We start from the raw sequence: 72,089 nt of genomic DNA, 5'->3' as shown, positions 1-72,089 counted from the left end.
TTGGCAGAGATTTAAAGTCATCAGGAAAATAAGCAAAAGTGACATTAGGAAGACTGTTTTCGCACAGGGAGTGGGGTCAGTAAGTCGCTGTCTGACAGTGACAAAGAGGCAGATTCAATGGATACAAAAGGGAATTCGGTGGGCATGTTCAATGTAACAATGTGCAGATTTACAGGGAGAAGGCGACAGAATGAGACACTTATTTACATATTGTGTTGAACCAGCAGAGCTAAGGTGGGCTGCATGGCCTCAGTCTGCGCTGTCACACATTTTGTGATTCTGAGTGAAATCGGAGTTAGACCAAGAGAACGTGGGAAGTTTGACAACGGGTATATTCTGCCCAGCAGGATACTCCATCACAGCAATAAAGGTGTTTTGACATCATCCTCGAAGGTACATGACACAATGCAGATTCAAAACCGAGTATTCCTTTGAATCACTGAGTAATTTGTTTACAGTTATTCAGTTGAGGAGAGCGGAGTTGCACATTGGGAGCCACTCCAGTTGATCTGTCGAAGCCGTTTTCTCCTGTGTGATAGTCCCACCAGCACTCCAATTTGCTGTGCTTCCAGTCAGTAGATGCAGATTACTGTCCCATACTGATACACGGGCCACGATGACCCAGCTGTGGTGACAAGCTTGTGAAGGTCTGAGTGCTCTTCTCATGTTCACTGTCGGCTTCCTATGATCCTAATCATCAAAACTCTCTTCTCTGAGATAGGCATAAACTGGTGAAGGTGAAACACATCAGTTGTGGTGTGTCCCATGCGCAGGAGGCCCTGCAGTAATTGCCCACGCTGTTTCACACAGCAGCATCCTCTCGGTGAATTATGCTTGGCAAAAAAAAATCGATTGAACCAAATCAGTGTCCTCCATTGGATTTTAGTGACACCGTTTATAAAATTCAGGCTCACCGTTAATGTGGAGAGGGGCCGTCAGACTGTAGTTTCCACTCCTTCTACTGAATAAAGGTAATTTTAACTGTATCCAGTGAGAGGAAAGAATTTGCTGTTGGTGGGAAACATTTCTATCTGAACTCGCTGTCACGCTCCTGATAGATTGAGACATAAAGCTGGGAGTCTCTGGATTATGTTGTAAAGAATATCAGTATTATGTTACTCACACCGTACTGTCACCAACTGAACGAAGCAGCTGCCCAGAGGGAGGCGGCTGTGTTTCAATCCCTGGGGAGCTGAGCATTTACCCAAACACTGGGCACACCACCTCCCTGACACTGTTCACAAATCAAACTGACAGTGAAGCTTCACGTGTGATCGAAAGTTTCCGGAAAGAAGACTTGGATCAACAGGCATCCGGAGTGACCATACTCCTTTCTTGATTTGAAATGAAAGAAGTCGAGATCAGAGAGCTTGACGTGACTTGAACACGCAACCTTCTGATCTGGAGTCAGACGCGCTACCGTTGCGCCACAAGCTCACAAATGACCGGTGATCTGTATTCATGCTTAAGGGAAGTGATCGCACTACAATGATTTTACGTTATCAGTAACAACGGAGATCAACAGTTCATGTCTGTTCTGTCTCTCCCCGCTCTCCTTCTGTCTCTCGAAACAATTTCCAACTCCACCTCAATAAAAAGCTGAAAGAACTGCGGCTGCTGTAAATCAGAAACAAAAAAAACAGTAGTTGCCGATGACCCTTCCACAGAACTGATGGTAATTGGGAAAACGTTGGTTTCTCTGCAGGAGATATCGTGGGAGGAAGGCGGATGCAGTAAATGATAGATCAGGACAGACCCCAAAGCGAGGGAAGAACTGTTGAACAGGAAAGGGAGTTGATAACGATCTGCGTGGGAGGGTAAATGGAGACTGTTCGTGGCTAAGAATAGGTAGTGTGTAATGACAGACTATGTGATAACAAGGCTTGGTGTGTGTGGTAGGGACGAGGCCCTAGAAATTATTGAATTCGATATTGGGACCGGAGGGATGGATGGTCCCCAAGAGGAATATTCGGTGCTCTTCGTTCTGCTGCTGCTGAGCTTCGCTGGACCACTACAGCAAACCTGAGACAGAGATGTTGGTCAGGGAACAGGGTGGGGTGTGGAATTGGCAGGCAACTGGAAGCTCAGGGTCTTTTTGCGGGCAGAACGTAAATGTTCTGTGCAGCAGTCACCCAGTTTATGCTTCGTTTTCCCCATTGTAGATGAGATCACATTGTGAGCAGCAAATGCAGTAGACTGGGTTGTAGGAAGTGCAGATAAAGTGCCACTTCACCTGGAAGGTACGTTTGGGCCCTTCGATAGTCAGGAGAGAGCAGGTAAATGGGCTGGTGTCACACATTCGGCAGTTGCAGGGGAAAGTGCCGTTGGACTATTGGGGGAGGAATGGTGTTAGGGTTGATGGGAATGAAGGAAGAGTGGACCTAAGGTATAACTCCTGCCCATTTACTTATCCGCCAAATAGAGGAATTTGTTAAGTGTGTAAAAGGAAATTTTCTAATTCACAATGTGGACGTACATACTGGCGAGGGTGCAAAACCTAAGGGCCAGTAATCATAATTCTATTAACATTAGAATAGTGATTGAAAATAATATATCAGATCTAAAAGTTGAAGTTCTAAATTGGAGGAAGACTCAGATATTAGGCAAGATCTTTCAAAAGCTGATTGGGGCAGTTGTTCGCAGGTTAAAGGACTGCTGGAAAATGGGCAGCCTTCAAATATGAGATAACAAGAGTCCAGGCACGGTGTATTCCTGTTAGGGTGAAAGAAAAGGCTGGTAGGTGTAGGGAATGTTGGATGACTAGAGATATTGACAAATGGTTTAGACAAAAGAAGGATGCATACGTCAGGTATCGACAGAGAGATCGAGTGACTCCTTAGAGCATAAAGGCAGAACGAGTATACTTAAGAGGAAAATCACGAGGGCAAAAAGGAGACATGAGATAGCTTTGGCAAATAAAGTTAAGGATAACCCAAAGGGTTTTTATAAATACATTAAGGACAAAAGGATAACAAGGGAGAGAATAGGGCCCCTGTAAGATCAGCAAGGTGGCCTTTGTGTGGAGCTGCAGTAGATGGTGCGGGGGATACGGAACGGATATTGTGCATCAGTGTTTACTGTGGAGAAGGGCATGGAAGATATAGAATGTGAGAAAGTAGATGGTGACATGTTGAAAAAATGTCCATATTACAGATGAGAAATTGCTGCATATCTTGAAATGCTTAAAAGTGGATCAATCCCAAGGTCCTGATCAGGAGTACCCTAGAATTCTGTGGGAAGCTGTGGAAGTGATTGCTGGGCCTCTCACTGAGATATTTGCATCATCAACAGTCACAGGTGAGGTGCCAGAAGGCTAGAGGGTGGCTAACGTGGTGCCACTATTTCAGAAAGGTGATAAGGAAAAGCCAGGGAACTATAGACTGGTGAGCCAGACATCCCTGATGGGCAAGCTTTTGGAGAGAATCCTAAGAGATAGGATTTACATGTATTTGGAAACGCAAGAATTGATTAGGGATAGTCAGCATGGCTTTATGCATGGGAAATCATGTCTCACGAACATGATTCAGTATTTTGAAGAAGTACAAAGTGGATTGATGAGGGCAGAGCGATGGAAGTGATCTATATGGACTTCAGGAAGGCATTCATCAAGGTTCCCCATGGGAGACGGGTGAGCAAGGTTATGGCATGCAGGGACAACTAGCCATTTGGATACAGAACTGGCTAGAAGGAAGAAAATATAGGGTGATGATGGAGGGTTGCTTTTCAGAATGAAGGCCTGTGACCAATGGTGTACCACAAGGATCGATGCTGGGTCCGCTACTTTTTGTCATTTATATAAATGATTTGTATGTAAACAGAGGAGGTATAGTTAGTAAGTTTGTAGATGACACCAAAATTGGAGGGGTAGTGGACAGCAAGGACGGTTACCTCAGATGATTACAGCGGTACCTTGATCAGATGGACCAATGGGCTGAGAAGTGGCAGATGGAGGTTAATGTAGATAAATATGAGGTGCTGCATTTTGAAAAAACAAATCAGGGCAGGACTTTTACACTAAATGGTAAGTTAATTGGAAATGTTGCTGAACAAAGAGACCTTGGAGTTCAGGTTGATAGTTCCTTAAGCGTAGAGACACAGGCAGATTGGATAGTAAAGAAGGCGTTTGGTGTGCTTTCCTTTGTTGGTCAGAGCATCGAGGATAGATGTTGGGAGCTCATGTTGCCACTGTACAGAACATTGGTCAGACCACGTTTGGAATATTGCATGTAATTTTGGTCTGCTTCCTATCTGAAAAATGTTGTGAAACTAGAAAAGGTGCAGAAAAGATTTACAAGAATGTGGCCAGGGTGGGAGGGTTGAGCTATAGGGAGAGGGTGAACAGAGTATTTTCTCTGGAGCATCAGAGGCTAAGGGGTGACCGTATAGAGGTTTATAAAATTATGAGGGATATGGATAGGGCAAATAGACAAGTTCTTTTCCCTGGGATGGGGGAGAACAGAACTCGAGGGCGTAGGTTTAGGGAGGGGAGGGGAAAGATATAGAAGGGACATAAGGGGCAACCTTTTCATGCAGAGGGTGATGCATGTACGACATGAGCTGCTGGAGTAAGTGATGGAGGCTGGCATAATTACAGCATTTAAAATGTATCTGGATGTGTATATGAATAGGAAGGTTTTATGGGGATTTGGGCCAAGTGCTGGCAAATGGGACTAGGTTAGGTTAGGATATCTGGGCTGCATGGACGAGTTGGACTGAAGGGTCTGTTTCCGTGCTGTACATCTGTGTCACTCTGTGAGACTCCATGGGATTCTCTAGGAGGAATTGAGGACTGCAGATGCTGGAGATCAGAGCTGAAAATGTGTTGCTGGAAAAGCGCAACAGGTCAGGCAGCATCCAAGGGATCCTCTGCCCAAGAGAGCAGTTGAGACAGCTTCATGAAGTATACTGAAGACATAGTTGGATGGGTTTTTGCATGGTAGGGAAATTAAGGTTAGTCGGGATAGTGCAGGTTGGTGGAGCTGTGATCTTAATGAATGGCGAAGCAGGTTTGACCAAATGGTCTACTCCTGCTTCTGTTATTATGAATCTGTAACACTGCATTTCCCGCGACAGGAGTTTTCCCACGGCACAAAGGAGGTTTCCTAAAATAAATTTAAACCCCTTGCTTTGCTTGAACTCAAACTGCATTGAGTTGGAGGAGAGTGGGATTTGCAAAGTGCCCTCCCCTCCACACGTGCCTCAACTGCAGGGCAGCTGTCCGGCACGCCCTCCATTGTTGACGTCACAATGCGGATGCAGCCCTGTCAGCTTCAGAGTGAAACTTCCTCTCTCTGGGCAATATCTGGGAGCAAAGCAATGTCACACCCTTTCCATATACCATCCTCCAGCAGCGAGGGGGGAGGGGAGGTACGGGTGGGTGAAACACTATTCATTTGTAGCAACTGGAGTGAACCCAGGGAGGGAGCAGACACTCCAAAGGTGCTCAAATACTTTCCATCTCTCTTAAAGCTATTTTCCTCGTGTATTCCCTCAGTTTGGCACGTATACAGTTTGCACCCTCGAAAAGGATTGCTCCTTTACTCATGTTCACAACTAAAAAGTTAGATTCCCAAGGAACTGGGCAGCATTTAAGGGATTGGCACATTATTTAAAAAAAATGTAGGGCACCGACTGTATGTGGCTCGTTGGTCTAGGGGTATGATTCTCGCTTCGGGCCTCCTGCTGCGTGGACGTGTGAGAGATCCCGGGTTCAAATCCCGGACGAGCCCTAGGTTCTTACATCATCTTGTGCGAAAACGGATAATCAATTTTATCATTAAGCAGCTTCGTTAAACGAGATCCGACTTCCTGACTCGGGGATTAGGCAGAGCTACCATTACAATGAACGCGGCAATGGCAGCACTTATTCAAAGCGAAAACAAGTTTTAGTTCACACAGAGGATGGTGGGCGTTTGAAACGCGTTGTCAGCAGAGTGGTAGAGGCAGGCACGGTAGATTCATTCAAGATGCGTCTGGATAAATGCATGAGTGGGTGGGGAGTAGAGGGATACAATACTTAGGAATTGACTAACAGGTTTAGACAGTACATTTGGATCGGCTCAGGCTTGAAGGGCCTGTTCCTGGGCTGTAAATTTTCTTTGTTCTTTGTTCTATATGGTGTATATCTGATATTGTTGGCTGTTGTAAAAGTTGGTTTGAAATTATTATTCACCTTCTAATGTAATAATGGAGTTACGTCCTTTTTTGTCATAATTTTTTTATTTAATAGGCCAGCAGGAAGTCATTCAGCAATTTTACTGCCTTTCTTTTCTCAAGCAGTCTTAACATTTCATTTTCATATCCTTGATTCAGCTCCATTTCCAGCATCTTTGGAAATGGAGTTTATTCCATGTTATTGTCACTGAAATGAAGTTTTCCTCCATACATACCTAAGCCTATCTGGCTGCATGAGGGTTTTCAGGTTTCTGTGGCCTGGATAATATGTGATCAGCAGGCATCTGGCAATCTACAGGAATTGCCACCTATGTTATGTTCATTTAACTGTACTGACAGTGATCACTTATTTTGTGATTTTTCTTTGCAGGAAGACGTGCAGAAAGAAATCTGAAAGCAAATGATACATCAACTTCTGACAGAGCCACTTGATTCATTGGGCCTTGAATATCAGCAGCCATTCCAATCAAGAAGACATGTTTGCTTGAAAGATTTTGGACACTGGTGTGGCAGGAAGAATACTGAGACACCCGAGTGAGGGAGATTCAGTGCGCTGACTGTGAAAAGTACTTCAAACCATTTACTCAGCTTAGGGGAATCAAACTCTCACCCCTCACGGTGGGGATAGACTGGTAATTTCAAACCCAGAGTAACACAAGGAAAGCTCCTTCAATGGGGAAACCGTGGAAATGTGGGGACCGTGGGAAAGGATTCCCTTCCCCATCCGTGCTGGAAACCCACAGACTCATTCACACCGGGAGAGGCCATTCACCTGCTCAGTGTGCAGGAAGGGCTTCAGTCGGATCTGCCATCTGCAGACGCACGAGTGGGTCCACAAGGGAGAGAAGCCATTCACGTGCCCCACGTGCAGGAGAGGGTTCACTCAGACAGCTGCACTGCTGACCCACCAGCGGCTCCACACCGGAGAGAGGCCATTCACCTGCTGTCAGTGCCGGAAAGGATTCACCTGCTCCTCCCACCTGCGGAGGCACCAGTGAGTTCACGCGCCATCGCAGGGGGATTGAACGAACGATGGCCGAGTGCCAAGTGCTTATGCACGAAACGCGATTCTCCTACCCCTTGGATGCTGCCTGACCTGCTGAGCTTTTCCAACACCACGCTCTCGACTCTGATCTCCAGCATCTTCAGTTTTCACTTTCTCCTCGAGGGCAAGGTTGGACTTGTCTTTTATTCACTCATTCACTCCTTACAGCCTCTCCTTTATTGTGGCCTAACTGCACATACATCAATGCAAGTTTCAGAAAGATTTTTGCAGCTTTTTTTTGGAAAAAATAACATTCTTCCCGACTGTAACGAAGTTTCTGAATATACGGTTTTAGTTATTCTCAATTTTAAATATCAATTATTTCCCACATGCCGTGTTTCCCAGGTAAAGTCATCACCATCCATTCTCTATCTCCCCTGAGAAAGACTTCATACAGCGATCAAAGAGGGCTGAGGCACGAGAAAGGACGATTGTGGGGGTGCGGGGGATGAGGGGGTCGTTGGTGGTGGTGGAGAAAGGAGGGAAATGGACAGGGGAACAGACTGGGGTTCAAAGGGTTGGGGGGGAGAATAGAGGGTGCAGTGTGAGGAGAGAGAATGGGCAGGGGGCAGTGAATGGGGAGAAAATGGACAGGGGGCAGAATGTGAAGAGAGAGACGGCACAAATGCCACCTTCTCCAGGCCTGGTGTCAATGTCCAACGAACTGGAACCCACTCCTCCCACATTTCTCAATATACACGTGGCTAAGGCAATGGTACCATATCATCCCTCCAGGCCATTCACACCGACCTTCCCAACAGCATCCCACTTAGACTCACTCGATTACGCTACAGCCCTGCAGTTCCCCATGGCTATTCACTGATGAAGGGTTTTGCCCGAAACGTCGATTCTCCTGGTCCTCGGATGCTGCCTGACCTGCTGTGCTTTTCCAGCTCCACACTCTCGACCCTAATCTCCAGCATCTGCAGTCCTCACTTTCGCCCAGTAAGGAGTAAATGTTCTATTCCTAGTCTTTTAGATCTTTTAAAATCTTTCCCCCACACCCTAAGCCTTTACCCTCTAGTTTTGGAAAACCTCTACCATGGGGAAAGGCAGAAACGTTGAGCAGCCAGACAAAATGCAAAAGTAATAAAATGTCGAGGCACGGGGGAAAAAATCGGCAAAATAAAATCGCTTCGGCATTTGTCTCCCGTATTCGCATTTGGACGCTTAATATTTGTTATGATCGGGAGGTGCCTGTGTTGGACTAAGGTGTACGTGCTCAATGTTGGACTGCTGTGCTGTATCAGAGTTGAATATTGCGCTGGAAAACCACAGTAGGTCAGGCAGCAACTGAGGAGGAGGAGAGTTGATGTTTCAGGCACGAGCCCTACATCAGGAGTGATGTGTGGATAGACAAAGGGGCCTCAGTGTCCTTCTACACCAGTCACTGCCAGTTGTCAGAAAGTGCAGCAAGCAATGAGCAAAGCAAGTGGTATATCAGCGAGAGGAATTGAGTTCAGAAGTGAGGATGTCTTCCTGCAGCTAGGTCGGTTATTGAATTTATTCAAGGCTGAGTTCATGTGACTTTGAAGAACAAAGAAGTTATGGGAGGAGGCAAGAAAATGGTTTTAAGACCAGTACAGAACAGTTACAGAGTCATACAGCACAGAAACAGACCATTCAGTCGAACACGTCCATGCTGATGGTGTTCTGAAACTAAACTGGTCCCACCTGCCAATGACTGGCCCATATCCCTCCGAACTTTTCCTATTCATGTACTTATCCAAATACCTTTTAAACATTGTAACTGTACCTGCATCCAGCAACTCCTCCGGACATTGATTCCTCACACGAACTACTCTTTATCTTTAAAAAAAAGGTGCCCCTCATGTCTTTATAAAATATTTCTTTCTTCACCTTCAAAATTTGCTCCCTAACCTTGAAACACCCACACTAGGGAAAGAATACCTGCCGTTCACCTCATTTATACCTCTCATGATTTTATAATCCTCTCTAAGGTCACCTCCCAACCTCTGATGCTCCAGTGAAAAAGTCCCAGCCTATCCATGTAGATGCAGGTATGTTTATATCCAGTTATGAACTGTTCAATGCTGGTGCCAGCTGGAAATATAAATGACCTATTCCTGTTTCCAATTCTCTCACTGTGTCCAGGACAGCAAGAGACCATACAACATAGGTGCAGAAATTAAGCCATTTAGTCCATCAGATCTGCTCCACCATTCAATCACGGCTTATATGTTTCTCAACCCCATTTTGAAATATGGATTCTGGAAAGGCAGACCAGGGCAGGATTTACACATTTAATGGGGAGTGTTGTTGAATAAACATACCTTGGAGTGCTGGTTCATAGTGGAGTCGCAGGTAGACAGGATAGCAAAAAAAGTGTTTGGTATATTTGCTTTTATAGATCAGTGCATTTCAATATAGACGTTGGGAGGTCATGTTGAGGCTGTACAGGACATTGATTAGGCCACTTTTGGAATACTGCATTCCGTTCTGGTTTCGCTGCTACAGGAAAAGTGTTACAAACTTTTGCAAGGAAAATGGAAAAGATTTACAAAGCTATTGCCAAAGTTGGAGGGTTTGATCTATCTGGAGAGGCCGAATCGGCTGGGCTGTTTTCTCTGGATCACTGGGGGCTGAGGGATGACTTTATAGAAGTTCATAAGGAGCATGGGTAGGGTGAATAGCCAAAATCTTTTCCCCAGAGTAGGGGTTTCCAAAACTAAAGGGCATAGGTCTGAGGTGAGAGGGGAAATATTTAAAAGGAACTTTACAGGCACCTTTCTTACGCAGAGGGTGTTGTGTGCATGGAAAGAGCAGCCAGAGGAAGTGATGGATGCTGGTATAATTAAAGCATTTTAAAAGGCATCTGGTAATAGGGAGAATTGAGAGGGATATGGGTTATGTGCTGACAAATGAGACTATGGTAATTTGGGATATCTGGTCAGCACGGACAATTTGGACTGAAGGAAAGTAGAAGTGTCATTGTGAAGACTGGACTTTCAGAGCAGCTTTCAAGGATGTTTTGTCCTTACTGGGAGCAGAAGCTACAATGAAATCTTTCATTTGTGAGTCAGCAACTGAGTGAGTGAGGACATTTAGGATATTGGTGGAAAGTGGGAATTTGTTTTAACGTGGAGTTGAAGTGATTGAAGTAAAGTGTGCTGAGCAGGGAGCCTAGTGAAGGGTTGGGTGAGTTTTTGTTTTAAACTGCTCATTTCTTTCAGCCTCCAACATTGTATTTCCAATGCTGTCTATCAGTGGGAGCGGTGAATCAGTAACTGGTAGCGTTAGAAGCCTTACGATTTTCAGTACTGCAGGTATTACATTGTCTCATCAGCTTTGTAAAGGTTACTGGCAGCAGCGGGAGGTGTGGGCTGGATTCACTAGAAATGATTAAGCAGTTAGATAACACACGTACAAGAGGGCAGGCTGGGACTTGTCTTTTGATTTGCAGAAGGTGGGAGTTTCTGGTGCTGTGGTCCATGGCAAACACAACTGCGGTAGATCATAGAATCAGTACAGCGTGGAAGCAGGCCATTCATCCCATCAAGTCCACACTGACCCATCCGACGAGCATGCCACCCAGACCCACGCTATCTAGTCGTTTCTGCCTGTGAGTGAGACTAGGTCACAAGATTAGAGAGTAGGTTTAAGACAGAGGAGAAGGAACTGCTTTTCCCGGAGAGTGGTGAATCTATGGTAATCTCTGCCCAAGGAAGCAGTAGAAGCAGCCATATTCAAGACATAGTTCGATGGGATTTTGTATAGTAGGTGAATTTAGTATAGTCAGGATAATGCAGGTAAGAGGAGCTGAGACGATGGATAGATGAGCCATGATCTTAATGAATGGTGGAGTAGCTCGATGGACCAATTGGCCTACTCCTGCTTCTATTACTGCGAATGTATAAACATGCATCTTTCATGGCCAATCCGAATCAAGGCAGGTGAGCAATGTAGTGATGTGGAAAATGAACATCAGAGAATGATAGAAAGGGACACGGAAAGTAAATGTCTCAGTCCAAAGATGTGCAGGTCAGGTCAAATGGCTATGCTAAATTGTCCATAGTGTTAGGTTCATTAATCAGAAAGAAATGGGTCTGGGTGGGTTACTCTTCAGGGTGTCGGTGTGGACTTGTTGGGCCGAAAGGCCTGTTTCCACACTGTAGGGAATCTAATCTAATCAATCAAAACTGGATTCTACAGAACACAAGAATTGAAACTGAAGACTGTATGGCTGATTTGTGCTGCAATGTAACAAAACTGAATAAATTGACTGCACACATTTGAAGAGAATAATTATGATATGAGACTCCTTACAGGGACACGGCTTCAGGATGACAAGGATTGGATCTGAATATTGAGGGGGTATGTGACATTCAAGTTGAATAGGAAGCGAGGTAAAGATAGAGGGTTGGCACTGCTAATCAAAGCACTAATAACATGGTACTCTGGTGTCAGCTCGGATTTCAGGTCCTGATTTCTCTGTCCTCTTCTCCATGTTCCCACAGAGTAAGATGTTGTCTGTTCTCAGCTCAGCTGGCTTTCTACTGAAATTTTGAGCCCCTTTTACACCTTCCAGAGCAATAAAACATTCAGTCGATCAAGGCCCAGTCCTAATATTCTCAGTCTGATAACCATCCAGACTCAGAGAGTAATCGGAGCAGGGAATAAAACAAGAAACATGAGACAAAATTAGACATAAATGCACATTTGGTGCTTAAAGTGTGTTAATTAGATAGTAGAACAGAATTAGGGGTCTCCTAGGATTCTTATCATCCCCTACTTGAGGAATTCTCTCTCCCTAAAAATATTTACATCAACAGAAATAAAACATCTTTTATCAAATAGACATAGAGATTTACAGCACGGAAATAGACTTTTTGATCCAACACATCCATGCTGACAAGATGTCCTATATAAATCTAGTGTCCCATTTGCCAGCATTTGGCCCATATCCCACCAAACCTTTCCTATTCACACACCCATCCAGATGCCTTTTAAATGTTGTAAGTGTACCAGCCTCCACCACTTCCTCTAGCCTATTTACCCTATCCATGCCCTTCATGATTTTATAAATGTCTATAAGATCACCCCTCAGCCTCCGACACTCCAGGGACACTCCCCATCCTATTCAGGCTCTCCTTATACCACAAACCCTCCAACCCTGGCAACATCCTTATCAATCTTTTCTGCACACTTTCAAGTTTCACAACATCGTTCCTATCCTATCGTAGGGAGACCAGAATTGAATGCAATAATCCAAAAGTGACCGAACCAATGTCCTGTACAGCTACAACATGACCTCCCAACTCCTATACCAAATGCATTCAATGAGCCAAATGGCCTATTTCTGCACTGCAGCGATTTAATGATTTGATTTTGTATCAGAGTCAATGTCAGTCACTATCTCTGGTTTATGGTGGGTCAGGGTGGGATCACTGGGACCAGAATTGCATGCAATACTCCAAACGTGGCCTAACCAATATCTTCTGCAGTCGCAACATGACCTCCCGACTCCTGCAGTCGTGCACTGACCAATAAAGGCAGGCATATCAAACACCTTCTTCACTATCCTGTCTGTGTGCGACTCCCCTTTCAAGGAACTATGAACTTACCATCGAGCCATACAGCATGATCATGGACCTTTGGTCCAACCAGTCCATGCCAACCATAATCCCAAACTAAATCAGTCTCTCCTACCTGCTGTTGGCCAGTATCCCTCCAAACCCTTCCTATTCATGTACTAACACAAATGTATTTTTATTGTACCCGCATCCACCGCTTCCTGAGGAGGTTCATTCCACATATCAACCACCATCTGTGTAAAATTAGTATTTGAATGGCAAGGATGAAATGGTTCATTAAAATAAACAGCTTCTACCAAACCCCCTATAGCAGATATTTTAGGAAATCTGGAGTCTCTCAAATCGGTATTTCCATGGAGTGGTGGGGGAGTAAAGCATTGGATTCACAGAGGTGGGCGTCTTCTGAGAGTGCAAAGCTAAAATTGCTGGAACTCAAACCGCATTGACGTGGAGGAGAGTGAAAGGAGTTTGCAAAGTGTCCTCCCCTCCCCACGTGCCTCAGCTGCAGGGCAGCGCAGGCGCAGTGCGTGCCCCCATTCCATTGAGGACGTCACAACGTGGAGGCAGCCCTGTCAATTTCAGAGTGAAACTCCCTCCATCTGGGAGCAAAGCACTGTCTTCCCCTTTCCATTCCTCATCCTGGGAGGGGGAGAGAGAGAGAGGCGTGGTGGGGGGGGGGGGGGGTTGTGGGGTCGTGTGGAGACTGTTCACGTATAGCAACTGGAGTGACTGCATGGAGGGAGCAGGCTCTCCAAGGGTACTCAGATGCTCTCTGTCCCTCTCAAAGGTATTTTCCTTGTGTAGTCCCTCAGTTTGGCACGTATACAGTTTGCACGTTGGAAAAGGTTTGCTTCTTACCTCATGTTCAGAATGATCAGGGTAGTTTCTCATGGAACTGAGCAGCATTTAAGGGATTGGCACATTGATTTCAAATGTAGATATATGTTGCTTGATATGGTGTATATCTGATATTGTTGGCTGTTATAAAAACTTTGTGGCTATGATTTTACACCTTCTAATGCAGTAATAGAGTTATGTTCTATATTTCTTGTCTCTTTTTATTTACCAGGACAGCAGTAACTTCACTGGCTCTTTTCCCAAGCTGCCTTGACATTTCATTATCATATTCTTGATTCAGCTCCATTTCCAGCACCTTCGTCGACAGCTTGCCCCAGATTATTGTGATCTAAATTAAATTTTCCTCCATACATACTTAAAGCTATCTTGTTGCATGAGGGTTTTCTGTGTCCTGCATAATATATGGTCAGCACTCAACGATTCCTGTATATTGTTCGATATGTTCATTTAACAGTACTGACAGTGATCACTCAATTTGTGACTTTTTTTTGCAGGAAGGCATGCAGAAAGAAATCTGAAAACAAATGATACATCATCTTCTGACAGCACCACGTGAGTCAATGGGGCTTGAATAGCAGCAGCCATTCAATTCAAGAAGAAATGTTTGCTTTTGTCTGTGTGAGAGATTTTGAACACTGGTATGGCAGGAATGATACTGAGACACCCGAGTGAGGGAGATTCAGTATGCTGTCTTGTGTTTGACGCATTTTTCCATTTACTCAGCTTGGGGGATCAAAATCTCACCCCTCACAGTGGGGAGAGACTATGCATCCATTCTGTTTTTAATTTCAAACCCAGTGCGACACAAAGAATGCTCCCCTCATGGGGAAACCATGGAAATGTGGGGACTGTGGGAAAGGGTTCCCTTCCCCATTGGGGATAGACACCCACGGATGCATTCTCACTGGGGAGACGCCATTCTCCTGCTCAGTATGCGGGAAGGAGTTCAGTTGGCTGTGTAGCCTGCAGACACACCAGCAGGTTCACCAGCAGAAATGACTGGATAGGGCACGGCTTCATCCCCACAGTGCAATGAATCCCCACTTTCCACCAAAATCCCAGATGTACTCACTCACTCAGTTGTTGTCTTACACATGAAAGATTTCATTGTAACTTCTTCTGTTCCCAGTCAGGGCAAAACATCTTTGAAAGCTGCTCTGAAAGTCCAGTCTTCACAACCACACTTCTGCTTTCTCCAAAGACAATTAGTGTTTGTGTCATATGGCACGGAAACAGATCCTTTGGTCCAGTTCGTCCAATCAGATATCCTAAACTAATCTAGTCTCATTTGTCTGCATGTAGCCCATATCCCTCTGAACCCTTCCTATTCATATCCCCATCCAGATGCTTTTTAAATGTTGTAATTGTACCAGCCACAATCACTCCCTCTGGCAGCTCATTCCATACATGCACCACTCTCTGCGTGAAGTTGCCCCTCAGATCCTTTTGAAATCATTCCCCTCTCACCTCAAACATATGGCCTCGAGCTTTGGCCTCCCTTATCCTGGGAAAAGATCTTGGGTTTTCACCATATCCATGCCTCTTACAAACATCTGTAAGGTCACCCCTCAGACTCTGATGCTTCAGGTGAGGATCTAAAATTTGAATTTAGGTTATTGTCAGACGCAACAAGTATATGTAGACTTTTACGAACCACAAAATGGCTTTTCAATTTAAAATAATACAACAAAATGGCTGAGAATAATGATTGAACTCTGAACTTGTCCTGCAGTTTTGCAGAATTAAGCTAAAATCCAAAGATAAGAGGACAATGGACTTTTCTTAAAATGAATACTGACACATTAATTGACCATTTGAACTAACCTTGAACTGCTACCATGGCATGATAATTTATGTAATTAAGATCCCTTTCCCAGGAAATATCATTGGATTAACCTGCTGTAAATCATGTCATCTTATTACATTTGATTGGTCTTTTGTAATTAAGACTGTACTGTCTCTTAAAAAAAAACAAATAAATAATGTGTAATTTTCTAATGTAATCACACATCGCAATGGAACACAGAAGCTTTAATCACTGCGTTGCTGGACAGAACTGTGTCAAGATGCCTTAGTAAACTGATAACCTTGCTTTGTACAGACTGCATTTCATTGATTCTTTTGATCGATCTCAAACCAAAAGGCCCCTTGAGAGGTCAAGACCTTCACGATGGCTAACTCAGCCTTGCCAATTCACCATACCCGCACATCCCTGAACACTAATTTAGCACAGCCAATCCACACAAACCTGCACCTCCTTGGGCACTATGGTTACTTTAGATGGTCAATGCACCCTAAACTGGACAAAGTTAAAAATCACACAAACCCGGGTTATCATTCAACAGGTTTATTTGGAAGGACCAGCATTTGGAGTGCTGCTCCTTCATCAGGTGGTTGTGGAGAATAAGGCACAGAATTTATAGAAAAACATTACAGTGTCCTGCCACTGAAATGATATATTGAACAAACCTGGATTGTTAAGCCTTTCAACTTTCAGAATGGGTTGCAGATATTTCTACTTTGCTCAAAAAGTGCACAAACTGCAGGCAATCAATCCGTGTAATATTTTATAAATTCCTTATAAATACTTTGAATCAGACTGGTTCTAGTTCCAAGATTGGGATACTGACAGACTCGAATCTCACACTTTTAATGCATTGCCTGGGCTGAGATGTCACTTTTTAAAAAAAAAACTAAAGTCATCTCGAGAATGTGAATTAATAGTAGTTCTGGGATTCACAGATTAATGAACTGAAACCTGCAACTCATTCTAAAAGGTGAAAGACTTAACCAATCTTGGTTTGTTCAATATGCCATTTCAGTTGCATGACCCTGTGATCTTTTGCTATAAAATCTGTGTCTCATGCTCCTGCTCCACAGTTACCCGATGAAGGAGCAGTGCTCCAAAAGCTCATACTTCCAAATAAACCTGTTGGACTATAACCTGGTGTTGTGAGAGTTTTAACTTTATCCAGCCCAGTCCAACATTGGCTCCTCCACATAATTTCTCGCGAACACTGCCCACACCTCCTGATGCTGCCAGGAAACTTTACAACGCCGATGAAATGACACACTCTGCACTCCTGAAAAATTGACAATTTCTCATGATACTGGCTGCTCATTCATGACTCCATCTGATACGCGACATTGGAAGCTTAGTGCAGGAGGCTGAAAGAAATGAGCAGCTTTAAAACAAAAACCCCCTTGGCGCTCAAAGCTTTCAATGAGAGTCTGAACCCAGCAGCAAGTTCAGGTAACCTTTATTGCAACCCAACTTTGTTACAGCTTCAGATCCCCTCAGCAAAAAGGCAGAGAAAAAGTAGCTTTTTAAACAGCTCAAAGTCAAAGCGCACACTCTTTCCCCCCACCACTTTCTTTACTATTGGTCACCACTGAGTTGTCCCTTTGTAATTGGATCCTTGGTACAGCCTTAACCTGGAGGAAGTATTGCCTCACTCAGCAATTTCAACCCAGACCCTGTATAGCGCCATCTGCCGCAGTGGGATTCAAATCCGGGAGTCCCTGGAACTGGGTTGATGGTCCAGTCGATAATGGCACTCGGCCGTCGCTCCTTCAATCCCCCTGCGACGGTATGTGAACTCTCTGGTGCCTCCGGAGGTGGGAGGAGCGGGTGAAATCCTTTCTGCACAGGGGGCAGCTGAACGGCCTCTCCCTCGTGTGGACCCGCCGGTGGGTCAGCAGGTTGGAGGCCTGGGTAAATCTCTTCCCACACTCGAGGCAGGAGAACGGCCTCTCCCCCGTGTGAATCTGCTGGTGGGTCAGCAGGTGGGAGGAATCGCTGAAGGCCTTCCCGCACTCAGGGCAGGGGAATGGTCTCTCCTTGGTGTGGACCCGCCGGTGCTTCAGCAGGGTGGAGGAATTGCTGAAGGCCTTCCCACAGTCGGGGCAACTGAAGGGCCTCTCCCCTGTGTGGACCTGCTGGTGCCTCAGCAGGTGGTAGGAATCGCTGAAGGCCTTCCCGCACTCAGGGCAGGGGAATGGTCTCTCCTTGGTGTGGACCCGCCGGTGCTTCAGCAGGGTGGAGGAATTGCTGAAGGCCTTCCCACAGTCGGGGCAACTGAAGGGCCTTTCCCTAGTGTGGACCTGCCGGTGCCTCAGCAGGTTGGAAGAAGTGTTGAAGGCCTTCCCACACTCGGGGCAGCTGAAGGGCCTCTCCCCCGTGTGGACCCGCCGGTGGGTCAGTAGGTCGGAGCAATTGCTGAAGGCCTTCTCGCACTCGGGGCAGGGGAATGGCCTCTCCCCGGTGTGAGCCCGCTGGTGCCTCATCAGGGCGGAGGTGTGGGCAAAGCCCTTCCCGCACTCTGGGCAGGAGAATGGTCTCTCCCTTGTGTGGATGCGCCGATGAATCTGCATGGCAGACGGGAAACAGAAGCCATTCCCGCCATCACTGCACTTCCACTGTTTCTCCACGGGGCAGGATTCCTCGGGTTTCTCCATGGTCGAAGCTTCAGCTGCACAGAATACCTTTCCAGTCCCTCCCGGCCATCAATTCCTGCTGCTACACGCCCCACACTCGATGTGCTGCATCAGTAGGGTCTCTCATCCAGGAACCAAAACGCTTTGCACCTTCTCACAGACTCACGGTTAAAAATTGTTTGCGGTCCCGCTGGATTGAGTGACTGTCAGACATTGACGTCAAAGTGAGGACTGCAGACGCTGGAGGGTCAGTGTCAAAATGTGTGGTACTGGAAAAGCGCAGGTCAGGCAGCATCCGAAGAGCAGGAGAGTCAACGTTTTGGGCATCAGGACTTCATGCGTCGATTTTGAATCTTCTATCTTCAAATACACTGTTAAAAAGAGATTACAAAGGTCATCACTGTCAGTGCAGGGTAGAAATTCTGTACAAGCAATTCTACTTTCTGTGGAATATTCTTGTCTTTTGTTATTCCACAAAATTGAAAGCACCATCCCACTTTCACTCCCCTTCTTTCTCACTCTGATCTAACTAATTCCCCTGAAGTTGCTGATTCAGGGTCTTACAGGGGCAGATGAGCAAAAACATAAAGACTGACATCTCTCTGAATTTTGGATACCTCCACCTGAAAGTTAATATCTTTCACAACACTGGGATACTGCTGAGAGTGAGCAGGTCTGATTTTAGGAAGCAAAAAAAAAGTATCAATTCAGGGTGAACCTGCAATGACAAAATAGTTAACGACCCGAGAAGGTGGGAGCAAAATGAGATGTCAAGGCATTAACACTAATACACTTCAGTCAAACTCTGCTGCTTCCCAGTCAGGGCAAAACATGCTCTGAAAGTCCAGCCTTCACAACCACACTTCTGCTTTCACTGAAGACAATTAGAGTCACACAGCACAGAAACAGACTCTTTGGCCCAACCTGCCCAGATTTCCTAAATTAATCTAGTCACGTTTGCCATCACTTGGCCCCTATATGGGCTGGGTGCTGGCAGCTGGGACTAAATTGGGTTGGCTATCTTGTCAGCAAGGACGAGTTGGATCGAAGGGTCTGTTTCCATGCTGTACATCTCTATGACTCCAGTCGCATTTGCCACCACTTGGCCCCTCTCCATCTGAACCCTTTGTAATCATCCGCCCATCCAGATGCCTTTTAACTGTAGGAATTGTACCAGCCCCCACCACTTCCTCTGGCAGCTCATTCCATGAACGCATCACCCTCTTCATGAAAACGTTGCCCCTGAGGTCTCTTTTACATTTCCCCCACTGCCCTCACCCTGAACCTATGACCCTCCAGTTCAGGACTCCCCATCCCAAGGGAAAGACCTTGTCTATTTATCCTATCCATGCTCATGATTTTATAAAAGTCTATAATGTCACCTCTCAGGCTCTGGAGCAATGGGGAAAACAACCCCTGCCCATCCTTCTGTCCCTCCTCACCCGGGTAATTAAGACAAATACCTGAGTTTGCAGCATCTGCTCCCTCCCTGGATTCACTCCAATTGCCACAAGTGAATAGATTTCCCCCCTCTCCCCCTCCCAGGATGAAGAGTTGCCCAAAGAGAGGGAGTTTCACTCAAACTGACAGGGCCACTTCCGCGTTGTGACGCCATCAATAGGTCGAGGGTGGGGGGACGAAACAAAAGGGGCGGGGCAAGGTGCACAGTTTGCAGGAATCCCTTCCCTTCACGGAATCCCCACAGCATGGAAGCAGGCCACTCGGCCCAACAAATCCAAACCAATCCTCGAAGGGGAACCCACCCACACCCATTCCCCTAGACCTGTTGCTCTACTCCCTGACTATCACACCTAACCTGCACATCCCTGGGCACTATGGATAATTTAGCAACCTAACTTGGACAAAGTTAAAAATCACAACACCACATTATAGTCCATCAGGTTTATTTGGAAACTCTAGCTTTTGGAGCGCTGTTCCTTCATCAGTTGGTTGTGGAGAATAAGATAAGACACAGAATTTATAGAAAAACATGACAGTGACCTGCCACTGAAATAATACATTGAACAAACCTGGATTGTTAAGTCTTTCATCTTTTCAAATGGGTTGCAGGTATCATTAATATGCAAATCCCAGTCTTCCTGGAAGGCACCTTCTCCATAAAACTTAAATTTTGATAAAGTGACATTTCTGTTCAGCTCTGCAAATATACATTCACTCCTGTGGACTTGTGTGGGTGCGCGCATGAGAGAGGAATGTCTATTTCCATCCTGCTTATCTCTGTCTATTTGAGAACAGATGTCTTACTTCTGTTGGTGTAAATATTGTTGTAAATCATAGCTGGGTTCTCAGTTAGATGTAAGAGAGAGAGATTTCCTCAAGTAGGACAGTCCCAGAATCCTGGGAGACCCCCATTTCTCCTTTACGTCCGAATGAACAAACATTAAACACGAGCACCTATTTGCTTCAAATTTGGTTTCATTTTTCTTGTGTGATTCCCTGCTATGATTACACTGTGTGTCTGGATGGTTGACAGGCTGGGAGATTGTGGATTGGGGCTTGATTGGCTGAATGCTTTATTGTTCCAGAAGGTGAAAAAAAAAGGGGGTCAAAGCTTCAGCAGAAATCCAGCAAAGCTGAGAACAGACCGACATCTTACGCTGTGGGAACAGGGAGATCAACACAGGACCAAGAAATCAGGACCTGAAATCTGAGCTGACACCAAACTACCCTGTGATCAGCGCTTTCATTAGCAGCACCAACCCTCTACCTTTACCTCGCTTCCCATTTGACCGAACCCTCGATATTCAGGATCCAATCCTGGTCATCCTGAAGCCATGTCTCTGTTAGGAGTCTCGGATCATAATTATTCTCTTCAATGCGTGCAATCAATTAATTCATTTTTGGTGACAATACAGATAGATACTGTTTCTGGTTTCAATTTTTATGATCTTCAGAGTCCAGTTTTGATTGCTGGAATATTTACTCTCCTTGTCCTTTTCTATTGTTCTTTGAAATTCATTTCCCACATCAATACACTGCTCACTGGCCTTGATTTGGATTTTTCATGCTAAATTGCCTATAATGTCGAGGTTAGGTGGCATAGCCGTGGGAAATGCAGGGTTGTAGTTTCATATCCAGCCCGCTCCGCCATTCATTAAAATCATGGCTGATCTATCCATTGTCTCAGATCCTCCCCTCCCTGCATTGTCCCAGCTACCCTTAATTCCCCTACCATTGCAAAAACCCATCCAACTATGTCTTGAACATACTTAACGAAGCTGCCTCTACTGCTTCCTTGGGCAGAGAATTCCACAGATTCACTAAACTCCAGCAAAAACGGTTCCTCCTCATCTCTGTCCTAAATCTACTCCTAATCTTGAGATCTGTTTCATTCACCAGCAAAAATGACTGGGTAGGGTAGAGCTTCATCCCCACAGTGCAATGAATTGCCACTTTCCACCAAAATCTCGGATGCTGTCAGTTGCTGTCTCACAAATGCAAGTTTTCATTGTAACGTTTTCTGCTCCAATTAAGGGCCAAACATCTTTGAAAGCTGCTCTGAAACTCTAGCCTTCACAATCACACTTCTGCTTTCACCAAAGAAGATTTGAGTCATACAACACGGAAACAGACTCTTTGGTCCAACTTGTTCGGCCAAACAGATATCCTAAATTAATCTAGTCCAATTTACCTGCATGTGGCCCATATCCCTCTAAACCATATCCCTCTATTCATGTACCCATCCAGATGCCTTTAAAAATTCCCACTCACCTCAAACATATGCCTTCTAGTTTTGGACTCTGCTACATTGGGGAAAAGACCTTGGATATTCACCCTATCCTTACCCCTTATGAACGTCTATAAGGTCACCCCTCAGCCTTCAATGCTCTCGGGAAAATATCCCCAGCCATTTGAGCCTCTCCCTGCCACTCAAACCCTCCAACTCTGACAGCAGCCTTGTAAATCTTTTCCGACACCTTTCAAAGTTTCGCAACATTTTCCCTGTAAAAGGGTGACCAAAAATGAATGCAGTCTTCCAAACGTGGACTAATCAATGTCCTACACAGCCACATTACCTCCCAACTCCTATACTCAATGCACTGACCAATAAAGGAAAGCATACCAATTGCCTCCTTCACTATTCTGTCCACAGGTGACTCCACTTTCAAGGAACTATGAACCTGCACTCCAAGGTCTCTTTGTTCTGCAACACTCCCCTTAACTGTGTCAGTCCTGCCTGGATTGCTTGACCAAAATGCAAACCACATTTCTCTCCATCTACCACACTTTGGCCAATCAGCCCATCTGATCAGTTCTAATTTATAGTGAACTCTCTTTCCTTGCTTATTCTTTAGAAGTTGAAAATCTCTATCCCACACACACTCACTCCATTCTCAGTTTACTGAACCTAATCCCTGCTGTAACTCATCCTGAAGGATGTCGTTGACACTGGTTAATATGCCCACAAGCAGGAGGGTTCTAACTGAAACGTTATGAATACTGAACAGCCTGGAAAGAGTGGAAGTTGGGAAAAAAATTCCATTGACTGGAGAAACTAGAACTACTGGGCACAGCCTTAGAGTAAAGGGAAGACCTTTCAGAATGGAGGCAAAGAGAAACTTCTGGCATTTTGGAAACAGAACCAGTCTGACTCAAGATTGGGATACACACAGGCTCTGAGCTCACTCTTTCATTGAATTGTCTGAGCTAAGATGTCACATTTTGTTATAAAGCTTTATGTTTTGTTGAAGGTGCCTTACAGGAAGTTCTGAGATTTAGATTAATGATACCTGTAACCCATTCTAAAAGATGAAAGACTCAACAATCCAGGTTTGTCAAGATATCATTTCAGTGGCAGGACTCCATTATGTTTTTCCATAATTTCTGTGCCTGATGACCTTATTCTCCACAACATCTGATGAAGGAGCAGCACTCCAAATAAACCTGCTGAACTCTAACCCGGTGTTGTATACTTTTTAAACTTAGTCCAGGTGAGGGTGCATTGACCATGTTAAATTACTCATAGTACCCGGGGAAGTGCAGAGTGGATTGGCTGCGCTAAATTACCCATACTGCCCGATTGGGTGTATTAGTTGGGGGTAAATGCCAAGCAATCGGGATAGGGGAACGGGTGTCTGAGAGTTACCCTTTGGTGAGTCAGTGTGGACCCGTTGGGCAGAGTGACCTGCTTCCACAATGTGAGGATTCTCTGAAGGGAAGGGATTTTTGCAAACTCTGCAAGGCAGTGCGGGCCATCCGGCCGGCCATGTGCAGCAGGTGCAGTGTGGGGGCCCGCCTTCAGCTTGGCCCTGCCCCTTCCCAGCACATTACCCAGACACATCGCCCCAACCTCTTGCTCCATTGTTGATGTCACTGTGTGGAAATGGTCTTCTGAGTTTCAGAGTGAAACCTCCTCCTTCTGGGCAACTCTTTTTCCTGGGAGGGAGAGAGGGAAGGTGGGGGTTGGGGGAACCTTATCAAGCAGAGGATGGTGCGTGTATGGAATAAGCTGCCAGAGGAAGTGGAGGAGGCTGGTACAATTACAACCTTTAAAAGGCATCTCGAAGGGGATATGAATAGGAAGGGTTTAAGAGGGACATGTGTCAATTTCTGGCGAATGGGTCACTAGGTTAATTTAGGATATCTGGTTGGCATGGACTGAAGGGTTTGTTTCCATGCTGTACAACGCTATTACTCTATTTCTGCATCGTCAGAACCAATATCACAAGACTAGGAATAGGCCATTCACCCCTTCCAGCCTGTCCTGTGCTGTGGCCTAAGTGCACATACTTCAGTGCAAGTTTCAGAAAGATTCCAGCAGCTCTTAAAAAATTGACCTTGCTTTCAGACTTTAATGATGTTTCTGAGTGTATAATTTTACCTGTTCTCAATTTTAAATATAACCTATTTGTGGCCCCGCCTGTCTTCCAGGTCAACTTGTCAGCATCCATTCTCTCTCTCTTCATCAGCTTGATACACAGCGATCAAAGAGGGCTGGGGGAGGGCGCACAGCAGGGAAAGATAATGGACGGGGTGGGCTGAGGGAGGGGGACAAGAGAGAGAAAATGGACAAGGGTGCAGAGGGTGGCATGACAGAGAGAATGGAGGTGGTGTTGGGGGGGAAGAGATGGAATGGACACAATGCTGTGGTTCATGGAGGGCAGTGGACTGGGGGCACAGTGGGTGGCAGGCGAGAATGCACAGGTCGCCGTGGGTGGTGGTGGTACATTTCATTTCAATGCAGAACATTTCTAACAATAGTTGTGAATTCTGTCTGGGCCCCAATGTCATGTCAGACTTGACATTTTTTGTTAGAAAAGCTCTTCATTTAAATTACATTCTTGAGAATGCTATTTAAAACACGTTCTGGGATTAACAAACCAAAGAGCAGAAATCCATTCTAAAAGATTTAAATCTAGAATTGTTTAATGTATTACATCTGTGACACTGGACTCCTTTGGATATAAATTATGATCATGATCCTATTCTCCACAACCACCTGATGAAGGAGCAGAGCTCTGAAAGCTAGTACTTCCAAATAAACCTGTTGGACTATAACGTTATATTGTATGATTTTTAAGTTTACCCACCCGAGTCCAACACCGGCTCCTCCACATTATTTCTACTGAACACAGCACACACCTCCCGGTGCTACCAGTAAACTTTACAATGCCAATGAAACGACAAACTCTGCACTCCTGAAAAAATTACATCTGATACACAACATTGGAAACTTAGTGCAGGAGGCAGAAAGAAATTAACAGCTTCAAAATAAAAAGCTTTGTGGTTCAAAGTTTTCAATGAGAGTCTGAGCCCAGCAGTAAGTACAGTTAACCTTTATTGCGATCCAACTTTGTTGCAGCTTCAGATCCTCCCAGCAAAAAGGCAGAGAAAATGTCGCTGCTTCTTAAATAGCTCAAGATCAAACACCCCTTCTCCACCTCCTCCCCACCCACCGAGTACCCGGGGGCTGGAAGGATCGGCAGGGGTGATAAGTCAAAAGAACTACAATTCCTCTATTACAGTCCGACTATTCTAGGGAATAAGACTAAAGAGGCTCTGGAACAGAACAAACTGGGATTATCAAAGCTGCGTCTTTACTCTATGCAGAATCGGTATGCTTTAGACTATACACTCGCCCAGGAAGGTGAGGTCTGCACCACTGTCCAAGATAAATGCATTATTTACATTCCTGATTGCACTGGCAATTACTAAGATACAACATGAGATCCAGGTGCTCCTTGAAGGTACCAGTTGGAGAAAATGGGGATCGGGGTTTTGGTACAATTGGCTTATCAATTTAGCTACATATGTCAGAATAATTTTCTTCTGTTTGTTGGTATTGGTCGGTATTTATTTGCTAGGCTTATGAGGACCTTTAGTGATATAGATTTGCCCCAGAAGATGCTCTGTTTGCAATGCCATGGCTCACCCACTTGTTGATGGCAATGATAAATATGACCAGATGAGCTGCAAAGATGGTGGTGCCACTCTACAGGATATTGAAGGCTGGTCCACCTTGAAGGGCATTTAGAGTCATAGAGACGTATAGCATGGAAAGCGACCCTTCGGTCCAACCCGTCCATGCTGACCAGATATCCCAACCCAATCTAGTCCCACCTGCCAGCAGCTGGCCCATATCCCTCCAAACTCTTCCTATTCACATACCCATCCAAATGCCTCTTAAATGTTGCAATTGCACCAGCCTTCACCACATCCTCTGGCAGTTCATTCCATATACGTACTACCCTCTGCGTGAAAAAACCTGTCCCTTAGGTTTATTTTATATCTTTCCCCTCTCACCCTAAACCTCTGCCCGCTAATTCTGGACTCCCCAGGGAAAAGACTTTGCCTATTTATCCTATCCATGCCCTTCATAATTTTGTAAACCTCTATAAGGTCACCCCTCAGCCTCCGACGCTCCAGGGAAAACAGCCTCAGTCTGTTCAGCCTCTCCCTGTAGCTCAGATCCTCCAACCCTGGCAACATCCTTGTAAATCTTTTCTGAACCCTTTCAAGTTTCACAATATTCTTCTGATAGGAAGGAGACCAGAATTGCATGCAATATTCCAACAGTGGCCTAACCAATGTCCTGTACAGCCGCAACATGCCCTCCCAACTCCTGTACTCAATACTCTGACCAATAAAGGAAAACATCCAAACTATCCTATCTACCCGCGACTCCACTTTCAAGGAGCTATGAACCTGCACTCCAAGGTCTCTTTGTTCAGCAACACTCCCTAGGACCTTATCATTAAGTGTATAAGCCCTGCTAAGATTTGCTTCCCCAAAATGCAGCACCTCGCATTTATCTGAATTAACCTCCATCTGCCACTTCTCAGCCTATTGGCCCATCTGGTCAAGATCCTGTTGTAATCTGAGGTAACCCTCTTCACTGTTCACTACATCTCCAATTTTGGTGTCATCTGTAAACTTACTAAGTGTACCTCTTATGCTCGCATCCAAATCATTTATGTAAATGACAAGAAGTAGAGGGCCCAGCACAAATCCTTGTGGCACTCCACTGGTCACAAGCCTCCAGTCTGAAAAACAACCCTCCACCACCACCCTCTGTCTTCTACCTTTGAGCCAGTTCTGTATCCAACTGGCTAGTTCTCCCTGTATTCCATGAAGCTAACCTTGCTAAACAGTTTCCCATGTCGAACACCTTGCTGAAGTCCATCTCGATCACATCTACTGCTCTGTCCTCAATCTTCTTTGTTACTTCTTCAAAATACTAAATCAAGTTTGTGAGACATGATTTCCGAAGCACAAAGCCATGTTGACTATCCCGAATCGGTCCTTGACTTTCCAAATACATGTACATCCTGTCCCTCAGGATTCCCTCCAACAACTTGCCCACCACCGAGCTCAGGCTCACAGGTCTATAGTTCCCTGGTTTGTTCTTACTACCATTCTTAAACAGTGGCACCATGTTTGCCAACCTCCACTCTTCCAGCACCTCACCTGTGACTATCGATGATACAATTATCTCAGCAAGAGGCCCAGCAATCACTTCTCTACCTTCCCAAAGAGTTCTCGGGTACACCTGATCAGATCCTGAGGATTTATCCACCTTTCACCATTTCAAGACATACAGCATTTCCTCCTCTGTAATCTGGACATTTTTCCAAGATGTCATCATCTATTTCCCTAGTCTATATCTTTTTTATCCTTTTCCACAGTAAATACTGATCCAAAATATTCATTTAGTATCCCCCCATTTTCTGTGGCTCCACACAAAGGCCGCCTTGCTGATCTTTGAGGAGCCCTATTCTCTCTCTAGTTACCCTTTTGTCCTTAATATATTTGTAAAACCCCTTAGGATTCTCTTTAATTCTATTTGCCAAAGCGCTCTCATGTCCCCGTTTTGCCCTCCTGATTTCCCTCTTAAGTATACTCCTACTTTATTTATACTTTTCTAAGGATTCACTCGATCTATCCTGTCTGTACCTGACATATGCTTCCTTCTTTTTCTTAACCAAACCCTCAATTTCTTTAGTCATCTAGCATTCCCTATAGTTACCAGCTTTCCCTTTCACCCTGACAGGAATATACTTGCTCTGGATTCTTGTTATCTCATTTCTGAAGGCTTCCCATTATCCAGCTGTCCCTTTACCTGTGAACATCTGCCTCCGATCAGCTTTTGAAAGTTGTTGCCTAATACCGTCAAAATTGGCCTTTCTCCAATTTAGAACTTCAACTTTTAGATCTGGTCTATTCTTTTCCATCACTATTTTAAAACGAATAGAATTATGGTCACTGGCCCCAAAATGCTCCCCCACTGACACCTCAGTCATCTGCCCTGTCCTATTTCCCAAGAGTAGGTCAAGTTTTCCACCTTCTCTAGTAGGTACATCCACATACTGAATCAGAAAATTGTCTTGTACACACTCTCCTCTCCATCTAAACCTGTAACGCTATGGCAGTCCCAGTTGATGTTTGGAAAGTTAAAATCCCCTACCAAAACCACCCCATCATTCTTACAGATAGCTGAGATCTCCTTACAAGTTTGTTTCTCAATTTCCCTCTGACTATTGAGGGGGGTCTATAATGCAATCATCCCTTTCTTATTTCTCAGTTCTACCCAAATAACTTCCCTGGATACATTTCCAAGAATACCCTCCCTTAGCACAGCTGTAATGCTATCTCTTATGAAAAATGCCACTCCCCCTCCTCTTTTGCCTCCCTTTCTATCCTTCCTATAGCATTTGTATCCTGGAACATTAAGCTGCCAGTCCTGCCCATCCCTGAGCGATGATTCCGTAATTGATATGATATCCCAGTCCCATGTTCCTAACCATGCCCTGAGTTCATCTGCCTTCCCTGTTAGGCCCCTTGCATTGCTATGTTCCCCTGAGAATCCATCACCCCCAACATTTTTCAAAACAGCATACCTGTTTGGAGTCTTTTGTGGATATACCCATTTCAAACAAGTATGCGGTTTTGGAAAATGTAGAGGGTGATGGATTCTCAGGGGAACGTAGCACAACGTAGAACGTAGAGGATTCTGTAGTCCGAGGTACATACAGATGTTTCTGTGGCCAGCAGAGAAAAAGCAGACTGGTGTGTTGTTTCCCTGGTGCCAGGATCAAGGATGTCTCAGAGAGGGTGCAGAATGTTCTCACGGGGGAGGGGGGGCCAGCAGGAGGTCATTGTCCACATTGGAACCAATGACATTGAAGAGAAAAGGTTGAGACTCTGAAGGGAGATTACAGAGAGTTAGGTAGAAATTTAAAAAGGAGGTAATATCTGGATTACTCCCAATGCTACAAGCTAGTGAGGGCAGGAATAGGAGGATAGAGCAGATGAATGCATGGCTGAGGAGCTGGTGTATGGGAGAAAGATTCACATTTTTGGATCATTGGAATCTCTTTTGGGGTAGAAGTGACCAGCACAAGGAGGACAGATTGCACCTAAGTTGAAAGGAGACTAATATGCTGGCAGGGAAATTTGCTAGAACTGCTTGGGAGGATTTAAACTGCTTGGGGAGGCGGGGTGGGACTCAGGGAGATAGCGAGGAAAAAGAGATCGATCTGAGACGGGTACAGTCAAGAACAGAAATGAGTCACACAGTCAGGGCAGGCAGGGACAAGGTAGGACTAATAAGTTAAACTGCATTTATTTCAATGCCAGGGGCCTAACAAGGAAGGCAGATGAACTCAGGGCATGGTTAGGAACATGGGACTGGGATATCATAGCAATTACAGAAACATGGTTCAGGGATGGGCAGGACTGGCAGCTTAATGTTCCAGGATACAAATGCTACAGGAGGGATAGAAAGGGAGGCAAAAGAGGAGGGGCGAGTGGCATTTTTGATAAGGGATAGCATTACAGCTGTGCTAAGGGAGGATATTCCTGGAAATACATCCAGGGAAGTTTTTTGGGTGGAACTGAGAAATAAGAAAGGGATGATCACCTAATTGGAATTGTATTATAGATTTGTTTGGATTAGCCTTCCCTTTCCATGATCACGGTGCGATCAAAGGGAGAAATGAGGGTGTGGGCATCTGGGAGGTAGGACAAAATGGCTGAAACAGCTGCACAAAACGGCTTCTGCTTGGCTAATTCAGTTGGAACTGAGTCAGGCAGATACTCATGACTCAGAACAAATATGAAACCATAGACTGACGTAAATCCGGTGAAAAAAAATTGCAACTGCAAAAGCAACAATGTGAACCTAACCACTAATTGCAGAAGTAACAGCTTAGCCCTAATCACCAGACAAGACAAATACAATTCCAAGAACGGACTGCTTACAAGAAATTATGATAGACTCAGTCAAAAGTGGACAAGGACTTTGTGGGATCTGATTGGTTGTTAATATGTGATCATGTTGCATGTCTGACTATAAACAATGTACACAATGCAAAATCTGTAAAAGTCAGCGGATTCTTTTGGCGGTCTAGGAGTTCTCATCCTTCTGGGCTGATCAGAGTCTACCGACCCGGCCGTATCAAAGAAAAGACAATTGCTTGTGTGATTGACAAAGAGTCATTTCCAGGTGTGCTTATTGACAGGATCTGGGGAGCAAAATGAGACATCATGGTGTGGAAAATAAGAAATGTAGCTTGCTGCAGACGATATAGAAAGGTAGTTGTTGAAAGTGCTAGTTGAGTGTAATTTCTGTAGATGGGGGAGGGGTGGGACGTTATACAAACGGTCATGGAATTCTTGTAGTATGTAGTATACTTAAGGCTAAGACTTTAATGAATATATGGGGTCTTTTAAAGAAGTAGTTCAAAAAAATATAGTTTTAAGCTAGGAAATAACTATGGGGTGTTGTAGCTGACCACAAAATAAGGGTATTTTTACAATAAAACTTATAGTAACAAGACAAAGAATGCAGTCATCCAAGGGCAGCCTGGTACAGAGATAAGGAAAGCGAAAAACAAGTGAAGTAATTGTCTTAAGGTTAGTCCCAAATAAGGGAATGAAATGAACTAAATGATTATGATAGGGTAAGAATAGGGAAAGGGGTGTGAGCATGCAACACACAAAGTGTATAAAAATGATTGCATAACTGATATCTTTGCACTCTTTGCCAGGCTAGCAGGGTGTCTGGACTTGCAAGTTTGCAATAAATTGTCCTTGTTTCCATGGCTTTGTCTCCGGCTGATTTATAAGTGAGCTTTGTTTCTAACAATGGCATTTACACTAACAGCAGAGAGAAACTGAGCATACAGACATGACAAACATTAGTGGCAAGCCAGAATCACAGATGTACAGTATAGAAACAGTCCCTTCAGTCCAACTTGTTCATGGCGACCAGATATCCTAAATCAATCTAGTCCCATTTGCCAGCACTTGGCCCATGTCTCTCTATCCCTTCCTATTCATATACCCATCCAGATGCCTTTCAAATGCTGTATTTGTACCAGCCATCACCACTTCCTCTGGCAGCTCATTCCTTGCACGCACCACCTGCTGAATATATGAGTTGCCCCTTTTAAATGTCACCCTTACTCTGAAGCTATGACCTATCCAGGGAAAAGATCTTGTCTATTTACCTTATCCATGTCCCTCCTAATTTTGTAAAAGTTTGTAGGGTCACCCCTCAGCTTCTGGCGCTCGAGAGAAAACAGCCCCAGCCTGTTCAACTGAAACGATTGACAAGTTTCACAACATTCTTCCTCTAGCAGAGAGACCAGAACTGCACACAACATTTCAAAAGTGGCCTAACCAATATCTGGTGCAGCTACAACATAACTTCCCAATTCTTATAATTAGAGGATTGGGAAAGTTTTCAAAACCCACAAAAAAGAATGGAGGGACAAACTAATCTTTTGAGGGTCAGCTTGGACATCAGGGCGGGGGGATGGGAATGAGGGAAGGAAACTGAATGCGCTGGAGCCAAGGCGTAGGAAGAACAGAGGATACAAAACCGGCTTGAAGCTGCAATGAGGAATATTGCATGTGCTGTACTTGCAGCTGTTGCAGTTACTGGTGGGAATCGGGTGCATTTTAAACATAAAAACAAAAAAGCTATCTACCCCTCCGCCATCCCAACGTCGATTCTTCAGTTCCTCTTCACCTGGGTAACTAAGACACATACCTCAGTTTGCGGAGTCTGCTCCCTCCCTGGATTCACTCCAGTTGCTACCAGTGAACAGTTTCCCCTCCTCCCATCTCTGTTTCCCTCCCAGGATGAAGAGTTGCCCAAAGGTAGGGAGGTTCACTTTGACATGGCGACTTCCGCGTTGTGACGTCACTAAAGGAACGAGGGGCGGGGCGAGACCGTCAGCGGACCACCGCACTGCGCATGCGCTGCCCTGCAGGTTGGGGAGGACGACACTTTCCATAAACCCCTCACTTCAGAGAATTCCCAGAGTGCGGAAACAGGCCCCTCGGCCTCACCGCCCCGACCCTCCCAAGGGTGACTCACCCACACCCACTCCCCGATCCCCACTGCTCGACATTTAACCCTGAGTCATGCACATTACGCCGAATTTAGCATGGCCAATCCACCCGAACCTGCACATCCCTGGGCACGATGGAGAATTTAGCATGGCCAATCCACTTTATCCTGGATAAGCGTTAAAATTACACAACTCCAGCTTGTGGTCCAACAGGCTTCTTTGGAAGCAGTAACTTTTGGAGTGTCATAGAGATGTACAGCATGGAAACAGACCCTTCGGTCAACCTGTCCATGCCGACCAGATATCCCAACCCAATCTAGTCCCACCTGCCAGCACCCAGCCCATATCCCTGCAAACCTTTCCTATTCATATACCCATCCAAATGCCTCTTAAATGTTGTAATTGTATCAACCTCCACCACATCCTCTGGCAGCTCATTCCATACATGTACTGTCCTCTGCGTGAACAAGTTGCCCTTTACGTCTCTTTTATATCTTTCCCCTCTCACCCTAAACTTATGTCCTCTAGTTCTGGACTCCCCGACCCTAGGGAAAAGACTTGGTCTATTTTTGGAAGCAGTAACGTTTGGAGTGATTTGGGTTCAATTCTGTTTCGGGCAACTGCCTGTGTAGCATTTGCACATTCTCCCAGTGTCTGAGCGGGTTTACTCCCACAATCCAAAGATGTGCAGGTTAGGTGAATTTGCCATACTTAATTGCCCTGTCGTGTTAGGTGCATTCGTCAGGGGTGAGTGTAGGGGAATGGGTCTGGGTCGGTTGCTCTTCGGAGCGTCGGTGTGGACTTTTTAGGTTGAAGGGCCGTTTCCACACCGGAGGGAATAATTATTTATATAAAATGCCCCCGATCCATTAGAGTGCCCAACATTAGTTTTAATTGGGTAGTAGAAATCTGAAGTATAATTGTTCGCTTCAGGACATTCAGACTTGAATGAATTTGGCACCGGACACATTGGGAAAGCATTAAAGACTCCGTTGTATTTCACCGGGTTGTGGACTCATGCAGAGACACGAACAACTTACTTTGAAAACAGTGTTTGAGTTGCAAATGGGACGGCTGACAGATATTGAGAGTTTGCACACTTGGTTAAGCAGCTATGTGTCATAGCCAGGACTTAGGAGGCTCATCTCCCTAATTTGGACTGTTCTGGAAAGCGTGTGCTTCGTTAGCCTTGAAAGGAAGGAATAAACAAAAGCTGACAAACTGAGATATGAAGAAAGTTGCAAAATGTTACAGAGATACACACACAGGCAGAAGTTTGCAGAAAAGTTAACACTACATAATCTGGTTTCAATGCACATTACCCTGGGTATGGTACTGATATCGCAAGGGCCTCAAAGGGTACTCCCTCAATACACAAACCAAAATGTGGGTGACCCTTGCTGAACTGGTTTGTGTTCATTTTTTGCTGCTGCCTATTGCCTAGTCCCTCCTACCTACCTTTTATCTTAGCTTGCTTGGCACACCCTCCTCATTCCTGAAGAAGGGCTTCTGCCTGAAACGTCAATTCTCCTTCTCCTCTGATGCTGCCTGACCTGCTGCGCTTTTCCAGCAACACATTTTTAGGCTGCTGCCTACTTCAGTTGATGATGTACATTATTGTTAACACTCACAAACCTGGTAGCACCCAGATTTTCAGAAAGCAGCTAGGAAAAGATCTGAAGCCTGTTTAATTTGTAAACAAACAAGATGCATACTCTAAGAGGGATGCCCTGGGTTTGTTAACCACCTCCTGGCCTGGTTGGCCTTTTTTACTTGGCTACAAATTGCTCATATAGTATCACCTCCCATACATTGTCATGAATATTGTCTAATAAGAGTAGATTTATTTAGTAGATGAATCAAAACCATCTCAATGACTGAAACAGCTGACGCTGGATTGTTGGACAAGTGGGAAATATTTGCATCGGTTAACCAAAACACTTCAAAGCTTACAGTCATGGGTATGTCAAGTCGAAGAGTTAGGACCGGGGCATTTTGGAGCCTGCTTCCTCGGTCAGAGAATTCCACAGATACACGACTCTCTGGGAAAAGCAGCAGCCCTCACTTCCTCCTCCTCATCTCTGTCCTAAATCTACTCCCCCAAAGCTTGGGGCCTAGTCTCAGCCACCAGCAGAAATGATGGGATAGGGTAGGGCTTCACCCTCAAAGTGCAATGAATTCCCACTTTCTCCCAAATTCCCAGATGTACTCACTTAGTTGCTTGCTGTCTCACAAATGAAAGATTTCCTTGTATCTTCTTCCGGTCCCAGTCAGGGCAAAACATCTTTGAAGGCTGCTCTGAAAGCCCGGTCTTCAAAACCACACTTCTGCTTTCACTGAAGACAGTTAGAGTCATACACCACAGAAACAGATCCTTCCACCCAACTCCTGTATGCCAACTATATATCCGAAATCAATCTATTCCAGTTGCCAGCATGTGGCCCATATTCCTCAAAACCCTTCCTCTTCATGTACCCATCCAGATGCTTCTTAAATATTGTAATTGTACAAGCCTCCACCACTTCCTGTCAGCTCGTTCCATATATGCAAAACCCTCTAAGATAAAGTGGTCCCTCAGGTCCCTTTTAAATCTTTGCCCCCTCAGCCCAAATCTCTACCTTCTTGTTTTGGACTCTCCTACCCGGAGGAAAAGACCTTGGCTTTTCACCCCTATCCATGCCCCTTATAAACTTCTATGATGTCACCCCTCAGCCTCCAACACTAAGGGAAAACAGCCTCAGCCTATTCAGCCTCTCCCTCTCTCTCAAACTCTCCAACTCTGACACCAGCCTTATAAACCTTTTCCAAACCCTTTCAAGTTTCACAATATCCTTCCATAGGATGGAGATCAGAATTACACACAATATTCCTCAAGTGGCCTAACCAATGTCCTGTGAAGCTGCAATATGACCTCCCAACTCCTTCACTCAATGCTCTGACCAATAGAGAAAGCATACCAAACATCATCGTCACTATCCTGTCTACCTGCGACTCCACTTACAAGGAACTATGAACATGCAATCCAAGGTCTCTTTCTTCTGCAACACTCCCCGTGTCTAAGTCCTGCCCGCTTGCTTGACCAAAATGCAACACATCACATTTCTCTAAGTTCAACTCCATCTGCCCCTCCTTAGCCTATCAGCCCATCCAATCAATTCTAATTTAAAGTGAACTCTTTCCTCTCTTATTCCTTAGAAGCTGAAGATCTCCATCCCACACACACTCCCTCCATTTTCAATTTGCTGAACCTAATCCCTGCTGTACCTCATCCTGAAGGGTCTGGTTCATGCTGATTAACAGGCCCACACTCAGGGGAGATCTAATTGAAACATACAGAATACTGAACAGCCTAGACAGAGTGGATGTTGGGAAGATGTTTCCATTGATAGGAGAAACTAAGACCCGAGGGCACAGCTTTAGAGCAATGGGAAGACTTTTTAGAATGGAGATAAAGAGAAACTTCTTCAGTCAGAATGGTGAATCTATGGAATTCATTGGCATAGAAGACTGCAGAGGCCAGGTCACTGAGGATATTTAGACTGAGATAGCTAAGTTCTTGAGTATTGAAGGAAATCGAGGGTGACAGGGAGAAAGCAGCAGAATGGCGCTGAGAAACTGATCAGCCACAATTGAATGGTATGAGCAGACCTGATGGGCTGAATAGCCTACTTTCTGCTCCTATGTCTTATAGTCTCTTGCTGTCCAAGACACAGAATTGGGAGCAGGAGTCAGCCATTTGGTCTTTTAAGCCTGCACCAGCATTGAACAGATCACAAATGGATATGGATCTCCCTACATCGAGATGCAGAAGCTGAAACTTTTTTCACTGGAGCATCGGAGGTTAAGAGATGTCCTTAGAGAGGTTTAAAAAGTCATGAGGGGTATAGGTGAGGTGAATGGCAGGTGTCATTTCAAGATTAGGGAGAAAACTTTTAAAGTGAGAGTAGAACTAGTCTAAAGACATGAGGAGCACTTTCTTTTTTAAAAAAAAGAGTGGTTGGTGTGTGGAATGAATAGTTACAATGTCTAAAATACATTTTGATCAGTAAGTGAATAGGAAAGGTTCGGAGGGATATGGGCCAAACACAGGCAGGTGGGGTTAGTTTAATTTGTGAATATAGTCAGCATGGATTAGTTGACCTGAAGGGTGTGTTTCTATGCTGTATGACTGTCACTGTTCTGTACTAGCCTTAAAACTATTTTCTTGCCTTCCCCAATAACCATCCACTTCTCAGTTGTTCAAAAATGATATGAATTCAGCCTTGAATATATTCCATGACCCCCTAACTGCAGGAAGGCATCCCCACCATTAACCTAAATTCCTATTGCTAATATATCACTTGCCTTGCTGATAGCTTGCTGCACCTGTCTGACAACTGGCAGTGACTGGTGTAGGAGGACGCTGAGACCCCTTTGCATATTCACACATCTTTCCTGATGAAGGGCTCGTATCTGAAATGTCAACTTTCCTACTCCTTGGATGCTGTCTGACCTGCTGTGCTTTTCCAGCGCCACATATTTTGACTCTGATCTCCAGCATTTTCAGTCCTCACTTTCTCCACTTCCCAATATGTCACCATTTAAACAATACACCTCATTTGTGATGTTTTTTCCACAGCAAAGGCTATAACTTCACACTGTGGTACTGCACATGTCAGGTGTTTGAGGCACAGACTTGGACCAGCTTTTCCAGAGTCTGGCCTCTTTCTGGATTCACTCCCTTTCTTTTCAGTTGCTGCAAGTCAACAATTGGATCCCAGCATGAAAATAAAAGAAATAGAAAAGGGAGTGAGAGAAGAGAGTGCAGTTGGACAGAGGAAGGAAATTACAATCTTGGATGAATCTCAATCTTCATTCAGAGAGAGAGGGATGAGCGGCAGCAGCAGCTTCAGAAGCTCATGGGTCAAGATTAGAGTGGTGCTGGAAAACCACAGGTCAGGCAGCATCCGAGGAGCAGGAAAATCGACGTCTCAGATTCAGACAATAGGGCTGTTCTGAATGGTAGGAGGACCAGGCTTCTCCTTCCGGTGTTCCAGTGCTCCTCATTGGTCCGACAAATGAAATTCATGCACCATTTTTACAGACAGACAGAAGCATGTGCAGTTTTTTTGCAGACACTGGTGAACATGCGCAGTGCTTGCTGACACCGAGGAGCACGCACAGTAGGCTCTGTAGATATACTGGTGTAACTGACACATTCAACTGGCCAAATGCCAAAAGGAGGAAAAAAGGATAGAGCCACAATTTTGTTTCACCTTCCCACCCCACGGCTCGACATAACCGCGCATGCCCCTTGCTATTCTCCTTACCCTCACCCCTGATGATTTTTCAAATCTCAATAAGGTCATCCCTCAACCTCCTCCATTCCAGTGAAAAAGTCCCAGCCTCTCCCTATAACTAAAACCCTCCAGTCCTGGCAACATCCAAGTAAATCTTTACCGAACCCTCTCCAATAGCATTCTTCCTATTACAGGGTGACCAGAACTGTACTCAGGACTCCAAAAATATGGCCTCACCAACATCCTGTACAACCTCAACATAGAACAAAGAAAATTTACAATCCAGAAACAGGCCCTTCAGCCCTTCAAACCTAAGCCAATCCAAATCCCCTGTCTAAACCTATCGCGCAATTCCTGAATCTGTATCCCGCTGCTCTCCACCTACTCGTGCATCTAGACAGATGCACCTTTTCTTTTTATAGATATTTTTTATTGAAAATTTAACATGTTTTTACAAGTTTACAAATAAAAAAACACAAGTACAAACACTAATATACAATTAAATCTTAAATAAAATAGCCAAAACCTGTCAAACAAAAAGAGATAGAGAAAAAAAAGAAAAAAAACAAAACTCAACTAACTACTAACCTAACCTATAACTAACCAGAGTGTATGATCAAATATCTTACATTATTCAAAAGAAAAAAGGATAACATAGTAATTAAGTAGTGAAGTACACGCTCATAATGAGTTAACATAAGTCGCAATAAAACCGTAATCATGCGGGATTCCTCTCCCAAGGGGCCCCAGACCAGCCAGAACTGCTACCTCAACTAGATGAAAGCCCTTCAAAGAATGGCCGAAATATCTGTATTGATGGAATTTAAAAAGGGCTGCCATATTTTATAGAATAATTCAATTTTTTGGTGCACCATATTTGTAAGGAAGTCAAGGGGAATACATTCCATGATTAATCTGTGCCAATTCGGAAGTCCTAGAGGGCCCTCTGCCACCCAGTTTACTAAGATATTTTTCCTTGCATAGAAGGAGAGAATGGAAAATAATTTCCTCCTGTGCACAGCCAGAGAAGGTCAGCTCAAGAAGCCCAGAAGAGGAGATACTGGATCTACTGTAATTTCCGTTCAAGATTTCTGTCAGGGTGTTTACTACTATGGTCCAGTATTTGCAGATCTTATGGCATGTCCATAAACGGTGTGTAAGAACGCCCACCTGTTTTACATTTGGGATACATGGGAGATGCTCCTGCCCTAAATTTTGCCAATCCTTCCGGTGCCACATGGCCCCTCTGAAGTATCTTTAACTGAATGGCCGGGGTTCTGTTACAAATGGAGATTTTTTTTGGCATTTTCCCAGATGTCATTCCACATTTCTGTAGAAATTTCCAGCCCCAAATCCTGATCCCATGTTCTAAGCAGACAGTCCATATCTTCCGACACTTCATCACGTAATAAATGATAAAGAGTTCTGACCGAGGGTACACCCATTGGCCACAACACTCTACGTTCTCTATCTGATTTATAGAGAACATCTAATAACGTAGTCGTCTTCTGTATGTAGTCTAGAATGCAAAAGTATCGAAAGAGGTCTCCATTAGGTAATCCAAATTTCTGATGCAGCTGTTCAAAAGACATCAGGACCCCCTTCTCAGGCAGATCCCCTAAACAGGAGAGCCCCCTGGATCTGGATGTGGCATCTGTAAGCCCCGGTTGAAAACCCCATGCCCCCACTATAGGAGTATAGGGGGATGTTTTATGTGAATTACCCTCGTTTTGCTGCATTATATTTCAAGCTTTAATTGTATTTAGTACTGTAGGGTTTCTACAGTGGTCCGTAGTGATTTTCATCTGATCTAAAAATAAGAGGTTAATAATAGGGCACTGTACTTGAGAAGCCTCGATGTCCATCCAGATTGATTGCGGTTCAGATGTGACCCAATCGGCTATGTAGCTTAACAAGGAACTTAACTGATACATCCTGAAGTATGGAAAATCCAGCCCTTCCCTCTTGCCTGTGAAAGCTGTAGCTTCCTTAGCTTAATGAGGGGCTGTCTAGGATTCCAGATGAAAGAACCCAGCCAACCATACAATCTGCGCAGTGCCGACCTCGGCAGCACCACCGGAAGCATTCTCATAGGGTATAAGAGATGAGGCAAGACATTCATTTTAATTAGGGCTATTCTACCTAGCCAGGAAATTGGAAGGTCGTCCCAACATTGAAGGCCCTGTCTTACCCTTTCCAATAGATGCACAAAATTGATACTGGAGTGATAAAAATGCCTAAGTATAAGAAACCCTCCAGAGACCACCGAAAGGGGAAGTGGGATCCATCCAATAAGTGGGACATACTAGTGAGGCATGGCCTCCGATTTTGAAAAATTAATTTTGTAGCCTGAAAATGCACTAACTGTATTAATAACTTGGATTAAGTGAGGCACGGACATCAGAGGATTACTAAGAAAAAGGAGATCATCATCTGCATATAGGGTAATTTTATGTTTTCCTGTACCAACCCTCGAGGCCTTTATATTAGAGTCAGCCTGTATCGCTTTCGCCAGTGGCTCAATTATTAGCGTGAATAGCAAAGGTGAGAGGGGACATCCCTGACAGCAGCCCCTACCCATAATGAAGCTATCTGAGCCTAATTCATTGGTGATCACAACTGCTTTGGGATCATTATACAGTGTTGAGATCCATTTGGCAAATACATTTCCAACACCAAACCTTTCCAATGTATAGAACAGGTATGACCATTCAACCCTGTCGAATGCCTTCTCCGCGTCCAATCAGACTACTATTCTAATATTACCAGATGATCTACGGCCCTTAATAAACCCAGTCTGCTCCTCTTTTATGATATATGGCAGTACCCTCTCTAACCTCAATGCTAATGTTTGAGAGAGAACTTTAAAATCTACAGTTAGCGAGATGCACAATCTTCTGGATCCATTCCTTTTTTGAGAATAAGGGAGATATTCACTCTTTCAGTGAAGGCAGGAGGCAGCCCTGACTATTTGTGTAGTTACATGCGTCCATAAGTGGGCCAGCTAATACTTCTGTGAACTCTTTGTAAAATTCAACCTGAAAGCCCTCTGGGTCAGGTGCCTTACCACTCTGAAATTGCCTGATTGCATCAAGTATTTCCTGGGTTGTTAGGGGAGCATTCAGGACCAATACCTATTCCGGGGTTAAGTCCGGAAAGGCCAGGCTTTTAAAAAAGGACTGCATCCTCCTGGCTCTATCTTCACAATCCTGCAATCAGAATAAAACTTTCTGAAGATTGTGTTGATCCTTTTAGGATCATGAGTCAGAGAACCACCATTTTCCCTGATAGCCGTGATAGCTTGAAGGGCCCTTTTCTTCCTTGCGAGAAATGCTAAGCATCTACCAAGTTTAATCGCCAAATTCATATAATCTTTGTTTTGCAAATATTTCCCGTTTGGGTGAGCATGGTATTCAGAGCTGTCCCAAGGGCCGTAATTCTTTGTAATTTGGCAACAAAAGGTTGGTCAGCGTATGCTGTTTCAGCTGCTTTTAAGCGAGCCTCAAGTAGACGCTGTTGTTCTCCCTTTCCAATGTATGAAATGGTCAGACCTCGCGCATAAGCTTCAATAGTCTCCCACGTCATTGACGGATTACTAGCCGTACCTGAATTGATTTCAAAGAAAGCTTTAAATTCAAGAAAAATATTTTGCACATTTACTATCCTTCATTAAGAAGGAATCCATATGCCAATGTCAGGGGGATGCCTCACTGTTCGTAGCCTTGATTTCCACGTACACAGCAGCGTGATCAGAAATTATCATATCACCTATTTTACAGGATGATATGGAATTTAAAGAAGTCAAGGGGGCAAAAAAATGTCAATTCTAGTGTGACATTTATGTGGATTAGAGTAAAAAGAGAAATCTCTGCCTTGTGGGTGGAGGCACCTCCACACATCTACTAATCCTAATTCTTGATTCAAATCCGCCAATTGTCTATATCGGGGGGATCCACCCGCAGTACTCTTGGGAATCCTGTCTATTTCTGGCTCCATAATGCAATTAAAGTCTCCCCCTATAATTGTATGACGAACACCGAGAGCCATCAGTATGGAGAAGACTTCCGTTATAAATTTGAAATGATGCGCCGGGAGACAATACTGGTTTAAAATCCCATATTCCTCTCCATTTATAAGGGTTTCAATTAGTATATATCGTCCAGATTCATCTTTTATCTGACTTCGGATTTTGAAAGGAAGATTCTTCCAAATAAGAATGACTACTCCCCTACATTTTGAGCTGAAGGAAGAAAAGAAGGCCTGATCAAATCCACTCTGTTGTAATTTCAAATGTCCTCTATCCAATAAATGGATCTCCTGTAGAAGAGCTATATCAACCCTTTCTTTTTTGAGGTTTGATAATATTTTCTTCCTTTTGATTGGAGAATTACTCCCCTTGACATTCCAGGTGCACCATTTAATCGAATGACTCACCATAATCGTCCAGGCAAGTCCGAGACCCCCCGGAGGAGAAACACCATCCAAAACACCCCAAGAATGGTCCATAGAAAATTCACAAAAATAGAGATTCTTTATTACACTCACACTAATATAATAAAAAAACTATTTCAAAATAAAAAAAAACATAACATTTAAACGGAGATTTTCCCCCTCGTGTCCGGGGAAATCACTTCCTTTCTGAAAACCCATCATATCCTCTCCCGACCAGTGCCCCACCTTCGACCCAGGCACCCCATAATAAAGCGAAGAAAATTCAAGTGTACGACCAAGCTAAAGTTAACAGTGAGTAACCTACCCTCCTCTCCCCACCCACCCACCCCAATACCTAGATGTATTTGGTGATGTTAATACCAGGTATAAACATATAAAACTATAAAATTACAGTCTCAGCAGATAATAATTAATTATGGTAATACAAAATGACAGGGGGAAATAACCCAGCTTTAAAAGAGAAAAAAATAAGACAAAGCAGAGACCCCACCTCACCTAAATCTACTAGACCACCCGGCCTATATATACTTACAAAAAAAAAGGGGAAAATCGCTGAGTGGAGAACAAATAAGCCACACACCCCCCACTCCCTGGAGATAATATTAAACAATAAAGTTATAAAAGAAAAAAAAGGGTGAACCGGAGAAGGGGGAGGGCAGAACAACATCATTCACCACACTAGTTAACTCTTACAATTTATCTAAGAGAGTCCAAAACTTCCTTGGCCTTCTCCAGTGATCCAAAGTTATACACTGACCCTTCACGGCTAAAACGTAGCGCCGCTGGTTAGCGCAGGGAGTACTGAATGTTTAAATCCCTTAAACGCCCTCCTCTTCTGGAGCAGAGCTGGGGAAAAGTCCTGAAACAGCATAATCTTGGGTCCTTTGTAAATCAAGGCTTGGGGATCTTTCCCAAGATTTCTGGAAGCTTCCAGGAGCATCTGCTTCTCCTTAAAGCATTGCAGTTGGAACCGGACCAGGTGGGGGCGCTGGTCCAAGCCAGGCTTGTGTATTGCAACCCGGTGGGCCCATTCTACCCTGACCTGGCCTGATCCAGCCTCCAGATTCTATAACTGCGGAAGCCACTGCTCCAGAAACATTGTAAGCTGGCCTTCCTCTTCCCGTTCGGGAAGGCCCAGCAAACAAATATTTTTACGTTGACATGATCTTCCAAGGCCCGGACTTGCTGTTCGAGAGTCCGGACCCGACCCACGGCTGATTCTGCAGCAGCCTCGGAAGTCGCGGCCTTTGGCTCCGCCTCTCAAACTCGACGTTCGATTCTTTTAATATCTCAGTCGTGCTTCTGCAGCGCGACCGAGAGCGACTCCCACCTGTTCCTGGACTCTTCTATGAAGGGGTCGATCTTCTCTTCAAACTTAGAAATCACTGCAACAAGGTTCGCCACCATAGTTAAGTCCCCTGGGGCAGCTGCAGACGCCTCTGCTGCAGCTGGGGAGCGGTTCCTATGTACTGCGAGCATTGTTTCCTTTAGTCATTTTAACGGGGCATGAAACTGCTCAAGTTTGGTGCAAAATAACTAGCTGTATTTAAATGAAAGCTATTTAAATAATTTGGCAGGTGTGGTGGAGGCAGACAGCCCACTTTGCCTGAGGCTTGGGAAGAGCACTACAGACTCAGACTTGCTGGGTCGCTGCCATCTTGGATATCTCCCCCCCACGCACCCCCCAAGATGCACCTTAAATGAATCTACCGTCCGGGTCTCTACTTCTGCTGGCAATGCATTCCTGACATCTATCACCCTCTGAGTAAAGTACTTTCTGTGTGCATCTCCAACATGATGTCCCAACCCCTGTACTCAGCAGGTGAACAATGAATTCTGGATTAGTGGTGCTGGAGGAGCACAGCAGTTCAGGCAGCATCTGAGGAGCTGAGTAAAATCAACATTTCGGACAAAAGCCCTTCATCAGGAATAAAGGCAGAGAGCCTGAAGCTAGAGGAGGGTGGAGATGGGGAGAAAGTAGCATAGAGTATAATAGGTGAGTGGGGGAGGGGATGAAGGTGATAGGTCGGGACGGTGGGGGGAGACGGTGGAGTGGATAGGTGGAAAAGAAGATAGGCAGGTAGGACAAGTCATGGGGACAGTGATGAGATGGAAGTTTGGAACTAAGGTGAGGTGGCAGAAGGGGAAATGAGGAAACTGTTGAAGCTCACATTAATGCCCTGGGGTTGAAGTGTCCCGAGGCAGAAGATGAGGCGTTCTTCGTCCAGGCATCTGGTGGTGAGGGAGCGGCGGTGAAGGAGGCCCAGGACCTCCATGTCCTCGGTAGAGTGGGAGGGGGAGTTGAAATGTTGGGCCACGGGCGGTGTGGTTGGTTGGTGCGGGTGTCCCAGAAATGTTCCCTAAAGTGCTGTGCTAGGAGGCATCCAGTCTCCCCAATGTAGAGGAGACTGCCTTGAGAGCAACGGATACAATAAATAATATTGGTGGATGTGCAGGGAAAACTTTGATGGATGTGGAAGGCTCCTTTAGGGCCTTGGATGGAGGTGAGGGAGGAGGTGTGGGCGCAGGCTTTGCAGTTCCTGCGGTGGCAGGGGAAGGTGCCAGGATGGGAGGGTGGGTTGTAAGGGGGGGGTGGGGGGTGGACCTGACCAGGTAGTCATGGAGGGAACAGTCTTTGCGGAAGGCGGGGAGGGAAATATATCCCTGGTGGTGGGGTCTTTTTGGAGGTGGCAGAAATGTCAGCGGATGATTTGGTTTATGTGAAGGTTGGTAGGGTGGAAGGTGAGCACCAGGGGCGTTCTGTCCTTATTACGGTTGGAGGGGTGGGGTCTGAGGGCAGAGGTACGGGACGTGGACGAGATGCGTTGGAGGGCATCTTTAACCACATGGGAAGGGAAATTGCGTTCTCTAAAGGAGGAGGCCATCTGGTGTGTTCTGTGGTGGAACTGGTCCTCCTGGGAGCAGATACGGCGGAGGAATTGGGAATATGGGATGGCATTTTTGCAAGAGGTAGGTTTTACTTATGTGAACAATGAAGGCAAGCGTGCAAAACACCTTCTTCACCCCCGTCTATCAATGATGTAACTTTCAAGAACAATGAACCCGAACACCCCTAGGTCTCTGTTCTACAACACGACCCAGGCTCTAACATTACCTGTACAAGTCTTGCCCTCCTTTATTTTAGTAAAATGCAACCCCTCCATCATACACACGCTCTCTCTCAGACATACACATACACCATCCTCTCAACACACACACCCTCTCGAAGGCTCATTCTCCATCGCAATCACACGTTATCAAGCATGTACACATGCAAATACACACTCATTGATGCACAGTCTTATACACAAACTCACACACACGTTTTCTTGATGAAAAGCTTTTCCCCAAAAACGTTGATTTTCCTGCTCCTGGGATGCTGCCTGACTTGCTGCAACACCACACTCTCGATCCTAAACTTATTATCCTCTAGTTCTGTGCTCCCCCATCCAAAGGAAAATACTATGTCTATTTACCCTATCCATGTCCCTCATGACGATATAAAAGTGTATAAGGTCACTCCTCAGACTCTGGCACGCTATGGGAAACAGTCCCAGCCTGTCCTAATGTCCCTCCTCACCTGGGTAACCAAAGTACATACCTGAGGTCGCAAAGTCTGCTCCCTCCCTGGATTCACTCCAGTTGCTACAAGTGAGCCTGCTCCGCAATCATGAAGACCATGGCTGATCTATCCATCGTCTCATCTCCTCCTCCCTACACCATCACAAGGAACCCCTTAATTCCACTGCCAGGCAAAAACCCACCTAACTGGGTCTTGAATGTACTTAATGAAGCTACCTCTATTGCTTCCTTTGGCCAGAGTATTCCATAGATTTTGATGAAGGCCTTTTGTCCAAAATATCGATCTTCCTGCTCCTCGGATGATGCCTGACTTGCTGTGCTTTTCCAGCACCACTAATCTAGACTATTCCATAGATTCACGACCCTCTGGGAAAAGCAGTTAAGCTACTCCCTCTAACCTGGAGGCCTAGTCTCTCTTACCAGCAGAAATTACCGGACAGGGTAGGGCTTCATCCCCACAGTGCAATGACATTGGGAAGATGATGTTTCCATTGGTAGGAGAGACTAGGACCAGAGAGCACAGCTTTAAGAATAAAGGGAAGACCTTTAGGAACAGAAATAAGTGATGCTGCCTTTTCTGCTGATAGCGAGGAGCATGGATAATGTGTTGGTGACACCAGCAGGCAGGTGCGCTGTTGTTCACACCAAGGAGCAGACACAATATGCTCTGCGGCAATGCTGGTGTTATTGACAGATGTTAAGAATTCAAATACCGAGAGGAGAAATAAAGGGTAGAGCCACAGTTCTTTTTCCCCCATGTGGCCCAACATTTTATAGCTTTTGCATTTTGTCTGGCTACTCACTTTTTTTTGAAAATGTCTTTTCGTCAGTGTAGGGGTGAGGTTCACAACTAGAGGGCATAGGTTTAGGGTGAGAGCAGAAAGATATTAAAGGTACCCATGGGGCAACTTTTCCATGCAGAGGGTGGTGCATGTATGAAATGAACTGCCAGAGGAAATAATGGAAGCCAGTATAATTGCAGCATTTAAAACACATCTGAATGGGTACATGAATAGGAAGGGATTAGTGGGATATGAGCTAAGTGTTGGCAAATGGGACTAGATTAATTTAGGATATCTGGTTGGCTTGGACCAAATGGGTCTGTTTCTGTGCTGTACATCTCTATGACTCTAAATAAAAAGTATATTCTTCCAAATAACAAACCAAATCCATGTTAACAAGGCTGAGTGCAGCATATGCTTTACTAACCATTTTCAACAGGTCCTGCCCCTTGAATGACTAAGGAACACATACATGCTGGTGCATAGTATCCTTCACTAGTATTTACACACTACCCTCAGCAATTGCACAAGTAACAGCAAAGGGTAAACAGCACAAGGATTAAAACAAACAGTGAGGGGTAAACAGCACAAGCGCCAGTAAAAGCAGATGGAAAGTGAGTGTAAAATGTGACTATGACAGGACAGGCCCCACATTCCTTCCCCTCCGTCCCCCCCACAACCTGCCTCACCTTTCACCTCCCGGGCCCAGTACCTTCCAGGTGGCCCCATAGTTGACACAGGGGCCGCCCCACGACCAGTAGAACTCCACCACCCAGGCGGCCGACCAGTTCCCAAACAGGCCCTTAACCCCATCCGCCTCCAGAATGGTCACCGGCTCCTGCCTGCTGTACAGCCGGCCGGTGTGGCCGTGACACAGCAGCTGCACCAGGAAGGCGGCGGTGACCAGTGACGGGGGTCTGCCCCGGGCCGCACGGCGCCATTTTCCTAACGGCCGCCGCTTCCCCGCTCGAGCGACTTCTCCTCCCAACCGCCTTCACCCCCGCGTGACGTCTGCACGGGGGGATGGGCGGGGCCGGGGGAGCCTCACCGTCACCAAACAACAGCCACCTCGCGCTACAACTGCTCATTCACAAAAACAAACTCTCCTGTCTCGCTCTGCAGCTGCAGGGGGGACACTGCCACGTTTCGAGGAGCCCTGTCTACATTGGGAAAGCTCACGGCTCCATTTAAACAGATATTCCGACATCTAACGGAACGGCCTCATATCTAAAGGGGGCAATCTGCATTTTAAAGGGACATGGACATTTTAACGGGTATTTCCGCAAATACAGGGATGTAAATGGACAAGATTACATTTCAAAGGGATGTGGCACATTCAAAGGGATGTCTTAATATGTAAAGTGACGCAGTTATATCTAAATGAATCTACATTTCGAAGAGACGTTACTCTATTTATAAGTAGAGACAATAGGTGTGAATTCTGTCTGTGTTCCAATGTTGAGTCAAACTGACATTTTTCTTAGAAAAACTCTGCATTTAAATTACATTCTTGAGAAGGTAATTTACAGATTAGAGTGTAGGTTAGGGAGAATTGGCCGTGCTAAATTACCCATAGTGACCAGGAATATACAGGTTAGGGTGGATTGGCCATGGAAAATACGGCGTAAGGGGTTGGATATAGGTGGGATACTAGAGTGATTACAGAGTGAAATAGATGGGCTGAATGGTCCACTTCCACATTGTCGGGATTCTGTGACCCTCCCCACAAAGGGGCATTTTATCTGCATCTATCCTGTCAAGCCCCTTTCAGAATTTGACTGGTTTCAATAGAGGTATACAGCACAGAAACAGACACTTCGGTCTAATTCGTCCATGCCGACCAGGATTCCAAACTGAACCAGTCCTACTTGCCTGCATTTGGCTCATATCCCTCTAAACCTTTCTATTCATGTACCCATCCAAATGCTGTTTCAATGTTGTCACTGTACCTGCATCGACCACATCCTCAGCAAGTTCATTCCACATGCAAATCACCCTCTTTCAAAATGTTGCCCCTCCGGTTCCTTTTAAATCTCTCTCCTCACATTAAAAAAAAGTCCCCCGAGTTTTGAGTTTTCCTACGCTAAACAAGAGCCATTTGCTATTCACTTGCCTCCACTCCTCATGAATTTATCAACCTCAATGAGGTCACCCCCAACTTCCTGTGCTCCAGTGAATAAAGTCTCCTTATAATTCAACCCTCCAGTCCTTACAACATCCTGGTAAATCTTTATTAAACCCTCTCTAATAGTATTCTCCTATTACAGGGCCACCAGAACTGTACTCAGTACTCTGAAAGTGACCTCACCAACATCCTGTACAACCTCAATATGATGTCCCAATCCCTATACTCAATGGTGTGAACAATGAAGGGAATGTTGCGAAATGCCGCCTTAACCACTCTGTCGAGCAGTGATGCAACTTCCACAGAACTATGTACCTGAACACCACGACCCCCCACCTCCCCCATGTCTGTCTGCTCTCTAACACGATTCATGGCCCGATCATTATCTGTACAAGTCCTTGTTTTAGCAAAAATGCAACCCCTTGCTTTGATTAAGCATCTCTCTCACACACATACTCTATCTCAGACAGACAGACAGACACACACACACCCCTCAACACACTCTCAGCCTCATACTCCCTCACACTTCCCTTTCCCAAGCATGCACACGCACACTTCTGCGCACACTCACACAAACTCACATGCACACTCTCTCATGCACTCACACACAACTCTTTGGGGTGAATTTGTATTGGCAGAATTATATTTGCAGATACATTCAATTTTGTTCAAAAAGCGCACAATCTAATATTTTACAAATTCCGACTTTGGAAACAAAACCAGTCTGATTCAAGGTTGGAATACTGACAGGTTCAAATCTCACACCTTTAATGCATTGTCTGAGCGGAGATGTCTTTTTTTTTATAAAACCTTAAGTCAACTCAAGAACATTGTTACATATTAATGAACCAAAGCCCGCACCCATTCTAAGAGATGAAGACTATCTAAGTTTGTTCAATATATTCTATTAATTGCATGACATTTGATATTTTGATATAAGTTCTGTATCTTATGATGCTGTTCCATGAGGCTTATGTGTTGATGAGGCAAGATGGTACAGATGAAGCGATAGAGAATTACAGATCACCGAGGAAGGATTGAAAGAGAGGGTTAAGAAGAGCAAAGAGAGGACACGAGCAATCTTTAGCAAATAGAATAAAGGAGAACCCGAAAGCTTTCTATAGGTATGTGAGGAATAAAAGGATGATTAGGGTAGGAATAGGGCCAGTCAAAGACAGAAGTGGGAAGTGGAGTGTGGACCCTGTAGAGATCAGAGAGGTGCTAAATGAACATTTCTCATCGGTGTTCACTCAGGAAAAGAATGAGGTACGAGATATTAGACTCGAAAGGATCAAGGTTAGTTACGCACAGGTGTTATCAATTCGAGAAGGAGTGAAAGTAGACAAGTCCCCTGGGCTGGATGGGATATATCCGAGGATTCTCTGGGAAGCTAGGGAGGAGATAGCAGAGCCTTTGGCTTTGATATTTGAGTCGTCATTATCGACGGATTTAGTATCTGAGGACTGGAGGATTGCAAATGTTGTGCCCTTATTCAAGAGAGGGCATAACTACAAATTGAGGGGTGATAGCTTTAAGACAGATGTCAGAGGTAAGTTCTTTACACAGAGAGTGGTAAGGGCGTGGAATGCCCTACCTGCTAAGGTAGTCAACTCAGCCTCATTAGGGAGATTTAAACAATCCTTAGATAAGCGCATGGATGATTTTGGGATAGTGTCGGGGAATGAGCTGAGAATAGCTCACAGGTTGGCGCAACATCGAGGGCCGAAGGGCCTGTTCTGCGCTGGATTGTTCTATGTTCTAAACTTAGTACAGGAGGCTGAAAGAAATGAGCAGCTTTAAAACAAAAACCTCTTGGAGCTCAAAGCTTTCAATGAGAGTCTGAGCCAGGGGGTAAGTTCAGGTAACCTTTATTGCAACCCAACTTTCTTACAGCTTCAGATCCCTCCCAGCAAAAAGACAAAGAAAAAGTAGTTGCTTTTTGAACAGCTCAAGGTGAAAGTGCACACACCACACCTCCCCTGTCCCTACCCCCCCGCCCCTCACTGTCTTTACTATTGATCAGCACCAAGTTGTCCCTTTGTAACTGGATCCTTAGTACAGCCGTAACCCGGAGGAAGTATTGCCTCACTCAGCAATTTCAACCCATACCCTGTCTCCAAGTAAGTTTCTCCCCGCTCCTTTGCCAGTGGGGGGAGGGCAGTGTAGAGTCAACCAGACTGCTGTGGGTCTGGAGTCACGTGTAGGCCAGACCGGGTAAAGGATGCAGCTGGAACGATTGAGTGTATTCTTTCCCACAATGGCAGTTCCCTTCCCTAACAAGGGAGAGAGTGAATCAGATGGGGGTTTTCTCCCCCCGCACCACCCCCTCCCTGAAACGGTCTCATTGTTAGATTCCGAACTCCACATTTCTGACCGAATACCAATTCTGCCATCTGTCATGGGGGGATTCAAACCCGGGAGTCCCCGGAACCGGGTTGATAGTCCAATCGATAATGGTACTCGACCGTCACTCCTTCAATCCCCCTGCGAAGGCACGTGAACTCGCTGGTGGCTCCGCAGGTTGGAGGAGTAGGTGAAGCCCTTCCCGCACTGAGAGCAGGTGTACGGTCTCTCCCCAGTGTAGACACTGTTAGGACAGGGGTCCCGTCCTTGCGTGTTCGTTTAGGAGGAGAGACCACAGACGCTCAATTGTTTGGCTCAAGCAGGCTTTATTGCAGAATCGTAGCTGATACAGTGAATCACCATGCATTCACTGGAGAAGGCGCACATTCTGCCTTCCCCCTACAAAATCGCCCTTGATATACTTTTCTAAGCAAAGCTACGTGATCTCTCGCATACAAAGCGTTTCTTGTGACAGGGCCCATTTGGCCTTGGCAGCTATCCACAAGACGGTCTCAGTCTCGTAAACAACAGTCCAGCCGCCTGTTATTGAGCTCGTTTGGCCTCGGCAGCTGCGCTGAGCAGAGCCTGTTATTGAGCTCACTCGGCCTTGGAGTGGACGGTTTCAGTCTTGTAAACAGCAGCCCAGCTGCACAGGCAGTTTCGGTCAGCAGTCCAAACAACAGCTTCGCAGCGCCCCCCCGATTCCCCAAGCAACAACTACAGTTCTACCCTCCCGAGACCTATATTCATCCCAACACCTCCCAGGATTAAGCAAGTCCCGCAGATTCTGCAGATCACTTTATTGGTCAGAGCACTGAGTATAGGGGTTGGGGTCTGGACAGGACGTTGCTTAGGCCACTTTTGGAATACACAGGAACCTCGATTATCCAAAGGACACATGCAGGGTGTATTTCAGTCGCTTGACGATTAGATCCCTTACAGTGTGGAAACAGGCCCAACCAGTCCACACTGACCCTCCGAAGAGTAACCCACCCAGACCCATTTCCCTCTGACCAATGTACCTAACACTACGGGCAATTTAGCATGGCCAATTCACCCTGACCTGCACATCTTTGGACTGTGGGACGGAACCGGAGCACTAGGAGGAAACCCACGCAGACGCGGGGAGAATGTGCAAACTCCACACAGTCTGTCGCCTGAGGCAGGAATGAAACCTGGGTCCCTGGTACTGTGAGGTAGCAGCGCTAACCACTGAGCCACCGTGCTGGTTCATCTAATTCTGGATAATCGAAGTTCCTTTGTATTATGTGTACTTCTGGTCTATCGGAAGGATGTTGCAAAACTTGAAAGGGTTCAGAAAGATTGACAAGGATGTTGCCAGGGTTGGAGGGTTTGAGCTACAGGGAGAGGCTGAACAGGCTGGGTTGTCTTCCCTGGAACGTCGGAGGCTGAGGGTTGACTTTAAGAGAGGTTTATAAAATCATGAGGGGCATGGATAGGGATAGACAAAGTCTTTTGCCAGAACTAGAGGGCATAGGTTTAGGGTGAGAGGGGAAAGATTTAAAAAGGGTCCTAAGGGGCAACATTTTTCACACAGAGGGTGGTGTGTGCGCGTGTGGAATGAGCTGCCAGAGGAAGTGGTGGAGGCTGGTACAATTGCAACATTTAAAAGGCATCCACTTGGGTATCTGTGTAAGGAGGGGTTTGGAGGGATAGGGCCAATTGCTGGCAAATGGGACTTGATTAGTTGAGGATATGGAGGAGTTGGAGCGAAGGGTCTGTTTCTGTGTTGTACATCTCTACTTCAGGAGGAAATGCGCAGTCGCAGGCTCGCAGAGCCACTGGATGCCAAGGGGATGAGAGCACAGCAACTGCAGTGACCCTCCCCCATCCCACCCAGGGTTCAGCCCTGGGCGGTGACTCACAGCGGCTGGCCCCGTCACTTGTGCCCCTGCTGGTGCCGCAGCAGGTGGTGGGAGTGAGCGAAGCCCCTCCCGCAGACAGGGCAGGTGAAGGGCCGCTCCCCGGTGTGAAGCCGCTGGTGCTGCAGCAGGTTGGACGACTGGGTAAAGCTCTTGCCGCAGACCGAGCAGCTGAACGGCCTCTCCCCGGTGTGGACCCGCTGGTGGGTTAGCAGGTTGGACGAGCGGGTGAAGCCCTTGCCGCAGACAGAGCAGGTGAAGGGCCGCTCCCTGATGTGGAGCCGCTGGTGGGTCAGCAGGTTGGACGAGCGAGAGAAGCTCTTGCCGCAGACGGAGCAGGTGAAGGGCCGCTCCCCAGTGTGAAGCCGCTGGTGCTGCAGCAGGGTGGACGAGCGGGTGAAGCTCTTGCCGCAGACCGAGCAGCTGAACGGCCTCTCCCCGGTGTGGACCCGCTGGTGGGTTAGCAGGTCGGGCGAGCGGGTGAAGCCCTTGCCGCAGACGGAGCAGCTGAACGGCCGCTCCCCGGTGTGGACCCGCTGGTGGGTTAGCAGGTCGGACGAGCAGGTGAAGCCCTTGCCGCAGACCGAGCATCTGAACGGCCGCTCCCCGGTGTGGACCCGCTGGTGGGTTAGCAGGTCGGACGAGCGGGTGAAGCCCTTGCCGCAGACGGAGCAGGTGAAGGGCCACTCCCCGGTGTGGACCTGCTGGTGGGTCAGCAGGTGGGAGGAGTCGGTGAAGCCCTTGCCGCAGACGGAGCAGGTGAAGGGCCGCTCCCTGGTGTGGACCCGCCGGTGGGTCAGCAGGGTGGACGACTGGGTGAAGCACTTGCCACAGACGGAGCAGGTGAAGGGCCTCTCCCCGGTGTGGAAACGCTGGTGGGTCAGCAGGATAGACAGCTGGGTGAAGCCCTTGCCGCACACCGAGCAGCTGAACGGCCTCTCCCCAGTGTGGACACGGCGGTGGATCTCCAGCACGGAGGGGGAGCGGAATCCTTTCCCGCAATCCCCACACTTCCACGGTTTCTCCATGGCGCGCGGAATGCCTCCTGAGACTTCCTTTCCCCACAGTGGGCAAACTGGCTCAGGCACGTGCCCCTGTGGTTCAGGTAAAGACGGTGTGCACCTGCTGGTGCCGCAGCAGGGTGGACGAGTGAGAGAAGCCCTTGCTGCAGACGGAGCAGGTGAAGGACGCTCCGCGGTGTGGACCTGCTGGTGCCGCAGCAGGGTGGACGAGTAAGGGAAGCCCTTGCCGCAGATGGAGCAGGTGAAGGGCCGCTCCCCGGTGTGGACCCGCTGGTGATTGTGCAGGCTGGACGAGTGAGAGAAGCTCTTGCCACAGACGGAGCAGCTGAACGGCCTCTCCCCGGTGTGGAGCCGCTGGTGGGTCAGCAGGTGCGACGAGCGGGTGAAGCCCTTGCCGCAGACGGTGCAGGTGAAGGGCCGCTCCCCAGTGTGGACACGGCGGTGGATCTCCAGCATGGAGGGGTAGCCGAATCCTTTGCCGCAATCCCCACACTTCCACGGTTTCTCCATGGCGCGCGGAATGCCTCCTGAGACTTCCTTTCCCCACAGTGGGCAAACTGGCTCAGGCACGTGCCCCTGTGGTTCAGGTAAAGATGATACTTTAAGAGCCTACTGAAGCAGACAAAAACGTTCAAAGAATTTGCCCCTTCTGGACTGAAAGAGGGACGTCTCTCCTGTCCCACGAATCAAGGGGCTCTGTCAGACCTTCACATGGTACTCAGTTGGGGAGCTCTACCTGCAAAGCTGCTCTTCTCATATCCTGTGAAAAGGGGATTACAAAAGTCATTGCTGCCTGCACATGACAGGAATTCAGAACAGATCATTCTAGTTTCTGTAGAACTTACCTAAAAAAAAATCAAGTTACAATATGCAGATGCCAGTGTTGGGCTGGGGTGTACAAAGGTAAAAAAATCACACATCACTAGGTTGTAGTCCATTAGATTTGTTTAGAAGTTCGAGCTTTCAGAGCTCTGCACCTTCATCAGGTAGCTAGTAAAACCTCCAGGCGAAAAAGACAGCAGATGCTGGAGATCAGAGTGATGCTGGAAAAGCTCAGCAGGTCAGGCAGCATCCGAGGAGCAGGGAAAAAAAAAAATCGACGTTTCGGGCAAAAGCTCTTCATCAGGAATGAGGAAAGAATGAGGACACTTTCCTCATTCCTGAAGAAGGGCTCATGCCCGAAACGTCGAATCTCCTGTTCCTCGGATGCTGCCTGACCTGCTGCGCTTTTCCAGCAACACATTTTCAGCTCTGATCTCCACCCGACACACACACATTTCTTCAATTCTCACTCTGCTGTCTCTGATATTACCCATCCCCCAGTATTGTCCAGAAAGGGACTGATTACCTAAAAAAGCTGTAAATCTCCATCCTACACACTCTTTAACTCTTGCTGTACCTAATATCCCACCTCCCCCCATGCTCCAGCAGGATCTGACTGATGCTCATTGACTGAGCCACACTCACCTCTTCCTGGACACAGGGACCCTCCAGACCAACACAACATCAGCTCCCCTTAACCCCCCCCGCAACGGCGCATCTGCAGGAGCAACCGGTCACGTGAATGGAGGGACCGCCGTCGTCACAGAGGCCGCGCGTTGATTTGACGGACCGCCCGCCCGCCCGTGCGGCGTTCCAGCCTTTCCCATTGGTCCACCGCGCCGCGCGTCACGCGGCGGCACTGGTCTTTGTGAGGCCCAGGCGACCTCTCTCCTCCACTACCTTCACGTGCCCCTCCCTTAACCGTGACACGGGGAGGCATGACCAATGGGGAGCCTTGGAGGACCGGAAGGAAGGCTGGTCCTCCTACCAATCAGAGCATCCCCTCATTGTCTGAATGCGGAAGTTGGATCATGAGCTCCTGCTGCTCTCTCTCTCTCTCAATGAAGATTGAGTGTTACCCCAGACTGCACCAACCTCTGTGAGTACAGCACCCTCTCTTCTCACCCCTCCTATTCCATTTCTTTTCTCATTTTGGGATTAAACTGTTGGTTTGTAGGAAGTGAAGTGAAAGGAGGTGAACTCAGGAAAGGTGCAGATGCTGGATGCATTGGTCTAGATCGCTGTCTCTGTGTGTGTCTGTGTCTCTCTCGTGTCCTTCATCAGGAATTGCGGAGGGGGGTGGGGTGGGGTGGAAAGGGTGCTGAGAGATAAATAGGAAGGTGGGAGTGGGGCTGGGGGTAAGGTAGATGCAGGTTGGGGGGGTTGATGGCGACAGGGTGGAGCAGATTGGTGGGAAGGAAGATGGACAGGTGGGACAGTTCAAGAGGGTGGTGCTGAGTTGGAGGGTTGGAGCTGGGGTGGGAGGGAATGTGAGGAAACTGGTGAAATCGATGTTGATGCCATGTGGTTGCAGGGTCCTAGGCCACCTGATACCTGGAGGAAGAATGCCTCTGCATTGGGACCCTCCAACCATACAGGATCAATATTGATTTCACCAGTTTCCTCATTTCCACCCCCCCCCCCGCACCCCCAGCCCAATCCCAGATACAACCCTCGAACTTGGGACTGCTCTTTTGAACTGTCCCACCTGTCCATCTGCCTTCCCATCTATCTGCTCCACCCTCCTCTCTGACCTGTCACCTCCTTCCCCTGCTTTCATCTACCCATAGCATTCTCAGCTCCCTTCCCCCAGTCCCACCTCCCTCCCATTTATCTCTCAGTCCCTTTGGGCCCACCCCACATTCCTAATCAAGGGGTTATGCCCAAAACGTCAAACCTCCTGCTCCTCAGATGCTGGCTGACCTGCTGTACTCTTGCAGCACCAGACATTTTGGTGCTTATTTGTCTGGATGTTCTGATGTGACCCCTTCGCAGATGTGAAGTCACATTCGAGAAAAACTCCTTCATGGAATGTGGGCTTTTTTTTTGGCAAGGCCTACAACGTTTTCGTAACTAACTACCCTTCAAACAAGAGGATTGCCAGACTTTAGGGGGCATTTTAAAACTCAAGCATGTGAGCCATCATATGCAGGCAGCACCAAGTTAATGCTAGCGGGTTTCCTTCCCTGAAGAGCTTTATTGAATGAAATAGGTTTTCAGAAAAGTTTCATTCTCTCAATGACTGAGACTAGTTTTCAATTCAGATTTTTAAAAAAATTTAAAGTTAATTTCCCCAAGGTTTGTTTTTACTGGTATTTGAACCCATGAGCCCAGATCATTTGCCTGGGGCCTCTGGATTGCTGGTCCAGTGTTGTTGTTATAACACCGCTGACCCGCCTGGACAGCATTGAGAGTCATACAGATGTATAGCACACAAAGGCACCCTATGTGCAACTGGTGCATGCCGAGCACATAGCCAAAATTGATCTAGTCCGATGTGCCAGCATGTCCCTCCAAACCCTTCCCATTCATATTCCCATCCAGATGCCTTTTAAATGTTGCAATTGTCCCAGCCTCCACCACTTCCTCTGGCAGCTCATTCCACACACGCACCACCCTCTGACTGACAAAGTTGACCCTTAGGTCCTTTTTATGTCTTTTCCCCTCTCACCTCTAGTTCTGGACTCTCCCACCCCAGGGAAAAGACCTTGTCTATTCACCCTATCCATGCCCCTCATCATTTTATAAACCTCAATAAGGTCACCCCTCAGCCTCCGATGCTCCAGGGAAAACAGCCCCAGCTTACTTAGCCACTCCCTATAGCTCAAACCCTGGCAACATCTTTGTAAACATTTTCTGAACCCTTTCAAGTTTTGTTTAACTGAACAGTAAAAGTCATACTGGACAGGGATATATCATAGTGTTACTATGCAATATGTATTTATTTACGGCTGTATAAATTTGATTTATAATTATTTCTAGTTATATCATAGTGTTGTAGCCATGTTATGTATTCAAAGTTTGTGAGAAGATTTGTAGCTCGGGTGCTCGTTGTTGTGGTTCTGTTCGCCGAGCTGGGAATTTGTGTTGCAGACGTTTCGTCCCCTGTCTAGGTGACATCCTCAGTGCTTGGGAGTCTCCTGTGAAGCGCTTCTGTGACCTTTTCCCCGGCATTTATAGTGGTTTGTCTCTGCCGCTTCCGATTGTCAGTTCCAGCTGTCCGCTGCAGTGGTCGGTATATTGGGTCCAGGTCGATGTGCTTATTGATTGAATGTGTGGATCAGTGCCATGCCTCTAGGAATTCCCTGGCTGTTCTCGGTTTGGCTTGTCCTATAATAGTAGTGTTGTCCCAGTCAAATTCATTTTGGTTGTCATCTGCGTGTGTGGCTACTAAGGATAGCTGGTCGTGTCGTTTCGTGGCTAGTTGGTGTTCATGGATGCGGATCGTTAGCTGTCTTCCTGTTTGTCCTATGTAGTGTTTTGTGTAGTCCTTATTGTGTACAAAATCCCATACCGAAGGAAAGATCACAGAAGGGCTTCACAGGAGGCTCCCAAGCACTGAGGATGTCACCTAGACAGGGGACGAAACGTCTGCAACACAAATTCCCAGCTCGACGAACAGAACCACAACATGTCATGTATTTCCAGTCATACCCGTTACAGGACAGGAGAATACTGGGCTCAATGCTGACTGTGTGGATGAATCTAGTCAGACTCATTCCTCTCCATATCTACAGAGTCCTGTAAGTGTATTCCTCTATAGGGTCCCTCCAGTCTCACTTGGGTATTGATCGACTCCACTACAGTCATCCTCAGAGCGAGCACGTTCTAGGTCTTGTTACCAAAGCAAAGTTCTTGCTCTGATTCTTTTTCCCCTCCCCCCACATCTTGGTCTGTTAATATGGTAGAAAGAGAGGGGTGGGGGGCAGATAACTAGGTTAGCAAACTGCATGAGGGTGGCATGATGGCTCAGTAGGTAGCACCGATGCCTCATAGTGCCAGGGACCTGGGTTCGATTCCAGCCTCGGGCGACTCTCCGTGGGGGTTTCCCCCGAGTGCACTGGTTTCCTCCCCCAGTCCAACCTTGTGCAGGTGAGGGCGGGTTGGCCGTGCTGAATTGTCCAGAGGGTTCAGGGATGTGGAGCTGAGGTGCACCTATCAGGGGCAAATATAGGGGAATGGGTCTGGGTGGGATACTCATCACAGGGTCGGTCTGGACTTGTCGGGCCGAAGGGCCTGTTTCCACAATGTAGGGGTTCTAATTCTTAACTTTTCTCGGTGCTAGATCTGCCAAATGTCAGGAATCAGAAAAATTGGGAGAGAGCGTATGAGATACGGCAGTAGGGAGAGTGTGTGGGATGGAGACTCAAAGGTTTTGGGTTATGGGCGTGGAATGAATATTCCGTGAAATCGATCTGTTAAACTCTGAGATTCTACGTGATACTGACAGCGATGACTTTCTAATTTACAGGCTTTCACAGGAGGATTTACCTGCATATCTTGAACTAATTGCCTCAGCCAGCTTGACTCATTGGGACTGGAATTTTATCGATCTTTTGAGTGGAGAAGGAGGATTGTCCCGCCTGCTTCCAGAGATCTGACTGGTAAAGCACTGAGATGCCGCTGTTCGAGGGTGGAGGGAGCTTTACCGGAGCGGAGAGTTAGCCAGCCGGCCCCCCGCAGCAGAGTGGGACGTCAGAGGGAGCGTCGAACCTGGAGGGAGCCCGCGCTGTGGGGAAACCGTGGAAGTGTGGGGAATGTGGGAAGGGGTTTCGAGTCCCCTCTGAGCTGGAGATCCACCGGCGCGGTCACACCGGGGAGAGGCCGTTCTCCTGCCCCAAGTCCGGCAAGGCCTTCATTGGGTCCTCCAAGCTGCTGAGGCACCGGCGGGTCCACACCGGGGACAGGCCGTACCCCTGCCCCGAGTGTGGCAAGGCCCTTCACCCAGCTGTCCCACCTGCAGACGCACCGGCGCCTCCACACACCAGGGAGAGGCCTCTCACCTGCCCCGGGGGCGGCAAGGCCTTCAATCGATCGCCGACCCTGCGGACGCACAGGCGCCTTCCCAACGTGATCGCACGGAGTTGAAGTCTGCAGCGAATCCCACCCAGGACTGGGGGGGGGATCGTGCCCCGTGGGGGGATCGTGCCCCGTTCGAAGGCAGTGGGTGAAGCGGGAAGGTGGCGAGGCTTCCTTTCTGCCGGACTGGCCGCTCTCGCTCCCTTTGCTTCCCGTGGGACCGATGCTGTTTGAGGCTGGGACTGCACGTTCCCCGGGCCAAAGATCTGCAGGAGCTGAGGAAGTGCACTCCTTTCACACCGGATGGTAAATCATGTTTGTCCCATCTATTTCAGTCTTAAATACCCTCCGTGACCTGGCCTCCCAGCCTCCTGTGGCAGTGAATTCCACAGATTCCCCACTCTCTGTCTGAAGAGGTTTCTCCTTATCTCCGTTCTAAAAGGTCTAAGGCTGTGCCCTCGGCTCCTGGTCTCTCCTACCAATGGAAACATCTTCCCAATGGCCACAGATAGATCAAAGTCAAATACAATAGCCTCTATGCCATTGAGTGTCCAGCACACTTTATAATACTTTGTAAAATCAGGAGGGCCATTGATGAGGTGAGTGGCAGGTGTCTTTTCCCGATAGAATAAAGAATATTCCAGCACAGGAACAGGCCCTTCGGCCCTCCAAGCCGACACCGATCCAGATCCTCTATCTAAACCTGCTGCCTATTTTCTCAGGATCTGTATCCCTCTGCTCCCTGCCCTTTCATGTATCTGTTGAGATACATCTTAAATGACGCCATTGTTCCCGTCCCTACCATCTCCGCTGGCAACACATTCCAGGTACCCAGCACCCTCTGCGTAAAGAACTTTGCATACATATCTTCAATCTTTCCCCTCTCACTTTGAACTCACGACCCCAGGTAACGGAGTCCTCCACTCTGGGGAAAAACATTTCTTGCTATCCACCCTGTCTATACCTCTCATGATTTCGTTGGCCTCAATCTGGTCCCCCCTCAACCTCCGTCTTTCCAATGAAAATAATCCTGATCTATTCAAACTCTCTTCATAGTTAGCATCCTCCATACCAGGTAACAACCTGGTGTACCTCCTCTGCACCCTCTCCAAAGCATCCACATCCATTTGGTAATGTGGCGACCAGAACTGTACCTGGTATTCCAAATCTGGCCGAAACAAAGTCTTGTATAACTGTAACATGACCTGTCAACTCTTGTACTCAATACTCTGTCCGATGAAGGAAAGTGTGCCATATGCTGCCTTGACCACTCTACTGACCTGCATTGCCATCTTCAGGGAACAATGGGCCTGAACACACAGATCTCTCTCTACATCAGTTTTCCCCAGGACTTTTCCATTTACTGTTTAGTTTGCTCTAGAATTGGATCTTCCAAAATGCATCACCTCACATTTGTCTGGATTGAACTCCATCTGCCATTTCTCTGCCCAACTCTCCAGTCTATTCTCCATTCTGCTGTATTCTCTGACAGTCCTCTTCACTATCTGCTACTCCACCAATCTTAGTGTCAACTGCAAACTTGCTAATGAGGCAACCTACACCTTCCTCCAAATCATTTAGATATATCACAAACAGCAGTGCTCCCAGCACGGAGCTCTGTGGGACACCACTGGTCACCGTCTCAGTTTTGAGAAACTCTCTTCCAATACTACTCCCTGTCTCCTGTTTCCCAACCAGTTCTCTATCCATCTAGCTAGAATACCCTGGACCCCATGTGATTTCACCTTTTCCATCAGCCTACCATGGGGAACCTTGTCAAATGCCCAAATAAAGTCCATGTCTATGACATCTGCAGCCCTTCCCTCATCAATCAATTGTGTCATTTCCTCGTAGGATTCTATTAAGTTGCTAAGACATGACCTTCCCTGAACAAAACCATGCTGCCTATCACTCATAAGCTCATTTTCTTCCAAATGTAAATAGATCTTATCCCTCAGTATCTTCTCCAGCAGCTTCCCTACCACTGACATCCAGCTCACAGGTCTGTAATTACCTGGATTATCCCTGCGACCCTTCTGAAACAAGGGGAAAACATTATCAATTCTCCAGTCCTCTGGGACCTCACCTGTGTTCAAGGAAGCTGCAAAGATATCTGTTAAGGCCCAAGCTATTTCCTCTCTTGCTTCCCTCAGTAACCTGGGATAGATCTCATCAGGACCTGGGGACTTTGACCACCTTAATGCCTTTTTAGAATACACATCACTTCCTCCTCCTTATGCCGACTTGCCCTAGAGTATTCAAAGATCTATCCCTAACGTCAACATCCACCATGTCCCTCTCCTCAGTTAAACCTGACACAAAGTACTCATTAAGAATCTTGCCCATTTTCTCTGACTCCACACACATCTTTCCTCCTTCGTCCTTGAGTGGGCCCACCCTTTCTCTAGTTACCCTCTTGCTCCTTCTATATGAATAAAAGGCTTTGGGGTTGTCCTTAACCTTGCTCGCTAAGGATATCTCATCGCCCCTTTTAACCCTCTTAATTCCTCATTTCAGATTGGAAGAATATCGGGAAAGTAGGACCAAAGCTTTGTCTGTCTTCAGTCGCCTAGACCTTATGTATGCTTCCTTTTTCCTCTCAGCAAGTCTCACAATTTCACCTGTCATCCATGGTTCCCTAATCTTGCCAATTCTATCCCTCATTTTCACAGAGACATCTCTATCCTGAACTCGAATCAATTCTCTTTAAGAGCCTCCCAAATATCGAATATGGATTTTCCTTCAAAAAGCTGCTCCCAATCCACACTTCCCCAGCGCCTGCTGAGTTTGGGGATAGTTGGCCTTTCCCCAATAAGCACTCTTCCTTTCGGACCACTCTCGTCTTTGTCCATGAGTATTCTAAACCTTACGGAATTGTGATCCCTATCCCCAACGTAATCCCCACCTGAAACTTCACCCACCTGGCCGGGTTCATTCCCCAACACCAGGTCCAATATGGCCCCTTCCCGAGTTGAACTATTTACATACTACTCTGGAAACCCTCCTGGATTCTCCTTACAAATTCTGCTCCTCTAACAGTAAGTGAATCCCAGTCAATGTTGGGAAAATTAAAATCTCCTCTCACCACCACCTATCCTACATCTTTCCATGATCTGTTTACATATTTGTACCTCAATCTTACGCTCACTATTGGGAGGCCTGTAGTATAGCCCCAACATTGTTACTGCACCCTTCGTATTTCTGAGCTCTGCTGAAAATGTGTTGCTGGTTAAAGCACAGCAGGTTAGGCAGCATCTAAGGAATAGGAAATTCGACGTTTCGAGCATAAGCCCTTCATCAGGAATGAGACGAGTTTGCCAAGCAGGCTAAGATAAAAGGTAGGGCGGAGGGACTTGGGGGAGGGGCGATGGAGATGTGATAAGTGGAAGGAGGTCAAGGAAAGGTGATAGGCCGGAGTGGGGTGGGGGTGGAGAGGTCAGGAAGGAGATTGCAGGTTAGGAGGGCGGTGCTGAGTTGAGGGAACCGACTGAGACAAGGTGGGAGGAGGGGAAATGAGGAAACTGGAGAAATCTGAGTTCATTCCTTGTGGTTGGAGGGTTCCCAGGCAGAAGATGAGCCGCTCCTCCTCCAGCCGTCGTGTTGTTATGTTCTGCCGGTGCAGGAGTCCAAGGACCTGCATGTCCTCGGTGGAGTGGGAGGGAGAGTTAAAGTGTTGAGCCACGGGGTGGTTGGGTTGGTTGGTCCGGGCGTCCCAGAGGTGTTCTCTGAAGCGTTCCGCAAGTAAGCGGCCTGTCTCCCCAATATAGAGGAGGCCACATCGGGTGCAGCGGATGCAATAGATGATGTGTGTGGAGGTACAGGTGAACTTGTGGCGGATATGGAAGGATCCCTTGGGGCCTTGGAGGGAAGTGAGTGTGGAAGTGTCGGCGCAAGTTTTACATTTCCTGCGGTTGCAGAGGAAGGTGCTGGGAGTGGAGGTTGGGTTGGTGGGGGGTGTGGACCTGACGAGGGAGTCACGAAGGGAGTGGTCCTTGCGGAACGCTGATAGGGGAGGGGAGGGAAATATATCCCTGGTGGTGGGGTCCGTTTGGAGGTGGCGGAAATGACGGCAGATGATACGTTGTATACCGAGGTTGGTGGGGTGGTAGGTGAGAACCAGTGGGGTTCTGTTTTGGTGGCGGTTGGAGGAGCGGGGCTCAAGGGCGGAGGAGCAGGAAGTGGAGGAGATGCGGTGGAGGGCATCGTCAATCACGTCTGGGGGGAATCTACGGTCCTTGAAGAAGGAGGCCATCTGGGCTGTGCGGTGTTGGAACTGGTCCTCCTGGGAGCAGATGCAGCGGAGACGAAGGAATTGGGAATATGGGATGGAGTTTTTACAGGGGGCAGGGTGGGAGGAGGTGTAGTCCAGGTAGCTGTGGGAGTCAGTCGGTTTATAGTAGATGTCTGTGTTGAGTCGGTCGCCCGAGATAGAGATGGAAAGGTCTAGGAAGGGGAGGGAGGAGTCTGAGACAGTCCAGGTGAATTTGAGGTTGGGATGGAAGGTGTTAGTAAAGTTGATGAACTGTTCAACCTCCTCGTGGGAGCACGAGGCAGTGCTGATACAGTCATCGATGTAGCGGAGGAAAAGGTGGGGGGTGGTGCCAGTGTAGTTGCGGAAGATGGACTGTTCCACATATCCTACGAAGAGACAGGCATAGCTGGGGCCCATGCGGGTGCCCATGGCAACTCCTTTAGTTTGGAGGAATTGGGAGGATTGAAAAGAGAAGTTCTTCAATACACGGAAGATAACAAATGTTCATCAAATTGATTCTTGAGAGGAGAGGATTCATGGATCAGGAGGGATCGAGTCGATTGGCAATGAATTCAATAGGTTTGAACAGAATGATGGGGAATCGCATGGGAACCGATAAAATTCCAGGAGGGATGGGTTCAGATTGTTGGGACATTGGGGCCAGTTCTGGGGGTGGAGGGGCTATTACAAATCAGACGAGCTACACCCGGGCCAGACTGGAACCAATATCCTTGGGGTTGCTTTTGCTAACGCTGCTGGGGAGGGTTTAAACTAATGTTGTGGGGGATGGGAAACAAATGAGGAGGTTCGTGGTCAGGAAGGAGGTAGTAACTAAAGCCTGTAAGGAGCGAGATAATAAAGTCAGTGTGACAAAGGGGAAGAGTCACAGGGAACAGATGATGAACGCAAAGGGACAGGTGGTCTGAGGTGCATTTGTTTTAATGCAATAAGTGTAGTAGGTAAGGCAGATGAACTTAGGGCTTGGAGTCGTACCTGGGAGGATGATGTTATTGCTAATACTGAGACTTGGTTGAGGGAAGAACAAGATTGGCAACTAAATATCCCAGGATATCGATGCTTCAGGTGGGATGGAGAGGGAGGTGAAGGAGTTGTATTACTGGTCAGAGAGGCTATCACAGCTGTGCTGAAGGAGGGCACTATGAAGGACTCGAGCAGTGAGGTCATATGGGAAAGGTCCTGGGGAAAACTGATGTAGAGAGAGATCTGTGTGTTCAGGCCCATTGTTCCCTGAAGATGGCAATGCAGGTCAGTAGAGTGGTCAAGGCGGCATATGGCACACTTTCCTTCAGCGGACAGAGTATTGTGTACAAGAGTTGGCAGGTCATGTTACAGTTATACAAGACTTTGTTTCGGCCAGATTTGGAATACCACGTACAGTTCTGGTCGCCACATTACCAAATGGATGTGGATGCTTTGGACAGGGTGCACAGGAGGTACACCAGGATGTTACCTGGTATGGAGAATGCTAACTATGAAGAGAGTTTGAATAGATCAGGATTATTTTCATTGGAAAGATGGAGGTTTGGGGGGGGGGGGGGGACCTGATTGAGGCCAACAAAATCATGAGGGGTATAGACAGGGTGGATAGCAAGAAATGTTTTTCCCCCAGAGTGGAGGACTCAGTTACCTGGGGTCATGAGTTCAAAGTGAGAGGGGAAAGATTTAAGATATGTATGGAAAGTTCTTTACGCAGAGGGTGCTGGGTACCTGGAATGTGTTGCCAGCGGAGATGGTAGGGACGGGAACAATGGCGTCATTTAAGATGTATCTCAACAGATACAGGAAAGGGCAGGGAGCAGAGGGATACAGATCCTGAGAAAATAGGCAGCAGGTTTAGATAGAGGATCTGGATCGGTGTAGGCTTGGAGGGCTGAAGGGCCTGTTCCTGTGCTGGAATATTCTTTATTCTATCGGGAAAAGACACCTGCCACTCACCTCATCAATGGCCCTCCTGATTTTACAAAGTGTTAGAAAGTGTGCTGGACACTCAATGGAATAGAGGCTATTGTATTTGACTTTGATCTATCTGTGGCCATTGGGAAGATGTTTCCATTGGTAGGAGAGACCAGGAGCCGAGGGCACAGCCTTAGACCTTTTAGAACGGAGATAAGGAGAAACCTCTTCAGACAGAGAGTGGTGAATCTGTGGAATTCACTGCCACAGGAGGCTGGGAGGCCAGGTCACGGAGGGTATTTAAGACTGAAATAGATGGGACAAACATGATTTACCATCCGGTGTGAAAGGAGTGCACTTCCTCAGCTCCTGCAGATCTTTGGCACGGGGAACGTGCAGTCCCAGCCTCAAACAGCATCGGTCCCACGGGAAGCAAAGGGAGCGAGAGCGGCCAGTCCGGCAGAAAGGAAGCCTCGCCACCTTCCCGCTTCACCCACTGCCTTCGAACGGGGCACAATCCCCCCACGGGCACGATCCCCCCAGTCCTGGGTGGGATTCCCTGCAGACTTCAACTCCGTGCGATCACGTTGGGAAGGCGCCTGTGCGTCCGCAGGGTCGGCGATCGATTGAAGGCCTTGCCGCCCCCGGGGCAGGTGAGAGGCCTCTCCCTGGTGTGTGGAGGCGCCGGTGCGTCTGCAGGTGGGACAGCTGGGTGAAGGGCCTTGCCACACTCGGGGCAGGGGTACGGCCTGTCCCCGGTGTGACCGCGCCGGTGGATCTCCAGCTCAGAGGGGACTCGAAACCCCTTCCCACATTCCCCACACTTCCACGGTTTCCCCACGGCGCGGGCTCCCTCCAGGTTCGACGCTCCCTCTGACGTCCCACTCTGCTGCGGGTGGCCGGCTGGCTAACTCTCCGCTCCGGTAAAGCTCCCTCCACCCTCGAACAGCGGCATCTCAGTGCTTTACCAGTCAGATCTCTGGAAGCAGGCGGGACAATCCTCCTTCTCCACTCAAAAGATCGATAAAATTCCAGTCCCAATGAGTCAAGCTGGCTGAGGCAATTTGTTCGAGATGTGCAGATAAATCCTCCTGTGAAAGCCTGTAAATTAGAAAGTCATCGCTGTCAGTATCACGTAGAATCTCAGAGTTTAACAGATCGATTTCATGGAATATTCATTCCACGCCCATAACCAAAACCTGTGAGTCTCCATCCCACACACTCTCCCTACTGCCGTACCTAATACGCTCCCTCCCAATTTTTCTGATTCCTGACATTTGGCAGATCTGGCTCCAAGAAAATTTAAGAATTAGAGCCCCTACAGTGTGGAAACAGGCCCTTCGGCCCAACAAGTCCATACCGACCCTGTGAAGAGTATCCCACCCAGACCCATTCCCCTATATTTACCCCTGACACGTGCACCTAAGCTACACATCCCTGAACACTCTGGGCAATTTAGCACGGCCAACCCACCCTCACCTGCACAAGGTTGGATTGTGGGAGAAAACCGGAGCACTCGGGGGAAACCCACACGGAGAGTCGCCCGAGGCTGGAATTGAACCCAGGTCCCTGGCACTGAGGCATCGGTGCTACCTACTGAGCCATCATGCCACCCTCATGCAGTTTGCTAACCTAGTTATCTGCCCCCCCCCCCTCTCTACCATATTGACAGACCAAGATGTGGGGGGGAGGGGAAAGAGAATCAGAGCAAGAACTTTGCTTTGGTAACAAGACCTAGAACATGCTCGCTCTGAGGATGACTGTAGTGGAGTCGATCAATACCCAAGTGAGACTGGAGGGACCCTATAGAGGAATACACTTACAGGACTCTGTGGATATAGAGAGGAATGAGTCTGACTACATTCATCCACAGAGTCAGCATTGAGCCCAGTATTCTCCTGTCCTGTAACGGGTATGACTGGAAATACATAACATGTTGTGGTTCTGTTCGCCGAGCTGGGAGTTTGTGTTGCAGACGTTTCGTCCCCTGTCTAGGTGACATCCTCAGTGCTTGGGAGCCTCCTGTGAAGCGCTTCTGTGATCTTTCCTCCGGCATTTGTAGTGGTTTGAATCTGCCGCTTCCGGTTGTCAGTTCCAGCTGTCCGCTGCAGTGGTCGGTATATTGGGTCCAGGTCGATGTGCTTAGTGATTGAATCTGTGGATGAGTGCCATGCCTCTAGGAATTCCCTGGCTGTTCTCGGTTTGGCTTGTCCTATAATAGTAGTGTTGTCCCAGTCAAATTCATGTTGCTTGTCATCTGCGTATGTGGCTACTAAGAATAGCTGGTTATGTCGTTTCGTGGCTAGTTGGTGTTCGTGGATGCGGATCGTTAGCTGTCTTCCTGTTTGTCCTATGTAGTGTTTTGTGCAGGCCTTGCATGGGATTTTGTACACAATAAGGACTGCACAAAACACTACATAGGACAAACAGGAAGACAGCTAATGATCCGCATCCATAACACTACTGTTCCTGATGAAGGACACGAGAGCGAGAGAGACAGAGACACAGACAGCGACCTAGACCAATGCATCCAGCATATGCACCTTTCCTAAGTTCACCTCCTTTCACTTCACTTCCTACAAACCAACAGTTTAATCCAGAAAAGAAATGGAATAGGAGGGGTGAGAAGAGAGGGTGCTGTACTCAGAGGTTGGTGCAGTCTGGGGTAACACTCAATCTTCATTCAGAGAGAGAGAGCAGCAGGAGCTCATGATCCAACTTCCACATTCAGACAATGACGGGATGCTCTGATTGGTAGGAGGACCAGCCTTCCTTCCGGTCCTCCAAAGCTCCCCATTGGTCATGCCTCCCCGTGTCGAGGTGAAGGGAGGGGCGCAATAGGTAGAGTACGGGAGAGAGGTCACGTGGGCGTCACAAAGAACAGCGCCGCCGCGTGACGCGCGGCGCGGTGGACCAATGGGAAAGGCTGGAACGCCGCACGGGCGGGCGCTCCGTCCAATCAACGCGCGGCCTTTGTGACGACGGCGGTCCCTCGATTCACGTGATCGGTTGCTCCTGCACATGCGCCGTTGCGGGGGGGTTAAGGGGAGATGATATTGTGTTGGTCTGGAGGGTGTCTGTGTCCAGGACGAGGTGAGTGTGGCTCAGTCAATGAGCATCAGTCAGACCCTGCTGGAGCATGGGGGAGGGAGGTGGGAATTAGGTACAGCAAGAGTTAAAGAGTGTGTGGGATGTAGATTTACAGCTTTTTTAGGTAATAAGTCCCTTTCTGCACAATACTGGGGGATGGGTAATATCAGAAACAGCAGAGTGAGAATTGAAGTGTGTGTGTGTGTGTGTGTGTGTGTGTGTGGGTGGAGATTTGCAACACTTTTTTTTTGTAGATATTTTTATTGAAATTTAACATTTTTGCAAATTTACAAAAATAAACAAAACTCTCAAATACAAACATTGATGTACAATTAAATCATATATACAATAGTCATAATTTAACAAAGAAAAGAGAAAGAAAGAAAACAAAAAAAGAAAAACAAACGAAAAAAGAAAGAAAAAAAAACTCAACTTTCTACTAATCTAACCTATAACTAACCAGAGTGTATACCTAAGTCTCTTACATGCTCGGAATGTATAAACATCAAATATAATAAAACCCGTATTCGCGCAGGATTCCTCTCCCAAGGGTCCCCGGAGCAGCCCGGTCTGAAATCTTCACTAAATAAAAGCCCTTGTTAGGATAGCCGAAATATCTGCATTTATATAATTCAAAAAGGGCTGCCATATTTTATAAAATAATTCAGTCTTTCGGTGCACCATATTTGTGAGGAAGTCAAGGGGGATATATTCCATAATTAATCTGTGCCAATTTGAAAGTCCAGGGGGGCCCTCAGCCACCCAGTTCACCAAAATATTTTTCCTTGCACAGAAAGAGAGAATAGAAAATAGTCTCTTCCCATGCATATCCAGAGATGAGAGGTTCGAAAAGCCCAAAAGGAGAGATACAGGGTCCACCCTAATGTCCGTTCCTAAAATTTCTGTCAGGGTATTTGCCACTTTAGTCCAGTATCTGCGGATTTTCTGACAAGTCCACAGACAATGTACAAGAGTACCCACCTCTATTTTGCATTTAGGACACATTGGAGATGCTCCTGCCTTAAATTTTGCCAGTCGAGCCGGAGCTATATGGGCCCTATGAAGTATCTTTAGTTGGATAGCCTGAGTTCTGTTACAGATAGCAATTCTTCTAGCATTTTCCCAAATGTCATTCCACATATCCTCAGAGATTTCTAGCCCCAAGTCCTGCTCCCATGTTTTAAGCAGGTCATCCATGTCTCCTGAGACTCCATCATGTAGCAAATGGTATATAGTACTAACGGAGGATGCCCCCGCTGGTCGTAAGACATTACGTTCTCTGTCTGATTTATAAAGACTATCTATTAATGTAGTCTTCCTCTGTATATAATCTCGAACTTGGAAGTATCGAAAGAGATCCCCATTAGGTATTCCGAATTTCAGACGCAGCTGCTCAAAGGACATCAGGATCCCATCTTTAAATAGGTCCCCTAAGCATGAGATGCCCCTGGATCTCCAGAGTTTAAAGGTGGCATCTGTAATCCCCGGTTGGAATCCCCATGCGCCTACTATTGGTGCATGGGGGGATGTTTTATGTGAGTTACCCTCATTTTGCCGCATTATATTCCAGGCCTTAATTGTGTTTAATATTATGGGATTTTTACAGTGGTCTGTAATGATTTTCCTCTTATCTGAAAATAAAAGGTTAATAAGTGGGTATTTTACTTGGGAGGCTTCGATATCCAGCCAAATTGATTGTGGATCAGATGAAACCCAATCAGCTATGTAACTTAGTAGGGAGCTTAACTGATATTTCCTAAAGTCTGGGAAGTCCAGTCCTCCCCTTGCCTGTGGAAGCTGTAGCTTCTTCAGCTTAATAAGGGGCCGTCTATGGTTCCAAATAAAGCAGCCCAACCAGCCATATAATTTACGTAGGGCTAGCCTTGGCAGCATCAGCGGGAGCATTCTCATAGGATATAAGAGACGGGGCAGAACATTCATTTTAATTAATGCTATTCTCCCTACCCAGGAAATCGGAAGGTCTCTCCATCGCTGGAGGTCCTGCCTTATCCTTTCCATAAATTGTACAAAATTAGCCCTATACAGCTGATCAAATACTGGCGTGATAAAAATACCTAAATATAAGAAGCCCTCCAGGGACCAACGGAAGGGAAAAGGGGATCCGTCCATTAAGTGGGGTATCATAGCCAGACCACCCATTGGCATGGCTTCCGATTTTGAAAAATTAATTTTATAGCCTGAGAATGCACTAAATGTATTAATAACTTGAATTAGACGAGGCACTGACATTAAAGGATTACTGAGGAATAAGAGAACGTCATCTGCATAGAGGGTAATTTTGTGTTTACCTGTACCAATCCTCGGGGCCGTTATATTAGGATCAGTCCGGATGGCTTCTGCTAATGGTTCGATTATCAGTGTAAACAACAATGGTGAGAGAGGACATCCTTGACGGCAGCCCCTACCCACACTGAAGCCATCCGATCTTAACCCATTAGTAATAACAGCTGCTTTGGGGTCACTATACAATGTTGAAACCCATTTGGTAAACACCTGTCCAACGCCAAACCTTTCCAATGTGTAAAATAAATATGACCATTCAACCCTATCAAATGCCTTTTCCGCATCCAATGAAATTACTACTCCTGGTATCTTTCCCTGATGACAGGCTTGGATCATATTCAAGACCCTTCTGATATTATTGGATGATCTGCGGCCCTTAATAAATCCCGTCTGGTCCTCCTTTATAATATATGGCAGTACCCTTTCTAGTCTTAGTGCTAACATTTTTGAGAGAATTTTAAAGTCTACATTTAGTAAGGATATTGGTCTGTAAGATGCACAATCTTCTGGGTCTTTTCCTTTTTTGAGGATAAGAGAAATATTTGCTTCTTTCAGCGTGGGCGGGAGACAGACCTGACTATGCGCAAAATTATACATATCCATAAGTGGGTCAACCAATATTCCTGTAAATTCTTTATAGAATTCAGCTTGAAAACCATCCGGGCCCGGTGCTTTTCCGCTCTGAAGTTGCCTAATTGCCTCAAGTATTTCTTGGACTGTTAAAGGGATATTTAGGGCCGACACCTGTTCCGGAGTCAGGCCCGGGAAGGTCAAATTTTTAAAAAATGACTGCATCCTCCTAATCCTATCTTCACAATCCTGCGATCTATATAGTTCAGAATAAAATTCTTTAAAGGTCGCATTGATCTTTTTATGATCATGAGTCAGGGTACCTGTACTTTCCTTGATGGTTGGAATAGTTTGAGGGGCTTTCTTTTTCTTTGCAAGAAATGCTAAGTATCTACCCGGTTTGTCGCCATATTCATATAATCTTTGTTTCGCAAATAATATTTCCCTTTTAGCCATTTGAGTAAGCACGGTGTTTAAAGTTGTCCTAAGAGCTGTAATCCTCTGCAATTTTGTGATAGAAGGTCTATCAGCGTATGCTGTTTCGGCTGCTTTTAGGCGAGCTTCGAGCAGACGCTGTTGCTCTCCCTTCATTTTCCTCTGGGTCGCTGAATAGGAGATGATCAAACCTCGTGCATAAGCTTTGATGGTCTCCCACATCATTGACGGATTGCTAGCCGTACCAGTATTAATTTCTAAAAAAGTTTTAAGTTCTTGGGAGAAGTACTTTAAAAATTTGCTATCTTTTATCAGGAAGGGGTCCA

At 46.6% G+C, this 72,089-nt stretch overlaps 1 protein-coding gene and 2 non-coding genes across 4 annotated transcripts; 1 reads left to right on the top strand and 2 right to left on the bottom strand.

Annotated features, from left to right (window-relative positions):
* Nucleotides 1-1,365: 1,365 nt before the first annotated feature.
* trnaw-cca (transfer RNA tryptophan (anticodon CCA)) lies at nt 1,366-1,437 on the bottom strand. The gene has a single exon. It is a non-coding gene; the product is annotated as a tRNA-Trp (tRNA).
* Nucleotides 1,438-5,639: 4,202 nt separating this feature from the next.
* On the top strand, nt 5,640-5,729 carry trnap-cgg (transfer RNA proline (anticodon CGG)). Its single transcript is given in 2 exon segments — nt 5,640-5,675; nt 5,694-5,729. It is a non-coding gene; the product is annotated as a tRNA-Pro (tRNA).
* An 11,271-nt stretch (nt 5,730-17,000) lies between these two features.
* On the bottom strand, nt 17,001-46,947 carry LOC132808373 (gastrula zinc finger protein XlCGF7.1-like). Of its 2 annotated transcripts, none has more exons than XM_060822120.1 (2): nt 46,674-46,947; nt 17,001-18,440 (listed from the first exon to the last, which is right to left on the bottom strand). In XM_060822120.1, the coding sequence occupies exon 2, from the start codon at nt 18,088-18,090 to the stop codon at nt 17,206-17,208; it is 885 nt and encodes a 294-aa protein (XP_060678103.1). In that variant the 5' UTR covers nt 18,091-18,440; nt 46,674-46,947; the 3' UTR covers nt 17,001-17,205. The 2 variants fall into 2 exon arrangements, with proteins under 2 accessions (XP_060678103.1, XP_060678102.1); XM_060822119.1 differs by lacking the exon at nt 46,674-46,947 and adding an exon at nt 31,586-31,732.
* Nucleotides 46,948-72,089: the final 25,142 nt, after the last annotated feature.

This window comes from Hemiscyllium ocellatum, assembly GCF_020745735.1.
Source record: "Hemiscyllium ocellatum isolate sHemOce1 chromosome 27 unlocalized genomic scaffold, sHemOce1.pat.X.cur. SUPER_27_unloc_5, whole genome shotgun sequence".
In the NCBI taxonomy this organism is placed as follows: Eukaryota; Metazoa; Chordata; class Chondrichthyes; order Orectolobiformes; family Hemiscylliidae; genus Hemiscyllium; species Hemiscyllium ocellatum.
Note: the sequence above shows the minus strand (reverse complement) of the source record. Positions and strands in the feature narration are given on the sequence as shown.

Coding starts and splice junctions, on each gene's coding strand:
- LOC132808373 (XM_060822120.1), bottom strand. CDS start 18,090: ATGGAGAAACCCGAGGAATCCTGCCCCGTGGAGAAACAGTGGAAGTGC.